The 70998-nt window shown below is 44.8% G+C and overlaps 4 protein-coding genes and 1 long non-coding RNA gene across 6 annotated transcripts; all 5 read left to right on the forward strand.

Moving 5' to 3' along the window:
• The first annotated feature begins 7339 nt into the window (after positions 1-7339).
• Positions 7340-28296, forward strand: LOC107317316 (uncharacterized). Of its 2 annotated transcripts, none has more exons than XR_004308212.2 (3): positions 7340-7488; positions 9994-10220; positions 20497-28296. It is a non-coding gene; the product is annotated as an uncharacterized LOC107317316 (long non-coding RNA). The 2 variants fall into 2 exon arrangements; XR_004308211.2 differs by lacking the exon at positions 20497-28296 and adding an exon at positions 10433-15823.
• A 1493-nt stretch (positions 28297-29789) lies between these two features.
• Positions 29790-33010, forward strand: LOC146758899 (uncharacterized). Its single transcript, XM_085511917.1, has 3 exons — positions 29790-31970; positions 32244-32313; positions 32507-33010. Exons 1-3 carry the CDS (start codon positions 29790-29792, stop codon positions 32677-32679), a joined length of 2424 nt encoding a protein of 807 aa, XP_085368043.1. The 3' UTR covers positions 32680-33010.
• A 7002-nt stretch (positions 33011-40012) lies between these two features.
• LOC146758900 (uncharacterized) lies at positions 40013-43558 on the forward strand. Its single transcript, XM_085511918.1, has one exon. It carries the CDS (start codon positions 40013-40015, stop codon positions 43556-43558), a length of 3546 nt encoding a protein of 1181 aa, XP_085368044.1.
• Positions 43559-48364: 4806 nt separating this feature from the next.
• LOC146758901 (uncharacterized) lies at positions 48365-50167 on the forward strand. Its single transcript, XM_085511919.1, is given in 7 exon segments — positions 48365-48379; positions 48381-48515; positions 48517-48587; positions 48589-48624; positions 48626-48863; positions 48865-49302; positions 50003-50167. Coding segments are annotated over 7 exon segments (1098 nt in total).
• Positions 50168-50508: 341 nt separating this feature from the next.
• LOC146758902 (uncharacterized) lies at positions 50509-54159 on the forward strand. The gene is made up of 3 exons (XM_085511971.1): positions 50509-53091; positions 53365-53434; positions 53628-54159. Exons 1-3 carry the CDS (start codon positions 50908-50910, stop codon positions 53798-53800), a joined length of 2427 nt encoding a protein of 808 aa, XP_085368097.1. The 5' UTR covers positions 50509-50907; the 3' UTR covers positions 53801-54159.
• Positions 54160-70998: the final 16839 nt, after the last annotated feature.

A 70998-nucleotide genomic window follows, 5' to 3' on the forward strand; every position in this document is an offset into this window, starting at 1 on the left:
GTAGGACACCTTTGCTCACTCTGCTCCAGGAATGCTCACCTACTGTACCCCCAACCCTGCAGCTCAGCTCCGAGTTGTTGGTAGGTGTTGGTGCAGAGGAGTGAATTTCATTTGCTAATTCTTCTGACGCTGCCTTGCAGTGTGGAAAATTACTTTCTAGTTGAACCTTCCTAACTTTCTCCATCATTGGTATCACTAAATGCCTCCGAGAGTCCAGAGCAGGAACAATCCCATTTTACACAGGAAAGTGAGACTTTCTAGCTTGGTTGGATCTAATTTTCTTATTAATGTTTCTCACTTTTCTTTTTTTCTTAGCAGCTATGCCATCCCTGCGGATAATAGTACTTCACCTGCATTGTTGTTAAGCTCTTCTTGTTTTTTCTTCACCTAGAGAAAAGACAAGTAAAAGCATACACAAAATATTCATTAAAAATATAGGACTTTGCCTTAACTCTGAAACACAGAATGTAAGATTACATTTCTTTAGATTCTTTTCTAACAGCCTATTAACATTCTCTCCTCTCCTTTTTCCCCCCCACTTTATTTCTTTCCAAAAAGTCAGCAATGTGTTTAACGAGTGAAAACATTCCCTTTTAAAGGTCAGACCATTCTTAGATTGACTTGACTGTTGATTGTACTTGCGCTGGTAGGTTTAATTCATGTTAACTCCATTTGTTTTTAATTAAACAATGTGTTTTAAGCAAAGATGGTCTATCACTGCTGTCAACAGATAAGTTTTGCTCTTTACTGTTGTCTTATATTTTAGTTTAACTGAGAGGGTGATTTACTCAGACTATAGATTTTTTTAAACAGGAATGCAAATTGTCTCACAATTTGTAGTGGTTCAGTTTAGCCTAATAGCTTCAAAGGTGACATGTAAAAGAAACAACTAAGATTACCATGCAAGTAGTTGCATCGAGGGAGAACTGTAACACTTACAAGGACAAGGAACTACCTTCAGCTATCAGAATCTGTGGGCTTCTTTTTCCTTTCTTCCCATCAGAAAGAGGCTGAGCTATCATTCAAAAAGACTGAGCAGACTGGAGTGCTGGGCAGGGAGGAACCAGATGATGTTTAACAAGAGCAAGTGTAGAGTCCTGTACCTGGGGAAGAATAACCACATAGATCAGTACAGCCTGGGGGCTGACCTGCTGGAGAAGAGCTCTGTGGAGAAGGGCCTGGGTGTTCTGGTGGACAAAAGGTTGGCCCATGAGCCAACAGTGTGCCCTGTTGGCCAGGTAGGCCGATGGTATCCTGCAGTGCATTAAAAAGAGCTCGGCCAGTAGGTTGAGGGAGGTGATCCTCCCAGTCTGCTCTGTCCTGGTGAGGCCAAATTTAGAATGCTGTGTCCAGTTCTTGGCTCCCCTGTTCAAAATAGACATGGATCTCCTAGAAGGAGTCCAGTGGAGGGCCACAAAGATGATGAAGGGCCTGGAGCATCTCCTGTGTGAGGAAAGGCCAAGTAACCTGGGTCTATTCAGCCGTAAGAAGAGAAGACTGAGAGAGGATTTGATTAATGTTGATATCTAAAGGGAGGTGGAAGGCAAAAGGATAAGGCCAAGCTCTTCTCAGTGGTGTGTAGTGATAGGACAAGGAGTAATGGCCTAAACCTTGAGCACAGAAAGTTCCATACAAACATTCAGGCAAACTTCATTACAATCAGAGTGACAGAGCACTGGAACAGGCTGTCCAGAGAGGTGATGGAGTCTTCTGTGGAAATATTCAAGACCCACCTGGGCATGTAAATGTGACTTACAATAAGAACCTGCATTAGCAAGGAGGTTGGACTAAATGACCTCTTGAGGTCCCTTCCAACACCTGCAGTTCTGGGATTCTGTGACCCTGTGCTAACAATATTCAAAAATATGTGTTGGATTTTGACCAATCAAATAAAAATACATATGTAACTGCTCTGAAAAAGATAGAAAGCAAATTAAAACAACAAAAACCTCCTCACCTTTTGCAGTAACCTCTGGAACTGAATTTTTCATCTGCTTGCTAATTTTTTTGTTTGCTAATGTGCATCAAAGAGGTGAGTATGGAGAAGGCTAGCTGAGATCAACACCTGCTTGAATTGGTAGCAGAGCAGATTTATGTTTGAATGTTTTGGGGACAGGACTTCTTAATGATAAAAGCATTAGTATCTCTTCTGCTAAAGAGATTGGTACATGTGCTGTGATGTCTGTCAATCAGATGTATTGTCTGACAGATTGAATACATAAGCTGCAGCCAGTCAATAATAAAAGGAACACAACAATTATTTCCTTTCTTACATAGGAATCACATACTGATTTTGCACTACTGATGTTATTGCTCATCTCCGATCGGTGTTAATCATCCAGTATTTTTTCTTGCAGTCAGTATAGTTTTTTTGTGCAAAACAATCCCAACAGAAGAACATAATCCTGCCTATAAAATTTGCAAGGCAAAGGACAGTGAGGGTCTTCAAGCATATTAAAACCTTGCAGACAATATTTGATATTGCAAGGCATATGAATCCTTAAATCCTTATGAATTTTGGTGATTAGTAAATGTGATACATGCATTACTAATGTGGATTTTTTTAATGCTTTCTCTGTTTTCTGACTGTGTAAGTGGAAGTAGTGGTGGCTGTGACTGGAATGCTAATGGCTGAACTAGCCATTTGTAGTCAGTGGCATTCATTAGCAGGTTTTGCTTGAGCTGTATAATACCAGTATTTTATAAATACTTACACAATTGATTGGGTTTACTTTTAACTGCGCAGAACAGCCTTTCTTTCATATTTCTTTTTTACCCTTTTGCTTGTTATTTCTAGCCAATTAAGCACCATTTGCCTGCACAGTAAAATCCTTTACTTTCAAGCAGGAGATTCTGCTCAAAAGACCTAACTTTTTTGTTATTTTATGGATTCAATCCTTCCCCTTTGCTTTACTTCTTGATAATCAGTTCTTAGCTTTTGCTACTGCTTCTAAATAGAAACTGTCTCTTTTGGAAAACGTAATGAAAAAGAAATCAACAATAGTAATCAACCTGAATTATAATAAAGCCTTGGCTTTCAGCTAGCAATTGCTACAGAAATTGAGCTCAACTCATTATATACTGTATGTACTTGTAATTGAAATTTCCTTTTTTCTTTTCTTTTTTTTTTTTCTTTCTTTTTTTTTCTTTTTTTCTTTTCATAAACTTAATCCCAAAATACCATGTATCTCGTATCCTTAATTAAAGAAGAAGCTCATCAGGTAATTACCAGAATTTCTGCTGAGCTGCAGGAGATTGTTGAAGAACTAGATGGGATAGAGGCAGCACCAACAAATACAATAAGTGCCTGCATCTTGCTTTACCTTAGATTATATTTTCAGGGCTAATAAGAAGTAGATATAATGAACAACATATTGCAACTGTTAGAAAAAAAACCCAAAACAACAAAAAACACACCAACAAAAAAAATACAGTGGATATACTTTTAAGTATGAGTCCAAATTTGTTTTCTCTTTTTGATTTGTCCAGTTGTTTGATGTTTTCTATTTTGAACATGCTTTTACAAGAGAAATTAATATCCAGATACTGTGTGCTTCCACAGGAGGTGTGGTTGCCATTAACTTCACAAAAAAAAAAAAAGCCAGCTAGAGTGCTTTTTTCTTTTTTCTGTTTTTCTTCTTCCATTTTTTAAATTCTTCTTTTCCCAGTTAGCTTTCTGCTAAAAAAAAGGTCCCTCTTACTATCTCTTACAACCATATTTGCCATGCTGGTAATGCTGCAGTCTGCTGCTTTGTGCATGTAAAATGAAAAGACTTTTCAAACGAGATACACAAGGAAGGGAAGCTGGTGGTGTAGCCCTCTATGTTAAGTAAGAATGCGAATGTATGGAAATTAATGATGGTGGTGGGTTGAGAGCTCGTGGGTAAGACTAAAAGAGAAGGCCAATAAGACTGACATTATCATGGGAGTCTGCTACAGGCCACACAACCAGGATGATGAAGTGGATGAAATACCTTATATAGAGTTGCATGAGATCTCTTGCTCTCACCCTCTTGTTCTGGTGGGGGACTTCAGCTTCCCAGACATCCACTGGATTTATAATACAGCAGAAGTGAAACAGTCCTGGAGGTTCCTAGAGTGCATGGGAGATAACTTCCTGACACAGCTGGTGAGGGAGCCAAGGAGGGGAAGCAAAATCCAGGACCTGCTGTTTGTTAACAGAGGTCTTGTGGGGGGCGGGATGTAAAGGCTGGAGGCTGTCTGGGGCATAGTGATCATGAAATGCCAGATTTCTTGATACTTGTTGAATCATGGAGAGGAGACAGAACTCCCACCTTGGACTTCTGGAGGGCAGACCTTAACCTCTTTAGGACCATGGTTGAAAAGTTCCCTTGGGAGGTAGTACTGGAAGGGCATGGGAGGGCATCCCTGCCCAGGGAGGTGGTGGAGTCTCCTTCTCTGGAGATATTTAAGACCCGCCTGGACGCCTACCTGTGTGACATGGTGTAGGGAGCCTGCTTTGGCAGGGGGGTTGGACTCGATGATCTCTAGAGGTCCTTTCCAACCCCTACAATTCTGTGATTCTGTGATTCTGTGATGGGAGCCCAGGAATAATTTAAGGTAGTAATTTTAAAGGTGCAGGAGCTGCCGATCCCCAGGTGACAGAAGGCAAGCTGATGGGGAAGGAGACAGGTCTGGCTGAACAGGGAACTTTGGCTGGACCTCAGGAATAAAAGGAAAGTTTATGGTCTTTGGAAGAAGGGGCAAGTAAATTGTGAGGATTAAAAATCGTAGCAAAGCTGTACAGGGAGAAAGGAAGGTCCAAGCCCAGCTAGAAGTGAGCCTGGACATTATGGTAAAGGACAACAATAAATATTTCTATAAATAGATCAACAGCAAGAAAATCTCCATCCCTTGTAGAACGCAGAGGGGAGCATGGTGACTCAGGATCAGGGTAAGGCTGAGGTACTTAATGTCTTCTTTGCCTCAGTCTTTAATAGTAAGACTAGTTGCTCCCTGGGCACACAGCCCCTTGCACTGGAAGATGGGGATGGAGAACAGAATAGGCCCTGTGTAATCCATGATGAGATGTTTTTGGAACCGCACTGAAAGATGGACACTCACAAGTCCATGGGGCCAGATGGATTGCCCCTCATTGTGCTGAGAGAGTTAGTGGATGTGGTTGCCAATCCACTTTCCATCATCCTTTGGCAGTCCTGGCAAACTGGGGATGTCCTGACAGACTAGAGACAGGCAGATGTGACGCCCATCTACAAAAGGGCCTGAAAGACAATCCTGGTAGCTACAGACCTATGAGTCTCATCTCAGTGCCAGGAGTGCTTATGGAACGGATAGTGTTGGGAGCCATCATGCACCAATTAAATGTCAACCAGGGGATCAGGCCCTGTCAGCATAGGTTTACAAATGGTAGATCCTGTCTGACAAACCTGATTTCATTCTATGACAAGGTGACCCACTTAGTGGATGAGGAGAAGGCTGTCGATGTGGTCTGCCTGGACTTCAGAAAGGCCTTTGACACTGTCACACACAGCATCCTCGTGGAGAAGCTGGTTGTCCACAATTTGGATGGGCATATGCTCTGCTGGGTGAAACACTGGCTGGATGGCTGGACCCAAACAGTCGTGATCAATGGAGTTGAATCCAGTTGGCAGCCAGTCACGAGCAGCGTCCCCAGGGTTCAGTGCTGGGGCCGCTTCTGTTTAACATCTTCATTGATAATTTTGATGAGGGGATTGAGTGCACCCTCAGTAAGTTTACAGATGACACCAAGCTGGGAGGGAATGTTGATCTGCCTCAGGGGAGAAAGGTGCTACAGAGGGATTTGGATAGACTGGATTTACAGCTTACAGTGAGAGTGGGGTTGGTCTCTTCTCACTGGTGATGGGTGTCAGGACAAGGGGAAGTGGCCTCAAGTTACACCATGGTAGGTTTAGGTTGGATATCAGGAAAAACTTATTTACAGAAAGGGTTGTTTAATGATGGAATAGGCTCCGCAGAGAGGTGGTTGTGTCACCATCCCTGGATGTGTTTAAAAACAATTTGGATGTGGTACTCAGGGACATGGTTGAGCATGTTAGTTAGTGTAGTATGGTCAGTTTGTGGTTGGACTTGATGATCTTTAAGGTTTTTTCCAACATGAGTGATTCTGTTATTTTATGCATTTGTACAGGATACTGAAAACTTGCCCGAAGGTACTTCTAGGATGTTTGTGGCCCATCTATTTTGGTTTTCCATGTACCTCTGCTTCTACATGACCTGAATTCACATGTAAGCTTAGCATTGTGGGTCCAATTTATTTATTATTATTATTATTATTTTTTGTTGTTGTTGCCAGCTACCTTTGTTTCCTTACGTAGATGGAGAATTGAAGAGATTTTAGACTTCAGCAAGGCTTTACTCACATTTTATCTCATTAACAGTGTCCATCCCTATTAATCTTGTTTTCCTGTGTCTATTCAGCTCAAAGAGAAAGCAATAAAATTAGCTTTTGAGCAGATCTAGCAGTTTACACTCTTTGTTCAGGGTTTCCTCTCCAGACATTTTTTCTCCCATGAACCCAGCTGTATTTTACTGCCATTCCAGTGTCCTTCAGGGAATTATTTTCTGCCTTGCCTGGTTTCTTTCCTACTACCTGCAGGATCTGTGTTGAGGGCTTTCTGAAGACAAGCTGGTTTACCCTTGGCAAGCCTGCTTGCAGGAACACCTTTGCTCATGAGATCTGAAAGGATACTTTTGCCCTCATCTGTTCTCCTTTTCAGCTTGTGCACTCACAATATGTGTCCCAAGGGGTGCCACAGTGACATTTTTATTACCTCCTGGAGGGCAGTTATGCTTAAGTTTAATATAGCTTTGGAAAAGAAATACCTTTTTATAGGATGAGATCAGTGGTAGTTCCCTGTGAAGGTCTGTGCTGTTTAAACCAGTCACCATTTAACAGTTTAGCTTCACAAACACGTAATTTTAAGCAGTTAAAACATCCCTATTTTGCAGCTCTCTCCCTGTCTATCTGTCTTCTCTCAGAAGAGAAGCAATGGTCTGTTATAGCTTTGCTCTCTCCTTAGCATTTACCAGATAGTGTAAAAAGAGTAAATAAATAGAAGGAGTAAATAGATAACATTGTTAAAGGCATTATCCCTGAGTATCTGAAGACTTCCTATATAAAATAAGATTTGTAGCAGGTTGTCCAAAACCTCAGCCTCTTCTCATTTCTCTGGACATACTGTCCATCCCAAATCACATGGTAATTTTATTTGTAAAGGCTTGAAATCTCTGTAACAGCCTATTTGGCTATTATTTTTATAGACGAAATCATTAGACTTTGTGAGTACTCAGGCAATGTAATTTTTTTTCACAGATTGTGTGCTGCATTAAAGAAGTGACCTTCCACACCAAAAACGTCTAAATCAGAAGCAAAAGCAGTATACAGAGCCATACCCAGACCAAAAGACAGAGCTGGGATTTTGAGGAGCAAGCAGGAGCTGACTGTCTCACTGTCTTCAGTGAAGGGTCAGGATTTCACTTTGTGAATTTTAGAATATCTTGCTCTGCTGAGCAGAATATCTGCATGGGGGAGAAAAAAGATGAAACTTTGAGTCATGCAGTTCCTGAAGGGTGGTAATCAACAGAATTTGTATTTTAGATAGGAAAGGGAGGTTCCTGCTGGTAAAAAAAAAAAGGTTCTGTTTGACTCTAATCTTTTCCACCTGTTGAACAATTATTGATGACTTTCATTAACAGTGCTTTGTTGTTGGACTATGTAAAAGAGAACAATCAGTCCCGTATTAAGCTACAAGTAAAATGTCTGTCTTTATTTGCATGGTAATGAAGTATTACCTTAGGTGTTAGAAGTAGAATCAATAGGCTAATGAGATTTTATGCAAACAATCTCAAGTAACAACCTGGGCTCACCCTTAGATAAAAGGATTTGTTTGAAGTAGGAAAATAAGGTTGTGGGTTTTTTTTTTAAAACAAAGATGTATCTTTATATCAGTGCAAATTGAAACATGAAAAAGAACTTCTTTTCTCTGTAACGTATTACAGAAAATAACTCCAATCTGCCTATAAGTAGCTGTAAATAATGACCTAATTGGGATGATTTTTTAGGAAGGTGTATAGTCTTGTATATTGGTTCCATCCTTTTTTCTTGGTGCAAATATTTAGCCTGGGAGATGAAGTGTCTAGAAGACCACATCTGAATACAAACCATCTTCTCTACACATAAAAATAAATAAATGGTTTTTGCCTACAGCTTATCAGGTAACACTCATGCTGGGGAAGAGACAACACTGCAGGTTAAGAACCAACCATAATGATGCAATGTTTTGACAGTGATAAACATGCCACAACATTTTAGAAAAGAGCATGAATTTACTTTCATGGCCTTTTTAATGCTATGATACTCATTATTAAATGTGTACGTCTTTAAAGTGAAATCATATCGTGGAATAAACAATATTGTTCAGTTGGACTTGAGGTAAATTATGGTTCACTGCAGTGATTTATACCAGGAAGGAACCAAGCTCTGTAGCTTCTTGAAGACAGAGAGAAAATTACATTGAACTATAACATGGAGCCACATGGCAGTGTGCATTAGAAAAAGTGTCTGCACCAGGGGGTGGTAAAGCACAGGCCAGGCTGCCAGGGCAGTGGTCATGGCTCTGAGCCATCATGGAGCATTGGGTCACTGCTATCAGACATGGGCTTTGGGTTTTTGGTGGTCTTGTGTGGGGATGGGAGTTGGACTCCAAGCTTGTAGACCCCCTCCAGCTCAGGAAATTCTGTGATGTTGCGATTCGATGGAGGTCTGCTCAGCCCAGCTGTGCCATGGAGTAACAGGATGGAGTCAGGGAGAACCACCTGGTTTTAAGTCACCAAGGCAGCTGGCTATACCCTACACTGAGTTGCTACACAATAAAGAAAAAGTACAGAAAGATGCGTTTGGTTTTGTAGAGTAGTTTGAAACTGTGTAAAGTGTGATTTTATCCAATGTGCACACACAAAAAACAGATGATGTAAACTACTCAGGCTTATTAGACAGATATGCTAAAAAAAACACAGTTTCAGCAAAGCATGATCAACAATTGTCAGTGAAGCTCCCCCATACACCAAAAAAAACCCAGTAAAGATGGAGCTTAATGATTCTTTTTCCATTTTCCCTGCTAGCTCAAGCATGAGAGAGAAAAACACATTTTTAATCCAGAAATCTACCCTCCCAAGAACAATCATCATTCTTTTTGCTCAGCAAAAAGAATGCTTTTATACATTCTCTCAAGCTCTCCAGTGCTTCTGGATAGCTTTGTTTTCATCAGCTGCACTGGCTGTTGTAATAGGTGTCTGTCTGTCAGACAGTCTGTGGTGGGCTGCAATGAAAAGGAGACATGGAACAGGAAGGCTTCGGACCACCTAGTGCATAAGGATGCCTTTCTCCTTTCTGCTGGCTGAGTAGCTGGTAAACTGGTATTAGAGCATACTGCAGGAGAAGCTCAAATATTTCATTTCATAGATGTTAAGGACAGAATGGATGTCCTTAGGAACATTTTGGGTGGAAAAACAGAAATGTGTTATGTAGACTCTTAACTGAAAATCTGACTTTATTTATTAGAAAGTGAAGAAGCTGGGTGCTGCTCTCTCTCATTTCAATATACGTATTTAATGCTCCATTCTTTCCTGAGGGCAGCCATCCTGCTCAGACACTGATGGTACCCAAAGCAAACCTACTCTCTCTTTTTTTCATGAATCTATTTTGGTAAAAGTGGAGAAGACAGAAACGTCCAAAGCATTAGGAGACTTCTGGGAGAGTATGCTTCTGAGCACTCTCATCTTTGTTCTGACTTTGCATGGCTTTACCTAGAGATTGCAGCCCTTTCATGCCAAATGACTTTCATGTTGTTCTCCAGGAGTGAACACATACCTAATTAACATGCTTTGGTAATAAATGAGAAATTGCATTGATTTTCACTAAAATCTCTCTCTCTCTCCTTCTTCTTTTTTTTTTTTTGCTAAAAATGTTAGTGAATCGTCCTGCTCTGTGTATGAATAAAACAAGAGCATCTTTCCCACTGCCTTCTGATGAAACCAGACCCCCTGCAAGCAGCAAAGCAGAATTTCATGGCAGAGCACTTGTGAGTTCTGCCCCCATAGCGAGACTTTGAATTTCATAGTGTCTACTCTGAATTTCTTGGGGATTCTGCTTGGAAAGACAACAATCTTGCCTACGAGTGAAAAGGATGCTCACTGAGGTGAGTGATGATTCATTTGGCTTCAGAACTGAAGATTGTTCTTGGGAAATTGACTTCAACAACCAAAGCAGCTTCGCCAAATAGTCTTTATTTTTCAGTGTGGGGAAGACGATAGAAAGGCTGAAGTTGAAAAATGGTGTTACTTTGCACTGTCAGGAATTCAAAGGTGTTGTGCCACTCACTTCTTTTCACTCCCTTTCCTTCGTCTACAGCCACCGATTGCAGACCAAGTATGATTTATGTGTGCACAAGTGCCAAAATTCTACCCTAATAGCAAGTTCAAAAACCTGCCTGGCTCTGTGGTCTCTCCTGCCATCACTGCGAGCTACATTTTGAAGAGAAAGGGCAGAACACATAAGCTTTCTGTGCTGTCTCAGCTGGACGTCGACAGGGCAGTGTTCCTGATATGTGCTGGCAGGAAGCCAGGCTTCACATGACATGCTGTGCATCCTAATGGTGGGCTGGTGACAATTTCTGTTCCCTTGTTTCAGATAAAGATGAGATCAAAGCTATGTAAAATTGGAGAGTAAAACTGATAGGATGCAAGAAGTGTTGGCGTATTTTTTTCCATCAGCACCTTGCAAGTTTGTTTACTGAAAATGTTTCCTTTTATATATTTATTGAATTTTTAATTGAAAAGACCAAGTATAAAAAAATCTGACTAACTAGATAAGACTTTCTGCTTTGGTTATAGCAGCTCTGCTGAAGAACTTATGATATATTCCATAACTATTTATGAGTTAATTTCTCCCACTGATATAAATTTCTTTAAAGTCCTTCTACATCCTTCATCCATTTATCCTGCTGTGGGACCCAAGGGAACCAGAAAATTATAATCTAAAGGCAGCAATTACAATGAATTATAATTTTACTGTTTCCCATATGAAGAATTAGTTGCTTCAGTTTCTCATTTTTGTTACAACCTTTGTCGTGAGCATAAATTATCAAATTTTCCATTGTTTAATATTCCATGCAATATCTAGTGGAAGAAAGACAGTTTGACCTTTGCACTATACCGCTTTCTGATTTGGATTTCTTTTCATATATGTTTAACAAGAGAATAATCAAAGCAGCCAGATTCTTGCTGTTTTTAATAACATTGGTCATTGAAACAGCAATTTTTGTGCTCTGCAGTTGCGCAACTACTTGGTGCAGAAAGACAGTGGCAGGGGGATAACCTGCATGGGATTTCATCTTCCTATGACTTGTTCCTATTTTGTATATGACATCAAAAGTTTAATTGAACTCATTCTGCTTTGAGATGGGGGCAGATTAGATATCTGGTGAACATTCTAATAACTACCTACTTTCTATTATTTCTGCTTTGATAATTTGGCAAAGAATATAAAATAGTTCTTGGGGGTCTTGAATGGGAAATTGTAATTGCTCAGTACAACTTTTCGTGGATGTACTCTCTAGCAAACTCTCTAGCATACATGACTTGAGTACTGAATGAAAAACAAATTACCCAATCTCAAGCCAAGTACAGGCTTTGCTACAAGTCTAACTGGCCTTGGTATCGGTTTCTAGGAATGTTAGAATGACAAGTAGTTGTTCCTAAGATAAGTTTTTTGTTTCTATGTTTTGTTTGTTTTCCTATGAAAGAAGACCTGGTAGCTTTGTATTCTAGATGAAATCCACCCGCAGGGTTTCACATTTGTTGTTCCACATCCAGTCTGTCTGCCTGAAGGCCTGTCTACATGAGAAAATATGTATTAGGTTATTATGGGAATCTATCCCACTCAACCCATGTTGTCTCTCTTTAAAAGTGGAATAAATTACATAGACAGCTAAATGATCAATAGCTGGAATCTGGGACTTTCATGCCCACAAAGGTAGTCTGTATGTGATATAAATGAAGAGTTCTCACTATGCCATAAATTCATTTTACAACACACTGCTTTTTCTGCAGCAAATCAGTCTGCATCAAAATGGTCAGTGTGTAAAGAGTTACATCAGTGTAATGCTGGCATAATGCCACCAGCAAGTGCATGAAATATCCTAATAATGTCACTAAATTGTTGAGAGTGACAAAAGGGCCTCAGCCTTAGGAGGCCAAAATACATGGCTCTTCCGTGAGCATTAATGTGAGTTTTGTGCACAACAGATGTCCTGCTGAGTAAAGATAATTTTTGGTAAGGAATAAGTGGTGTATCGTTGTCATGCATCCTGCAGTGGTGATGGACTGAGGCTCCACAAAATGTAATGCTCAGTTGCTTTTGGCCATGTTTCTTTTCTTGTATTTTATCACATCATTTTATTCGGAATAGCAAAGCCTCATAGAAATTATTTCTGCATGTTCTCTTTAGCATCAGTATTATTTTTCTATGTTACGTACGTTATGTAATCTTTATAATCTCCTTCTTCAGAGTGGAATTTTGCACTCAATCTAGAGAAGTGGAATTAAAATGGCAAATCACATTCACCTCAGTGAATGCTGGCTGATATGACTTCAACCACCATTTTCCAAACTCATTCCCATGAGTGATAGGTGATATTAATGAAAAAAATAATAATCTCAATGACTATTTTCTATCAACTCAAGAGGTCAGATAAGACAACTTTTAAACAGCAGAGACAGAAACAAAGTGTGAGCTATGGGGAAGTTTCAAACATCTAAATGTAGGTATCTAGAGAATCAAAGTAATTGGCTATGTCAAATTGTCCTTATGAAGTCCCCCTGTTAAATCACATGTGAGGGCTAGGGGTAAACCCAGCAACTAGAGGTCTCAGCTGACACAAAACCTCTCTCTCTATTGATGGCTTGGACAGCCTTGAACCCAAAGGCGACAAATCCACACAGCTACCAGCTGCATCTGAGGCTGAGCTGTTCCTGCAACCCCACCACATGCCAGATCCCATTCTCACCTGTCTTCAGCAAAGTGAGAGAGAGATGAAATACAAAGGGCAGCTCCTGACTTTTTCATTGTGGATGAGGAACCATAAATAATCCCTGCTGCAGACCTATCAGTGCCATCCTATAGAAATCTGATCTGTCGTTTATGCTTGGGTGTTGGAAATGTTGCATGCTGGGTCACACTGCAGTCCAAGCTAGCATACCTACTTCAGGTGTAATTGCTTGTTTCTACTTCTGTTTCTATTTGTTAGTTATTTCTTTCATTGTCTCTCCTATTAAGGTAGTTATGTTAGACCCTAATGACAGAAAAGCCTTCCCAAGCTACCTGTGCAGTGACTGCAGATCATTTTGGGAGACATTTTAGAAAGTCTAAAGTATTATTTCCAAAGTTCTTTTAATAGTGTTGAAATGCAATTAGTTTTATAGGAAATTGGGCAGTAAGTCAATACAACAGGAATTGAAGAATAATAGAGAACAGTTGTGGAGTAAGGGAATCAGTTCACAAAGCACTGCAAGCCATAACATTTCTAAGACACCAGCTCAAATGTGATCTGATTACTGTAATCTCTGTAATCTATTTTAGACATGAAGATTTTGGTCATGGAAATATCTTGAAGAACATATGAATTTCTCTGTGTTTTGCTGAAGTTACTGAGATGCTTAGCACTGACAAAGTGCGTAGGTGTATTTTTCCAGGCTGTGCAACAAGGGCTGAAGAATATTTCAGTTAACTGAGGACTTCTATAACAGTGCCACAGTTGGCACTTCTGCTTTGCTTTCATTGTATGCTTTAGAGTTTCCCTGAAGAGCCTTATTTTCTGCAATCAGAGTGTGCAGGCTTTACCCATGTTGGCAAAGTGATCGGAATTTAATTCAAAGCAGTTGTATGTAGATGTGGAATTCCTACATTAAATAAATCTTTCCACTTTGCAGATAAGGTGGTCCTTCGTGTCAGGTTATTATTCAGAGTCAGCACTGATCGTCTCTCTTATCTGGGGATTTAACTTTAGAGCAGTACCAAAGGAAAATCAATGTATATGTTCATGTTCTATCTCATAATCAATCAAAATTCTCAATTCTTATTAAATATATTAACTTAGATAATACCATTTCAGAAAGATATTTAACATAAATGCTTCTAACTAAGAACAGAAATATGAAGTCTACTGACCAAGATCTATTCACATATGGTGCTACATTTGTGCTTTGTGGCCAGCTCAAATGGCTTATTTTTTAGCATGATATCCTGTTCTCACACGCAGAACACAGAACTGAGCAGTGATACTGGTTTTCTATTTGTGAAACTGGTTTGTGATGCCACTGGCCTTTTAAGATTTGCTGTGCATGATAAACTGTTTCACAGTTCTACTGCTGTGTTGCTGTGGAAGAAAAACATCTTGGCTCCAATTCAGAGAAACATCTAAGCATGTGCTTAACTCTAAGCAATCCACCAGAATCAGCTAAACATGCATAAAAGCTTTGCTGACTTGAGCCTCTGGGCAGTGGAGCTCATCAATAACAAAACTAAGTGGATTAAATAGAGGCTCTGGTTCAAAAAAACCCTTGTGGTAAAATCAAACGCTCCAGTGCTTTCCTGAATAAGAAAGCTTCCCTACTGTGGTGTGGAAGTGCAAGAGGTGGAATGGAATGAGGATCACGGGTTCCAGAAAAGGATTTGAAAAGCAAAAGTGGATGCAGTAGGTGGCTAGAGAGAAGTACAGGGAGGCAGATTTGAAGTGATAATTGGAATGCAGAGGGACTGAGCAACAGATGAATCAAATAAAGTGGGAGGTCGCCCCAGGTGCTGGAATCATCCAGCACTGTCATTTTGCAAGAAAGACTCAAACAGACCAAAAAAGGCAAACAATTGATAGTGAAAGATGCAGAGCCAAATGAAACTCTGCTAGCCAAATGTGCAAAATCTTCCAAGAATGTATTTATAACCTCCTTTTAAAAAATGAAATAGAGCATCTGGCCCTCCACTGTGGGTGGAAAGGCAGGGGATGATGTATTTTTTGTGATACAAGAGGCTATGAAGAGAGAATAAAATGCCAAAACAGAGATGAGGTCGAGCCTGGCAGACACTTTTTCAGCCACATATCAAAGCAACACACATGGAGAGCCATCATTCCTGACAGGGAGCCTGGATTCCTGGTGGTCATAGTCTTATTAGTTCCTAATAGGACATAACCCACTGACATGAAGGAGAGCCCATCTAACATGTGCAGAGAAGACACAGGCCACCAAAGGGCATCAATTGCTGCAGCTTCTCTAATCACTGTGTGAAGTACTAAGAAATGAAAGACTTACAGGAAAAGGACAGAAATTGTTTGAAGCTTTGCTCTTTTGGTATGAGAGGGGCTTGTAGGGGTTGGAAAAAATAGTTAGAGAGGTTCCCCTGAACTTCCATCTCTATTTTCATGTATATATATGTGTGTGTGAAGCTAGCTAGATACTGAGGAATTTGGTTCAAAAAGTTTGATTTCATACAAAACCTTCTGCTTCAATTGTATGACCTGAATTTCAAGCTACACTCCATTTATTCTACAAGGTGAATAAAGAAAGGTATTTTGAAGAGTAAGAAAGAGAAAAATCAACTAAAAATTTGTGAAGAATTTCTTGTGAAAATGGGCGAGTTACAAACAATGCAGAATTTCATCTTCAGATGAGGAAGGAAATATGGTACCACTTATGTTGTTTTGGTCTTAGATAAAATTCTAAGTTCTCCTTGTTTTTTTTTTTCTTTTTTTTTTTTTCCCCTTCCCTTTTGTGGGCCAGTCTGAAAAAACAAATCAAGACCAAAAAAAAAATAAAAAATCCTAAATTAAATCCTAAATTTAAAAACAACAAATCCTCTATTTATTTTTTGTACTTTACTCATATAAAAATGAAAATATATATATATATTTTATATCAGAAAATTGTACTCTTTGAGCATAAGACTACAAAGGTTTCAGAGGGATAAGAATGTGACAAATACAGCACTTCTACATTTGCAGCTCCCAATTTTCAATGCATATTTCTTGACTGTCATATTTTCAATTATTTTTCCTTTTAAAAATATATTTTATTTACTTTCTTCCCTTGATATCTTCAGTTCAGCTACTGAAAACGAAGTATATTCAGGTCCAAGTAAGCTCATGAAGAAACCACCATGTTTGGCACTTGGCTGGTATGAAGAGTAGGTAAATGCTACTCCCAGGCTCAGCATCCTTCCTACGCCCAAGATATGGATTGCCAAAATATAAATTTAGTGGTTTCAAACTTCTGGCCAGTATGTGATCTCTCCTGCAAGCAAATATTGGAGCCCATTTCGAGCACCATAATTCAGCTGCAAATTGCACAGGCATAGATATAGCTTTTCTTCAGGCAATGTGCTCCTAAAGAATAAACCTGAATTAGTGAACTTAAAAAACCCCCAAGAGTAGAGTAATTTTCACCTATAGTACTACTATAAGGCATATTTATTGTTCTTGATTTCCTTTGATTTCATTTCACAGACATATCATACATCCAATAAAAACGCTCACCTCTGAGCCTCACAAAACCTTGATCAGAGGACATGGAATAATGTGGTTTTCACACTCCTGCTCATGATCAGTGATTTCTCCTTTGAAGATTCTCTTTAACTTTGTAATAGGTGAAACTGAATCTTGAAGTTCAATTGCTTTGAGTCTGGACCCTGGAAGTTGATCGTAGCAGAAATCTACAGTCTTACCAGGGTCAATTGCTTTAAATGGTCTTACCTAGAAAAAATAAAATAAGTACTTACTCTTTATGGAAGCTACAAGTCCTAAAGTAATTTGAAAGATAAAACCTATTACTTCTTCTTATTATTTCCAGACTCTGCCTCATATCTGACTTCAGCATATTGCAGAGCTGTCTCCTAAGGTATTTAGTCGTCTCAGCCTGTTCTGCTGCAGTATATGCAGATACATGTCTGAACATTAACCCTGTGGTAATATTAGGATTAGCTCATTTTTCCTACCACAATTTTTTTTCCTATCGAATTTATCTTAAAATCTATGTTTTTTTAATATTAAAACTATGCACAGATCAGTGTTTCACTCCTAAAGCAATAATTACTTTTCATCTACAAAAATGAATGTGGCGCTCACTGTAATCCATTCAGAATACCATCCTGTTCTGCTTGGTAATAATCACTTTCATTTTACATAAAGCTAAACTCCTGATCCCATGGAAGTTGACAGGAAATTTGTAATTGAATGAAAACCAGACTTCTACAAAAATGTATAAATTTTCTGACAAAAAGATGGTATCTCCCTTTGTAAGTAAATCAAATCTGTAACAGATGATTTAATATATGCATGTCATCTGCAAAGATAACACAGAGAGCACTAACACTTCCTAATTACCTTTGTCACCTTCATGAAATCCCTGCCCATGGCTCACTATGAGGTTAAGAAGACCCAGTTATGCTCTCAGCAGAGATGAGGCAAGTTGATGATCCTGGAGGTGGCATCATCCTAGCTTCATGACTGCGAAACACTGAAATCCTCCCTTTTGAAAGCTTGAAGATATACTAAAGGTATCATCAAAATGCTAATTCTTCTTGTCTACTGGGGGAAGTAGCAGTAGTCTCTCTGCACACAAATGCATCGGAGGCTATGCCAAAGCATTCATGCTTTTAGAGAAGACAAGAATCAAAACTTTTCAGAGGAAGAAATCCAAACTCTTTTGTACTTGCAAGGAATAAATACATATCTTTTTCCTTCCCCTTCAGGACTGTATCTGGACAATCTGAATCAACTTTTCAGGCCTCAACCCCTATGAAAAAAAACTGTGTAAAGGCGTACTGGGAATGTTTAAACTTGTCATTTTCTGCCCTTGGACTATTTCATTTCCAAAGTGATGGCGACAATACATTAAATTTGGTGTTATACTCTCTTTATGTGTTTTCATAATATTTTTTGCTCGTTTCTTGAAAAGAAAATTGAAATTATGCTACTCTTTGTGTCAGCTGGGTAAGGCAATTTTTCAGGGGTCTCCAGAGATGGACAGGTTAACTTCTACATGGTCAAAATGCTGTCATTTGTTGGCTTATGGAAACAGAAGGATAGATTTGGATGCAGTGCCATCGTGGTTTGTGACATCTTGTGTCCCTTCTATAAAGATTCATTCTGAATTTGTAGGTCAGTACTTTTGGATCGTTAGATAGAAAAAAATTGTGAAAGAACTGCACTGCAGGTGCAGAAATATCATTAAACTGATCACAGTGGTTTTTGGAGCTGTTGCATAAGGTGCACAGGTAAAGGCGAGAGTTTGAAAGGGAAATAGGCAGTGCTCTGCTGACACTGGACAACAAAGTTTTGAGAAGCAATGATAGAAGGGGAGAGTAGCTAACACTAGCTGATGAGTAAAAGAATAAATTGATTTTCTCATGTATGGTGTCCTTCTAGTTAGCATCTATATGATTACTAGCAGTTATGTGATTTGTTCATACTGTGTCTGAACAAAACTGATGTTCACCCCGGTTTCTGTACTTTTTTTCCCTGGTAACTTAATTAAGCAGAGCTCATTTGTTTTTAAAGTTATCCTCCTTTCATTCCTTTCTTTCTCTTTCCTTTTCATTTCTTACCTTTTCTTTCCATCCTTTTTAAAAATATTTTTCTTTTTCTTTTTTTCTTCCTTGTTTTTTCCTCTCTTTTCTTCTTTCTTCCTTTCTTTTTTTCTCTTTCTTTATTAAGACTGTTGGGATTTGTTCCATATCTCTGTATACTGGATGTGGTTATCTGATTTTTAAGAAAAATGCATATGAACTAATGAATGACTGAAATAAAGTTTCACAAGTAATCAAGCTCTCCTGCAATAATTCCTCTGAAGTTTTACTGAAACAGTTTGGGCCAGCTTCTATTGATTTCAGCGAACACAGACATGGGCCAAGGAAGAACAGACATGTCCCATCATGAAAGTTAAGGAAATTCAGTCCTTAGAGAGAGCTCATTAAATTCCCACTGACTGTGAAGCATACAGTTTTTACGCAAGCAATGGCAGTATTCAAACAAATCAACAGGCTAAAAAAATGGAAAAATTGCCTTGTAAATGAAATATCTTGTGTCCCTGGGCTAACTCAGATGGGCACCTTTCTGCTTGAGTGAGGAGACCTGGCATTGCCAGAGCTGGTGACCAATACAGCTCTCACAGCTTGTGGTGTCTAGGAAGGTGTTGGCTTTCAATACTCGCTCCAGCTGATGACAGAAATAAGAAGAGATTTTAAAAGAGGTTTGTGGAGATGAAGACAGCAGTTCAAGCTGGCCTGATGGAGTGGTCTGCAGAGTTTTATTGTGATATCTGATTTTTCTCATATCCGCATGGTAAAGAGCACTATGCTACATTGCTATAATTGTACAAGCTGGCCAAACTCCTTTCAGCACTCAACTCATGTAGTAAAAATGTTGCAGTACAGAGCAAAATCATTTAGAAGACTTGGTAGAAATTTTCATCCCCAGATGGTGATATACTGGAGCATCAAAAAGTGTAAAAAACTTTGTTTTAGACTCAGGGGACCTCAGCTAGAGGGATGAAAAATTAAACAAGAATAAATAGGAAATCTTACATTCCACACGTAAAATGAACTCATTTCCTGCTTCCAGAAGACTCTAAAAATGATGATTAATTGTTTTCAAACTGCTCTCTATTCAGTAGGCTGTGGATTTATACACCAATACTGGATTTTATTGAGCTTTAGTTTCAACTCAATTTGCAGCCTTCTGAAAGTAGGAAGGGGCAGAAGGACTGTTACAGGAAAGAGTGACTTGCAGCAGATTGTGACCAACAGTGAATGAAAACCTTGTGTTCTGCTAAAACTTCAGGGATGTGAACATGGGAACCGGCATATCTGAGACAATATTTACATTAGGGTATGAAGGTCAAAACCATGAGTCCTCACAAATGTTTTGAAATCCAAGCTGAATTCCAGACACTTAGAGCTAATATCCCAATAGTGCAGCCTTTAAAAGTACTGAAGTTTTATTAAAGAGAGGTAATACTGACTTTGTGTCGACTCCGACAAATGACCCTAGGCCAGACCCTGTCTGGGGAGAGAGACACATACACGGATGCCACGGAGCTTGCTCTCAATTTACTGCTGTGTCACACAGTTTATATACCAGCAATGTCTTCCACACAGGGTCATCTTGTACACCCAATAGCGCAACCCCACGCCCCCATGACCCTTCCCACTCCCAGAGTCCTCCCTTGCATAAATCACCTCATCATGGGGCACTCGGCAAGATGCTTCATCATATCCCCATTCCATGGTTCTGCTTCAGTTGCTTTGGCTGTTGTCGTCTTAGCAGTTCTTGTGTACTTGCTCAACACTTTTTGTGCTCCAGTATTTCCATGCAATTTCCCTACTACAGATCTAGAATGAAGTATTTTCTCCTTTTTTTCTTACAGATTTGACACTCCAGTGTGGTATCTCCAGAGCTCTCTTAATCATTATCTCCACAAACTCCTACGGGGCCCCAAGATGTAAATGTCTTATTCAGATACGATATGCATTAACTGAAGTTAAAGCATCCTCAGCTGAGAAGTTATATGGATAATTTTTGATCTTCACTTAGCTTTCAGTCATAGGATTATGGAAAGACTGAAACGCAGTAAGAATGTTGTCTGTTCCAAATACATCTCCTGAAGGTGTAAGCTGTGATACAGCATTTGCTTGAATATGCATGAGACCTTCTCATATGCAATGGGTCAGAATATTTTTTTCCCTTGAGACTTTGTCTTTGACTTATCCTGATGAAAAAAGAACGTCCCTTTCAAATTCATTGACTTTTACATTAGCCATAATTTGAGATGAGTTGCCTTGGGGAGTCAAGAATTTTTGAAAGAGAGAATTTAATGTGAAGTGGGATTGCCACAGCTGCAGTCCTTTCTTCTGCAAGAGGTGTTTTAAAGTTGATTTCACTGTAGGGTAAAGATAAAAGCTTTTCACTGTTCATTAGCCTTTATTTTGGGGTGTTTCTGTTAATAAGCTATCTTTCTTGCTTTTGTTTTGCATTGGTTTTGTGCTTTATTCTTTTTATTTTTTTTCTTGCTGCAAATTTCTGTACTGTCTTGTCATCTGCTATTTGCTCTTAGTTTTGTTTGCATTAATTTCAGTGTCATTTTTAGATGTATTCTTCAGCAGAAGAATAAATTGTATCATTTTGTTTAGGATGAACTTATTTAATTAATGCGTTGGTACAGTGTTTGAATGAACCCTTGTACCTTGGAATGTATTGTTGCTGAATTACATTACCTCACAGCAACTTACAGCTAATCAGTTTATGACACATATATTTAAGCTCTATTTCTAGGTATCTGTAGATTATTTTTAATTCTTTTTTAATTACTGACCTTGATACTATGACATAATCTGCTTTTCTTCATTAGAGAAGCATTAAGCAGAAGAAAGAATATCACCTGTAGTCACTTCCAGAAGCAGAGTCAGTTTGAGTCAATTGGTTTTATTATCACTGTGCTCTTCACATTCATATGCCTCAAATTGGACAGAAGGCCCTTTAAATTTATCTGCTGTGTCAAGGCAATCACAAGACAAGGAATGGTAGTCACTGAGAATGTATTGCTTTGGATCTCAGTATTCTTATTTGCCTTGAGAAATACAGTGAGCCATTCAACCTAAGAAGGGATATTTGTGCTTTTAATCAGCAGTTTTAGAATGCCATTATTAACTTTTTTTTAAAACTTATTTTATTAATTAGATATTTTAACTGCATAGCGAATAGATACAGGAAAGAATGCAAAGAGTATTTGATGAAGTCTGACAAAGGAGAGATTGTTCTAACATTTTCAGAATAAGAAAAATATGCAGTTCTCCATCAGATCTCTTAGGTTTGATGTTGGGACTCTACTGTAATCCAGTGCAGACAGCTCCTTTCCTTTAATTGATAAAACTTTTTCACATAGAGAGCAGATAGCAGAGCAAAACAGTTAGATGACACTAAGATAGCAGGCCATGTTCATTGTTTTGTACTTGTCAGTGTGTAAGCACATGTGAGTTTAGGTGACAGGATTTTGAGTACAAGTGTGAGTTATTATTTTTGAGTAAATACTAGAAATGTGTCATTCAAAAGAATATAATTAAGAACATGAAAATTTGATGTTATATGATGTCTGGATTGACTATATAGATGCTGTTCAAAATCTCTGTATCTAGACATAAACTTAGATGGTGTCAGAACATGCTTTACTGCACAGGATTTTATAGGAAGGATGTCTTGAGGGATAGTGAACATTTTTCGTTGGTTTAATTCTCATGCATCAGGAGAGCTTTGACTGTCAGAGTGATGCTATAGGTGTCAAAACTTGAGAAGTGTTAAAATAATATTCCTCAGTTCCACAGTGAAATATGATTTATTTCTGCTGAGATCATGGAATCCTTAGTGGTAATACGTGTTTTGTTCCACCATTCCTAAAATCTTACCATTAGGTTGTTAGATGGTAAGGGCAGAACATCCTTTGCTTTGCTGCGTTAGTGTTTGCCACATCTTCTCTCCAAATGTTGGAGTTCAACATGCAAACTGTTAATATATTCCAACAGCATTTTACAGATTCTGAGATTATTTTTGTAACCCTTGTTTGCAATTTAATACTAGTATCTCTGGTAGTTTCTTCATGTTACAGTTATTAGACACAAATCATCTGTGTTGTGTGGGCAAGAGGCCTGGCTCTTGATTAATAATCTGCAATTGGAATTCTCCAGATATCCTTGAGTATCTTTCCCATGTTACTGGAATAATAAAGTGCAGACTAAGGAAACAGATTCTGATCTAGTAGGAGTCAGTAGCAGCTTTCAGGTGTGTTGTCAGTATACTATGACAGATTCTATTGTTGTGGCAAAGCTGAGCTCTCTATGCAGCTCTCTCTTCTTTTGTGATGGGTTTTTAAGCTATGGACAAATTTAGATGGTTGGTACCCCAGGTAGGAAGGTCATTGCTGACTGGATTATATGTCTCAGGGTATTCCACTTCTCATGGTTGACTGGATGTGCTCATTAGAAGTAAGCCTCACAAAGGCAAATTAGTATGCCTGTCTTAGGGCAGACCAGGTGCCTTAAGCTGCTGGAAAGAAATCAGTTTACTTGATGCAGACAGACTTTTTTCAGGCCTTTAACACACCTTTTGCAGCATACCTTCTTTTAACAATTTGTTTCTTGGACTTGAACACTGCTCTGCACTCCTTTGCCTTGACTTCCCCCATTTCAATTTCATTTCATCCTGCTTCTTTCCAATGATTTTAGTTGAAAGTTCAACTGATGATAACCAGTTTTTCTGTAACTTGGGCTATATTGTGTCAGTAATTGCAAATAGCATAGCATGTCTGTTTTTGCTCAATGGGAAGCGACATACTCTTGATTAAAATTTATTGCTAATATGCTTTGATGCTATTATTTTACTTTTTCATTTTTGGACACTTTCTATTTCTGTTTTATCAATTCAATTTCCTCCAATGACAATTAAACTTAAAGTATGATGTTAATAACATGTCAGCTTCAAAAACGAGGAGGATAAAGCAATGCTTTTGCTGAAAATTACAGTTAAAGAGGAATATAATTTATAAAACTCATTTGTTTGTTGAGATGCCAGCAACAGAAAATAGAGGAAGATGTTTGAATTTTCTTTTTTAACTTGTTTAATATTAAATCATAATTTATAGATGGAAGGTGTATCTATTATGCAAGCTAGCCCATTTCTGATCGAAAGGACCGCCCATTTTCTAGGGCCTCTTTAATCCTTCTTTAAGTTTCCAGTGTTCCTTTAGAAGACTTTCACGCAGATTTTATAGATATTCAGCCCATTAATCTCTTCTCATTTTTTATTCTTTCTCCAGTAATCATACGGTTCAGCTCACCATGCTGAATGACTCATTTTCCTTTCACAGACCCAGATCATGTGTTTTTAATAGTAACTTCAGTCTATTATTGTAGTATTTTATATTAGCGCCCACCTTCCACTGGCATAAAGGACCAGCTGTTGACTGACCTGAAAAAAAATGATATGTGGGCTCATGAAGACTAGTTCTCTTAACTGGATGGATGTATTTTGATCCCATAGGCTCCTTTTTAGACATCACCTGGGCATATGACTTGTTATCTTTACACGTGCAAGCATCTCAGCTGGTCAGTGTACTCCCATGTTTTTCTTCAGTTGTAATTCCTCCACACTGCTCATGGACATCAGCTCTAGACAGTGTCTTGGATAACAGGTATTCCTACACTAAGCGGGCCTGTGATTCTTGTGTGCACTTTTTATTCTATGCATATACCTATGTCCAACTTTGTATTTCCAGACATCTCTAACTAGGTTGCCATTATTAACAGATGCTTTTTTTCCTTACTACTTCTTCCCTACTTCCTCCTTTAGTTGGGGGATACATACTTTATTATTCACTATGTCTTTTAGTCATGTCCAAATAAGGTAATTTCCTTGCTTTGCTTTTTCCCGTCCCTTCCCTTTTTTTCTTTTCCTTGTTTTTCCTCCTTGTTTCGCTTCACTTCTCTTTTTGCCTCCCAATATAGAAACATTTGCCATCTTTCTTAATATGTTATTTCTCATTCTTCCAGCTCATTTAGGAAAATATTGAAGAATAGAAACGATCACGATTCCCTTGTTATTGCAAAAAATGTCAGCCTGGCATAATGCTAGTCCCTACTATCATTGGTTTACATTCAATTAGCCAGTTTTTGGTTCTGTCCAATCCAATTTAAATTAACATTTCAATTACTCTTTCATGAAGGAGAGTAAATGCCTCATTAAATTACATGCCTTATTAAAATAGCCATCAACATCTGTAAATAAGCTTTCTAACATGATGTTATACAACATAAATGATTTTTCACTATCACAAAAATACTTGAAGCACCTACCATTTTAAGTAGGCTGGAATTTAGAATGTTAGGTTTTTAATACTGTCTGTATGAGGAGATCATAAAAAACTGGTTCAGGAGATGCACAGTCTTGGATTTCCTGAAAACATTTCTGTGTGTTTTAGAGAAATGGAGCACTTGAGTTCCTCTCAAATCACAAATGAGCACTATGCTTGTTGCTGAAGAAGGACAGAACAAAAAAGATATCTCAGTGCCCCTCTGGCAACTATCAGTAGCTCTGTTCAGGACAGAGCAATGTCTCTGCTTCAGCAACAGCAGTGCAGACCTCCAATTATGACATATAAATGTTTAAGAACAATGAGATAAAGAATATCTACTTTTTATTGGCTGTTTACATGATTGCTATGCTTAATATTATGCCAGGATGTTTGCTTTCAGTCACTGTTCAGCTGTATGCATATGTTTTGACCTTGATGACAGAAAATATTCTCAAAAGCTTAGTCATAAGTTAATGTTGAAAAGATGTAGGTGACTTTTTCTTTCTTATTTCAATCTCTACGCTGTAAATATATTTGTAGGAAAACCATTTCAGCAGTGCTGCAAGTTTGAGACAGTAGTAAGATGACGAGCTGCCATGAAGATTGTAAAATATTTATTAATACAATAATATCACTTTCTCTTGGATCCAATTTTTAATTTAAATTGTGTATCACAAAGGTACCTTTTGTCCTTTAAAGAAGATTAGAAAATTTCAGTTTAGAAACATGCGTCTTTAAAAATACATTTCTTTTTATATTCCTGAGTAATGCACTTGGGTATATTCACTTTTGTTGGCACAATACTGTTTACAAACAGCTGAAATTCAAGTTTTCTATACAACTGGCCTTAGTTATAGAATTTGGAAAGAATGGAGAGAATATAGATTGCCACATTTGAATCTTCAGAGCTTGATACAGTTTCCAAGAGACAGTGAAAAAAAAATCCTGCTAAATGAAAAGCATGCTAGAGCCATTTTGAGAGTCTGAAATGTGCAGTTGCTGTTCTGCATCTACCACAGTAATTTTGTGCAAGTAATTTGGGGCTAGTTTCTTCCACTTTTACATGTGAAATACCCTAAGGGGTGCTTAATATTTTTCAATTTCCATTTTTTACAATTGGGGCTATGATTCTTAATGCTGGTCTGCACATAGCATTGATGATGAGGATGGAGGAGGCCATGCTGCAACTGAGCTTTCTCTGCTTTTGGTCTTCTGTTCGTCCTTCTTTGTACTGTGGTGCTGATGAGCAGAGGATGTGGACATCATCTACTTTCAAACATTCACAAAATCTTCAAACTCCAAAACTACAAAATCCTATTCTGTAAGACTGTTCTGAAAATTTAAGTGTACAAAGACTCTGGAGAAAAAATTATCTGTAAAGGAGTAGGCATTCTTTGACTAATGTAAATTCTTATTGCAGTGTGGAAGTGCTATGGCTCACTGTAGCTTCTCCACTGTAGCACAGCTCAGGCGTATGACATGATATAGAGATGTGAATTATTGGCCTATAGCAAGCCTACAGATAAATGCAGAACCTCAGTTCTTTGTACCTGTGATTTGATTGAGCACTCAGTTTCTCTTAAGCAGTAGAAATTGCTTTCAGGCTAATTCTAGAAATGGGGAAATGAAAGATGCTCATGAACTGCTTCTAGAAAGAGCAGCCCCAGGTTTGAGGTAGCATGAATGAGCCTACCAGACTGGTTTGAGTGCATCTGGATTTGTGATTTTCTGCATTCTTTGTTAATCACCATCTTGCTATGACTGACTGTGTCTTAATGTTTAAGGCTCTATCTGAACCACAGATGAGTTTCAGCTTGAATTAAAGGAGGGGGTAGCAGCAGTAGAACAAGCATAGTTGTTTATCTATTTTTTTTGTCACTTTCTTCTTCACTTTAATGTTTTTCTTTTAAAATGACCTCCTAGTTGGTATGCAAGGACATTACTGTGTATCATGGCATAAGCAGGACAGTTATGAAAAACAGCTAAATTAAATTGTCAATTTAGAGACAAATTCTGCAATCAGAATTTGATTTTGTGTCACTTCTTTAATTTTTTTTTTTATTATTATTTTTTAAGAGCAGGCTGGTAGTAACCTTCAGGAATTTAAGAGTAGCATGTGCTTGGATCAAAAAAGAGACTTGAGCTCTGTTCTTAAATAACAGGCAAGTTCAGCTCTTGTTTACATGAATGAGACTTTTACTGACAATGATGAGCTTAGAGCAGTATATACTTCTCACACAGAATACATAATCAAGAAGGGAAAATAAATCTGAGACACCAGCTTTTAAAAAGACAGGATTTAAGCATGTTTGCGATTAAGGTGATATTTTAAATAATTCTAATGTTAAAGTGCTCTACATGTGTGAATACTGCTTTAATGACTGAAAGGTAATTCACAAATGTGTATGTGGGATCTCATAATCTGGCAGAAAACCACTTTGTTTTCTGCTATCTGCAGCCCTGTTTGGGCATGCTTCATTAGCTCCAGTTCTGCAGGACGAAGCAGAGGAAAGAGTCCTGAGACAAGTCTGGAACTTGGGGTAAGGTCTGTATTGATCTGTCAGGCTGCAAAACAATTTCTGCCGTAGTCTGTAAAAATTCAGAATAAAAGCAATAATCAAAGAAAGAAAAGCTTATTTTTACAAAATAAGGTTTTGAAATCTTTCCTTGTAATCCTAGATGTGCTTTTTTTCTCACTGCTAGGATTAGATTCACACCAACTTTGTGGGAGTCCCAATGGGGAAGAATTGTTGCTTAACCTGGTAGGATAGTTTTCAGTAACAGACAGTTTATGTAAAATGGGAGTGTCTGGATCAATAATTCTTAACTTGGATACTGTTGGGTTTTTTTTGCTAAGGAGCCACATTCTGTATGTTTCATCTTATAAGCTTCTGTAATTAGTTTCATGTGAAATTCTTACTGTCCAAGAGAGGCAAAAGACCTGAGATCCTGAAGGACACAGATGTGCAGCTTGTACCACGGTGTCCTCCATACTATGGAATAGTATACAAAGATATTGGTGTGACTGTCTAAACTTGAGGCACAGTAAAATAGTGACAGTTTCTTTTATCAGCAAACGAAAGGAATCATCCACCATCTCTGGATTTATGATGCATGTAAGAGGACTGGTGAAGTGGTGGCATTCAAGACTTTCTAGTGTAAATTGCCATTCTCTCCAAGACAGGCACCTTGTGGTGTCCTAAAATTCATCCAGGTCTCTGCTTTCTCTCCAGTGATAGATTAGGTACTTGGGAGACGATCACCCTCATATGATGTGGTAAATCCAGTGTCCTTGGGCTGCTATAAATCAGATATGTGACCAGAAAATGGACAGCACTTTGCTGCACACTTAACAAGTATATCCTTGAGAGATCTTACAATTCAGAGAAGAGGAATATTTTCAGTGTTCTGGGTACTGGGTTGTACAGAGATGTTACATCATAAAATCATAAAAATTACAGAATGGGTTTGAAGGGATCTCAAGGAGCATCTAGTTCTAACCTTCCCACTGTGCCAACCACTAGATCAGACCATCCCAGAAACCATCAGGAACCTTGGCCTAGAAAACCTCCAGGAATGGGACATCTATAACTTCTCTGGGTAGCCTGTTGCAGTGCCTCACCATCCTCTGAGTAGATAATTTCCTCCTAAAATCTAAACTCTTTCAGTTTAAATCCATTCCCCCTTGTCCTACCACTACCCTCCTGCAGAAAAGGTTGGTTCCATTCCTTTTGTAAGCTCCTTTCAAGTACTGAAAGATGGCAAGATCTCCCTGAAGCCTTCTCCTCTCCATTCTAAACAATCCCAACTCCCTCAATCTTTCTTCATAGGAGAGGTGCTCCAAACCTCATCTTTGTGGCCCTCCTCTGGAAAACTGCTCCACATCTTTCTTGTACTGGGGGACTCAGGCCTGGGCACATTACTCCACATGGGACCTCACAAGGGCAGAGGAGAGATGGGCCATCTTCTCAAGCTTGTCCAGGTCCCTCTGAATAGCATCTCTTCATTTTGTGGTACTGACCACTCAGCTTAGTGTCTGTAGAGGAAATTCTAAATCACAGCCTGAATCAGATTGAGCACCTGGTAGGAAGGCAAAGCCAAACCAGGGGAGCTCAGATACAAGCAGTGGATCCTGACCGTACCCCTTCCCAGACCTCATTTCAGGGTTCGCAGTGGATGGTCCTCCTGAATGAGGACTCCTGGAAGGTAGAAAACATCTCCAGAGAAGTTACCTGGGCAGCAGATGGGTACTTAAGTGCTACTCAGCAAACTGTCTCCAGTTAATAAGACTTTCACATTTTTATTGAGGCACCAGATGTAACATGGGATCTTGAATGGAACTTTTAATGTGATTGCTCCTTTCTGGAACAAGTACAACTGGCCCAAATGGCAGATCTGTGCTTGAAACGGGGTCTGGAGAGCTGCAACACGAAAAAAGGGCTGAGGTGCGGACGAGCCGCTTGGGCCGGGGGTACTTGGCCAGGCTGGGCAACGAGACGAGGACAGGGGCCGCTCCGTGCCGGACGCGGCCGTTTCCAGCCGGTTCCACGGCCCCAGCGCAGCCGAGGGCGAGCCCGTCAGCGACAGCGATGGCGCCGCTGGGAAAGATCCGGTGGCGGCCGTGGAGATGCCCGAGGGAAGCCCCGCGCCGGGGCTTTGTGACGCGGGCCGGCATCGAACCCGAAGGCCGTTGTGACGCGGGGCTGCCTTGAGGGGTCAGCGTCCCCTGGAGGGAGTGCCGCTCACTCTCAGGACAGCGGCTCCGTGAGGAGGCAGCAGCTCCTGGGTGCTTCCCTGTGCCTCTGTGCGAGGACGCGGAGATGAGCGAGAAGCGCGAGAAGGACGACTCCCAGCCCAACGCAGGGCTGCCACGCGTGCAGGAACGCCGCCAGGTGAGGCAGGCGGAGAGCAGCGGGGCCGGGCTCGGCCGGGCCGCCGGTGGCGACCTGGCCACCTCCATCTCACGCCTCCTTCTCCCCACAGGTGGGCCGCACGGCGCCGCGAGCGGTGCCGCCGGGCAGCCGGAGCCCGGGCTCGTCCCTCCACGGCGTCCATCTGCCGCCGCTGCCCGGCCCGGAGAGCTCGCGGGCCTCCGGGAGCCGCCGCGCACAGGTAGGGAGCCCGAGGGAGGCGAGGCCGAACGTCTTCCCGCGTGGCGCGGGGACCGCCCACATGAGCGCTGCCCTCGGTGCTCCGTGGGGCGGGAGCGGGACGGACCGCGCTCACCTGGTGTTTCTCCTCGGCTTCTCTTGCAGGCGGGCGGGTGGCAGTTCACGCTGTCGGTGACCAACAGCGCCGGCGGGCAACGGAGACAGCCTCAGCCATCCTTGCTGCCTCACTTATTGCGGCCAGGGATGCCGGCAGCTGCACCCCGGCGTTCTAGTGCTCTGGAAGCAGCAGCCTGCGCACCTGCTGCGCGAGGCAGAGAATGGGCCATGAGCATTAGCAGCGTCAGACTCCCAACACTTCCCCGAAGACCTCAGGTGTCCAGTCGCAACACCGGCTGGACAAACCCTGTGAGCGTGCCCAGGCTTCTCGTGCCCCGAGCGGCAGCAGACGGTGCCAGCGCTGCCGGCGCTGCTCAGGGAAGACTGGGCATATGCTCTGTGACATCCAGGGCTGAGGGACAGATTCCTGCCCCCGGTGGTTCCCAAACCAGCAATGCTGGAGTGTTGGTTGAGCTGCAGGAGCTGGAAGACGCTGCTCAGAAGGAGTCCACGGGACGGTCATCTGGCAACCTGTGGAGCGCATCTCTTGCCTTATCTGTTGAGGCAGACACTGTATGTGCAGCTTCTCTGGCTGCAGACCTTGAGCCTGAAGGACACCTCGAGCCCTTCCCAGCAACCAATCCTGAAGATGGGGAGAACTCAACTTCTTCCAAGGCTGAATGCTTTCCAGAGGAGAGCAACGTGGCAGAACCCATGCCTGAGTTCTCCAACCAATCTCTGGGAGAAGCACAGAGATTACAAGATTCCAGAGAGGTGTATGGGAAGGAGTATGGATGTCCTCCAGTTCATCCAGCAATCCGGAGAATCCGGGATGAAGCAAAGAAGGAACAGATGCTGTCCAGTTGGAACGCATTCCAGCCAAACAGCATGACCATGCCCAGGCTGCTTAGGCCTCAAGCAACCGAAGACAGTGCTGATGCCACTGACACTGCCCAGGGAATGCTGAACCTCTGTACCACAACATCGAGGGTGGAGGGCTGGTTTCCTGCCCTGCTGTTCCAGTCCTGGGATGCTGGAGTGCGGGATGCACAGCATGATGTGGAAGAGATTGCTGAGACAGAAACTGCAGGACAGTCATCTGGTGACCTGCAGAGTGCATGTCTTGCCGCATCTGTTGATGCCGAAAAGGTGTGTTCAGCTTCTGTTCTGGATGCAGCTTCTGGGCCTTCAGGATACCTTGAGCCTCTGCATGCATCGGTGCCAGCAGATCTGGATAAGTCAGATTCTTTTGAGACTGAGCACTGTTTAGAGGAGGCCAACACAGAACCACTGCTGTCAGCATGTGAGGAAGAAGAAAAAGAAGGAGCAGCAATGGCTGTTCCGGAATCATCCACACAAGATCTGGGAGGAGCACCAAAAATGCAAGATCCCATAGAGATCAGCATTAAGGCCTATGGGCGTTCTCCAGTACACCCAGCAACCTTGAGAATTTCTGTTGACGTGAGGAAGGAACAGATCTTGTCCACCTGGAACATCTGCTGGCCAAACAGGAGCATGCCCAAAGCAGCACAGGACAGTGCAGAAACAGGGCATTCAGCTTCTGTTCTGGACGCAGGTCATGGGCCTGCAGGACTGCTTGAGCCTTTCCCTGCATCAGTTCCTGAGGACGAAGAGGTGGCCAGTGAAACACCCTTCTTCCTGCCAGAGTGTGAGGGAGAAGTAAGTGTACCACCAAGCATTTCAGGTTCCTCATCTGATGAAGTCAAGACCACGCCTTCAACTTCCCCTGTGGATGCATGCGAAGGAGCAGAAACTACAGGCGATGAACAGAAGGTGAGGAAAGTGCACTTGGTCAGCACCAGGTGTGAAATCAGAGCACAGGCAGGAGCTATGCTAGAGTGTACACTGTGGGGCGATGCCTGGTGCTGTCCCCTTTCAAGCCATCTTCTGTGCACAAGGGTGGACATCAGCTCCATAACATCTCCCTCAAGCCAGGGGCATGTTTGACAAGCCAGGAGGGAGGTATCCTTCTTCCATGGGGCCCTGGCATCTGGAATGTTGCTGCGCAGGAGCCTACAGGGCTGTGGTTTTGCTGTCCCCACACAGGTTTCTGCAGAGGGCAGAAGAGATACAGAGAAGTCTGTGTCCTTCAGAGATCCACTGGAGGATGATCCAGGTACGTCCCCGGGCAGAAAGCCATCCCAGGGAGGGGCCTACCGAGCTCAGGTGGCCCACCAAGTGGCACGGAGCCTGGCGATGTTCTGTGCCCTGCCACATGCAGTGCAGTCTTCCCAGGGAAATTCCATGGTGGTGGGTGGCAGGCAGGGCCGTGCCTCTGCCCCTTGCCTACAGCTCTCTGTCCCCCACAGGTACCGCTGCCGCACCACACGCAGCGGCTCGCCGCCGGATGCCAGCTGTCATCAGGATGGCACTTCGGGCTCTGTGCAGAGTTTGCAGCTGCTGCTGCTGCTGCATCAGGGGACAGCAAGAGGAAAGGCAGGAGGCTGCAAACACCAGGCAGCTCCAGGAGACAACAAACTAAATCACAGAATCAAAGAATAACCTGGGTTGGAAGGGACCCCAAGGATCATGAAGTTCCAACCCCCCTGCCTGGCAGGGCCACCAACCTTCCACAATTACTAGATCAGGTTGCCCAGGGCCCCATCCAACCTGGCCTTGAACACCTGGGCAGCCTCTTCCAGGGCCTCACAACGCCCCTAGTAAAGAACTTCCCCCTAACATCCAACCTAAATTTACCCTCTTTCATCTTAAGTCCATTTCCCCTTGTCCTGTAGTTGTAGAATAGCTCCCAGAGATGAAACACCCAATCCTGTATATGTAGAAATCTGATTAAACATTATCCCTTAACCCTATCCTGGCTGAGTGCTGTCTGGTCTGTGCATGTTTGGTCTCTGTGCAGCTACTGGGATCAGAGAATGGAGCAGTGGATCCCCGTGTCAGTGATGGCAGCAAGTGCAGAGAGCGTGGGCGTGCAAGGCACGGTGATTTCTCGCTTGCAAAGTGTGAGCTGGCTGAGCTGGTGTGTGTGTGAGGTGGCCTGTGATGAAAGGGTTGAAGGTCTCTGAAGCCCTGGCTAGAGGAGACCAAGAGTGTCCCAGCTGGATCGGGGCTCCTCAGGTGCCACACTGTGTAGTCTTGGGTATTCCCACAAAGACATCATTCCCCCATATGAGGATGTCATCAGCATACAGACAAACCCGGACACCGTGGTCCAACATAACCTTCTCCATCCTCCGTGCCTATGCTCTGAGCTCCAGAGTGGGCGAGTGTTTGTACCCCTGGGGTAATCAGCTGAATGTGCACTGCAGTCCCTCCAAGTAAGTGCAAACTGACTGTCCTCCGCCTTCCTCAAGGGGACAATAAAAAACCTGTCGTCGACATCAACAGCAGCCAGAAAGGAGCGAGCCTGTTCCTGTAGAGCAGCAATCAATTCTGAAACATTTGGGACAGCTGTTGCTGAAGGGGCAGTGTTGGCATCCAGGTGCCTATAAGTCTCCCACTTCCCATTAGGCTTCCACACCAGGAGAAGTCCCTTGACATTTTCAGAATACAGTGCCCGTCCTGTCCCATACCTATGGCCATCTGTCCCCCAGAGGATCCACATCTCACAGAATCACAGAATCACAGAATTGTAGGGGTTGCAAGGGACTTCTAGAGATCATCGAGTCCAATCCCCCTGCCAAAGCAGGCTCCCTACACCACGTTGCACACGTAGGCATCCAGTCGGGTCTTGAATATCTCCAGAGGAGAGTCCACCACCTCCCTGGGCAGCCTGTTCCAGTGCTCTGTCACCCTCACCATAAAGAAGTTCTTCCACACATTCGTGCGGAACTTCCTATGCTGTAGTTTCTTCCCATTACCCCTAGTCCTGTCCCCACACACTACCGAAAAGGGACCAGCATCGCAACTATGGCCCCACATCTCAGGTATTTATAGACCTGGATCAAACCCCCTCTCAGCATTCTTAACTCAAGGCTAAACAGACCCAGTTCACTTAGTCTCTCCTCATAGGGGAGATGCTCCGGGCCCTTCACCATCTCTGTGGCCCTCCGCTGGACTCTTTCCAAGAGATCCCTGTCTTCTTTGTACTGAGCAGCCCAGAACTAGACACAGTATTCCAGATGAGGCCTCACCAGGCAGAGTAGATGAGGAGGATCACCTCCCTCAACCTGCTGGACACGCTCTTTTTAATGCACCCCAGAATGCCATTGGCCTGTTTGGCTACAAGGGCACACTGCTGGCTCATGGCCAACCTGTCGTCCACCAGGACGCCCAGGTCCCTCTCAGCAGAGCTCCTCTCCAGCAGGTCTTCCCCCAGCCTGTACCGGTGCATGCCATTATTTCTCCCTAGGTGCAAGACTCCTCACTTGCATTTGTTAAACCTCATCCGGTTTCTTACTGCCCAGCTCTCCAGCCTGTCCAGGTCTCACTGAATGGCAGCACAGCCTTCAGGTGTGTCAGCCAATCCTCCCAGCTTCGTATCACCAGCAAACTTGCTGAGGGTGGTCACTATCCCCTTGTCAAGGTCATTGATGAAGGTGTTGAACAAGACCAGACTCAGCACCAGCCCCAGGGGAACGCCGCTAGTTACAGGTTTCCAAACAGACTTTGCACCACCAATGACAATCCTCTGAGCTCTGCCATTCAGCCAGCTCTCAAACCACTTCACCGTCCACTCATCTAGCCCACACTTCCTCAGCTTTGTTATAAGGATGCTGTGGGAAAGAGTATCAAATGCCATGCTGAAAACAAGGTAGACTACATCTACCGCCCTCTCCCCACCCAGCCAGTGACAATGTCATAGAAGGCTACCATGTTGGTTGAGCATGACTTCCCCCTGGTGAACCCATGATGGCTACTCCTGATAACCTCCTTTTCTTCCAATTGTTTGGAGATGGCATCCAGCACAACCTGTTCCATCACCTTTCCAGGGACAGAGGTGAGGCTGACTGGCCTATAACTACCTGGATCATCCTTCCTGCCCTTTTTGAAGACTGGAGTGACACTGGCTATCCTCCAGTCTTCAGGGACCTCCCCCATTCTCCAAGACCTCTCTAAGATGATGGAGAGAGCGGTTCAGCAATCACTTCCGCCAGCTCCCTCAGCACCTGTGGATGCAACCCATCGGGCCCCATGGATTTATGGAACTCAGTGTCACCTAGGAGCTCACGGACCACCTCTTCCCTGACTAAAGGGAAGTCTCCCATTCCCCAGACCCTCTCACTAACCTCCAGGGTCTGGGATTCCAGAGGGAGAGCCTTTTCACTGAAGACAGAAGCAAAGGAGGTATTCAGTAACTCTGCCTTCTCAGCATCCCCCTGTTACAAGAACACCCCCCTCACTTAGTAGGGGAACCTCGTTCTCCCTAGTCTTCCTTTTGCTGTTAACTTACTTTAAAAAGCCTTTTTTATTATCCGTTATCACTTTAGGCAGATTCAATTCCAGGTGGCTTTAGCTTTCCTCATCACATCCCTGCAGGCCATGACAACATTCCTATATTATTCCCAAGTGGTCAGACCCTTTTTCCACATTCATGGACCTTCTTCTTCCCTTTGAGTTTGTGCATGAGCTCCTTGCTCATCCACACAGGTCTCCTGCCACCCCTTCCCGATTTCGTAGTCAGATGGATGTACTGATCCTGAGCTTGGAAGTAGCGCTGTTTAAATGCTGACCAGCTCTCAAAGGCCCCCTTACCTTCTAACACCTAGCCCACGGGATAGCTCCAAGCAGGTCCCGGAAGAGACCAGTGTTGGCTCTCCTGAAGTCCAGGGTAGCAATCCTACTTTTTACCTTGCTTCTTCCACTCTGGATCTTGAACTCCACCATCTCGTGGTCACTACAACCCAAGGTGCCCCCAACCTTTACTTCCTTAACATGTCCTTCCTTGTTAGTGAGAATAAATGAGTTTAAGGCTGAGAGCAGGGTACAATAAAACAAGAAACTTAAGAAGGAACTAGAAAAAGACAGAGTGATTTTTTCAGAGCAGAAATGAAGTTAGACTCAAGTCACGTGTTTTCAGTGGTGTAGGTTTTAATTCATCAAAATGTTTTTGGAAATGGTTGATAGCTTTAGCTTATTTGTTTCTTCACTTGTTCTTGACCTTTCCCCTGTTGCTTATTCTGGAAAAGCAGATCTTCCTTTCCTCCTGTTGATCTGTCTAGACTAAAATTAAGAAGCTGATTTTCTTAACAGTGTCTGGTGTGATGCCATGTTTTGGCTTTAGGAGAAGAATGCCGATAGCGCATCAGAGCTTTGGTTGTTGCTGAGCCATGATGTACAGAGCCAAGGATGTTTCTGTTCCTCAGCTTCTCCTACTGTCCTGCCAGCGAGGGGGCTGGGAGGGGACAAGGAACAGGAAGGGGCACTCACACCATATGACATCATACAAAAGCAAATAAAACTGTGCGGATCTGGCCAGGGAGGGGGCAGACACTGCTCAGGGACAGGCTGCGCGTAACTTGGTGGGGGGGAAGAAATCACTTGTTTTGTAAATATGCATGTATATACACATACATACATACGCATATATATACATATACATGCGTTTTCCAGGATTGTTCAGCCCAGAAAAGGGAAGGCTGCAGGGAGACCTCATTGTGAACTTCCGATATTTCAAGAGAGTTTAGAAACTTCAGGTGAATAAACTTATTGCAAGTGTAGTGATAGGACGTGGCGGGAAGCAGGGGGGAGGATATTGTTGTCCAGTAGGAACACATCCTGGCTGCATAGCATGAGCAAGCCAAGGTATGTCCCCAAGTGAAGAGACATCCCAGTGAGGGCCTGCCGACCCCAACCAGCCCAGTGAGCAGCTCTGTGTACAGAGTACTGCTGTGCCAAGGCCACCTCTCCCAGGGGAAAGCTGTGGTGACTGGAGGCAGGTAGGGCCTTGCCTGGTGCTTGCCCTGCCCCTAGCCTACAGGTATCTGCCCCCTGCCTACAGCTCTCTGTCCTCCACAGGAGCCACTGCCGCATCACACACTGCAACTTGTTGCCGGTGGCCAGCTGTCATCAGGATGAGGCTGAGCCGCAGCCAGCCAGCTGCCCAGGCATGTGAGCAGAGCTGCCACAGTAGGGCCGTGGGGGCTGCCATATGGGGACCGTCCTCTGCCGGTTTGGCTATGGGAAGCCGGGCAGCAGATGCCCGTGGCTGAGCGTTCTGTGGGGCGTGAGCTGGAAGGACCGCGCTCACTTGGTGTGTCTAACTCGGCTTCTCTTGCAGGCAGGTGGGAGTTCACGCTGTCAGTGACCCGCAGCAGTGCCTGCGGGCAAAGGAGACAGCCTCAGCCATCCTTGCTGCCTCACTTAAGGTTAGCAGGGATGCCGGCAGCTGCACCCCAGCATGCAGCAACATCTAATGCCCATAAGCTGCTTGCTCTGCAAGCAACAACCTGCGCACCTGCTGCAAGAGGCAGAGCACGTGCCATAGGCATTAGAGGCGGCAGACTCCCAGAAGTTTCTCCAGGTCCTTCAGGGAACCTTGCATGTCCAAGACCTGGCAGTGAGATCTGAGAGCAGGGCGCCAGCCCTCAAAGACTCTAACTGTTCTCATGCCTCTGCACGCTAGAGCCAAGCAAGGGTACCCTGTGCGCTGCAGCCAGAAGCCCAAGAGTTGGCATGCAGCTAGCAGTACCGGGGCATGGTGCATGCACCAGCAGCCTGGGAGCACCAGCAACAACTGCCCAGGTGCAAGCCACTAATGCTGGTAAGATCCCCATGGCTTGGACAGACGCTCGGGAGGGCACCCGAGGCACTGGTGCAGCCTCTACACCACGTTCCCCATCTGCAAAGAAGGGCTCAGAAGGGGAGGCACGTCATGGCAAAGAGCAAACAAGGAGACTCTGTCCCATCTGTGCCTGAAGATGTGGAAAATTCAGCTTCTTCCAAGGCTGCACTTATTCCAAAGAGACAAGATCCCAGAGAAATCACCAGGATGGCCTGTGGATATTCTGCCACGATCCCAGCAATCCGCAGAATTCGTGATGAGGAGAAAAAGGACCAGATGTTGTCCAGATGGAATGTGTCCTGGCCAAACAGCGTGAAAGGGCCAGGGCACTGGAGATCCCAAGCAGCAGATGATGATGCCAACACTTCCGGCACTGCTCAGGGCACGCTTGGCATCTCTACCACAACAGCGAATGCTGAGGGCCAGTTTCTGGTATCTGGTGATTCCCAGACCTCAGACATAAGCGTGCAGGCTGTGCAGCAAGAGCTGGAAGAGCCCACTGAGGGAGAAACTGCAGGACAGTTTCTGGTGATTTGTTGTTGCACAGGTCTTGCCCCATCTGAAGAGGCAGAAACAGCGCGTTCAGCTTCTCTTCTGGACTCAGGCCCAGGGCCTGCAGGGCAACTTGAGTCTGTCTGCCTCAGTCACCAGAGGTGCAACACACTCAACTTCTCCCAAGACTGCACACTGTCCAGAGGAGGCTAGTGCGCCGACAGCATGTGAGGGAGGGGGAAGAGAACAAACAGCTGTGGCCATGTCTGGGTTCTCCATACAAGCTCTGGGAGAACCACAAACACTGTGAGATCCCAGAGAGATCTACTGGGAGGCCTATGGATATCTTCCAGTTCACCCAGCAAACTGGGGATCCGTGATGGGGCAAGGAAGGAATAGATGTTGTCCTGCTGGAATGGGTCCAGGGCATACAGAACAAGCAAGCCCAGGCTTCTTAGCCCCAAGCAGCTGATGATGGTGCCAGTGCTGCCAACACTGCTCAGGGCATGCAAGGTATCTCCATCACAACAGCGAGGGCTGATGGCCAGTTTCCTGCCTCTGGTCCTTCCCGTACTCAGTATATTAAGAGTGCACGATGCGCAAGGACAGACCACAGATGACACTGCCAATGCTGCTGGCACAGATCACAGCCAACTGGATGCCAGAGACACTGCACTGATGGCTGTCCTTACCCTGTAGTTTTTACTCTAATAAACTCTATACTTGCAGGCTGTAGAGGAAGAAAGAGAAGACAATCTCAAGATGCTGCTGAAGCAGTCAGTGTCCCACCAAGCATATCAGACGTTTCATCTGCTGAGGCAAAGACCGTGCCTTCAGCTTCCCCTCTGGTTGCACATCTCAGACCGGAGGAACATTCATCTGCACGCAAAAGAGCGTAAAAGGCCATCAGCACGAGGTGAGAAAAATCCATGTGGTCAGTACCAGGTGTGAAATGAAGGCACAGACTCCAGGAGCTACGCTGGAGTGTGCACTGTGAGGAGATGCCTGGTCATATCTACTTTCCATCCAGATCCATGCACAAAGGTGGACATGCCCTCCATAACACCTGGCTTTCCTTCATGTGAAGGGCACGTCTGACAAGCCAGAAGATAACATGGAACTTGTGGAGTGTTGCTGGCCAGGAACCTACAGAGCTGTGGATTTGCTCTTCCCTCACAGGTTTCTGCAGAGTCCACAGGAGGAGCACAGAACGTCAGGAGATGGCCCAGATATGTCCACAACTGGGTGGAGAGACATCGCAGAAAGGACCTACTGAGTTCAACTAGCTGTGGTGGCGGGGAGCATGCAAGGCATTGCCCAGTGCTTGCCCTGTCCCTTGCCTATAGCCATCTGTCCCCGACATGCTGCCACTCACCGCTCGTGGCCCGTCATCAGGACCACGCTGAGTCACAGGCAGCCGGCTGCCAGGCACGTGCGGAGGGCTGTCACAGTGGGCTGTCGTAACCGCCAGGGCTTTGTGACGCGGGCCGGCATCGAACCCGAAGGCCGTTGTGACGCGGGGCTGCCTTGAGGGGTCAGCGTCCCCTGGAGGGAGTGCCGCTCACTCTCAGGACAGCGGCTCCGTGAGGAGGCAGCAGCTCCTGGGTGCTTCCCTGTGCCTCTGTGCGAGGACGCGGAGATGAGCGAGAAGCGCGAGAAGGACGACTCCCAGCCCAACGCAGGGCTGCCACGCGTGCAGGAACGCCGCCAGGTGAGGCAGGCGGAGAGCAGCGGGGCCGGGCTCGGCCGGGCCGCCGGTGGCGACCTGGCCACCTCCATCTCACGCCTCCTTCTCCCCACAGGTGGGCCGCACGGCGCCGCGAGCGGTGCCGCCGGGCAGCCGGAGCCCGGGCTCGTCCCTCCACGGCGTCCATCTGCCGCCGCTGCCCGGCCCGGAGAGCTCGCGGGCCTCCGGGAGCCGCCGCGCACAGGTAGGGAGCCCGAGGGAGGCGAGGCCGAACGTCTTCCCGCGTGGCGCGGGGACCGCCCACATGAGCGCTGCCCTCGGTGCTCCGTGGGGCGGGAGCGGGACGGACCGCGCTCACCTGGTGTTTCTCCTCGGCTTCTCTTGCAGGCGGGCGGGTGGCAGTTCACGCTGTCGGTGACCCGCAGCAGTGCCGGCGGGCAACGGAGACAGCCTCAGCCATCCTTGCTGCCTCACTTAAGGCGGCCAGGGATGCCGGCAGCTGCACCCCGGCGTTCTGGTGCAGCAGCTTGCGCACCTGCTGCGCGAGGCAGAGAATGCACCATCGGCATTAGAAGCGTCAGACTCCCAAGACTTCCCCGAAGACCTCGGCAAACACCACACGTATCCAGTCGCAATACCAGCTGGGCAAACCCTGTGAGTGTGCCCAGGCTTCTCATGCCCCAAGCGGCAGCAGACGGTGCCAGCGCTGCCAGCACTGCTCAGGGAAGACTGGGCATAGGCTCTGTGACAACCAGGGCTGAGGGACAGATTCCTGCCTCTGGTGGTTCCCGAACCAGTGATGCTGGAGTGCAGGTTGAGCTGCAGGAGCTGGAAGAGGCTGCTGAGAAGGAATCCACGGGACAGTCATCTGGCAACCTGTGCAGCGCATCTCTTGCCTCATCTGTTGAGGCAGACACTGTATGTGCAGCTTCTCTTCTGGCTGCACAGCCTGGGCCTGGAGGACACCTCGAGAGTTTGGCAGTAACCGGTACTGAAGATGGGGAGAACTCAACTTCTTCCAACACTGAATGCTCCTCTGCCTCTGATGATTCCCCAGCCAGGGATGTATTAGTCCAGGATTTGCAGCAAGAACTGGAAGAGAGCGCTGGGAGAGAAATTTCAGGACAGTTATCTGGCACCCTGCAGGCTGCCTCACTTGTCCCTTCTAAGGCACATACTGTGTGTTCACGATCTCCTCTGCGTTTTGGTCCTGGGCTTGCAGAACTCCTTGAGCCTCTGCCTGCATCAGTGCCGGAAGATACAGAAAGCTCATATTCTGAGGTTGCGTTGTCTGCAGTGGACTCCAATGCAACAATATTGTTCTTGTCAGTGTCTCAGAGAGGAGGAAGTGAAGGACTAGCTACTGTCACGCCTAACTCCTCTGCAGAAGCTCTGGGAGAAGCAGAGAGATCGGAAGATCCCAGAGTGATCAACTGGCAGGCCCGTGGGTATCCTATGATCCCAGTACGCTGGAGAATTCTTGACGAGGATGGAAATGAGCACATCATGTCACGCTGGAATATTTCCTGGCCAAAGAGTCTGAGAAGCTGCGGGCAGCAAAGCCTCCAGGCAAGAGATAATGCTTCCAACACTGCTGGTGCTGCTCAGGACGTGCCGGACACGCAGCCCACAACATCATGGGCTGATGGCTGGTTTCTTGACTCTGCTGATTCCCGAATGTGGGCTATTAGATGGCCAGTTGAGCAGGAAGAGTCAAGCAACGACAGCAGCAGTGCTACTGCAGAGAGCAAGCAGGATAGCAGAGACACTGCAGAGACAGATGGGGGTGTGCACCTGCCCTCCTGTCTTTGCCCTTCGACATCAGAGGCTGTGGAGGAAGACTGGGAGTGTGACTCTGATGCTGCATCAGAGGCAGTCAGTGTCACACTCGGCACATCTGATAATTCATCTGCTGAGGTGGAGGACACATCTTCAGCAACATCTGTGGCTGCAGATCCCAGGCCTGAGGAGCAGGTGTCAGCATATGTGGGATCAGATGTGGGCCCTCAGCATGAGGTGAGCAAGGCGTGTGTGGTTGGTACCAGGCATGAAATTGGTGATTTCCAATTGTTGGCTGGTAGACTGCCACTTGTGCAAGAAGACTCCAGCGATGACAGCAGCAGTTCTTCTAGCACTGCTGAGAGCATGCTGAATACCAGAGACACTGCAGAGACAGATGAGGGCATCCACCTGCTCTACCGTCTTTGCACTTCAAAAGTGGATGCTGTGGAGGAAGACTGGGATTATTACTCTGAGGAAGATACTTCATCAGAGGCAGTCAGTTTAACACCCAGCACATCTGATAATTCATCAGTTGATGTGGAGACCACATCTTCAGCATCATCTGTGGCTGCAGATCCGAGGCCTGAGGAGCAGGTGTCAGCATGTGTGGGATCAGATGTGGGCCCTCAGCATGAGGTGAGCAAGGCGTGTGTGGTTGGTACCAGGCATGAAATTGGTGATTTCCAATTGTTGGCTGGTAGACTGCCACTTGTGCAAGAAGACTCCAGCGATGACAGCAGCAGTTCTTCTAGCACTGCTGAGAGCATGCTGAATACCAGAGACACTGCAGAGACAGATGAGGGCATCCACCTGCCCTCCCGTCTTTGCACTTCAAAAGTGGATGCTGTGGAGGAAGACTGGGATTATTACTCTGAGGAAGATACTTCATCAGAGGCAGTCAGTTTAACACCCAGCACATCTGATAATTCATCAGTTGATGTGGAGACCACATCTTCAGCATCATCTGTGGCTGCAGATCCCAGGCCTGAGGAGCAGGTGTCAGCATGTGTGAGAGCAGATGTGGGCCCTCAGGACGAGGTGAGCAAGGCGTGTGTGGTTGGTACCAGGCGTGAAATTGAGGCAGAGGCAGGAGAGGTGCCTGCAGCTTGCGCTGTGGCAAGATGCCTGGTGCTGTCTCCTTTCCAGCCAGCTCCACGCATTAGGGTGGAGAACCCTTCTGTTACCCCTGCCTTACCTTCAAGCAAAGGGGCCTGGAAAGGCAATCCGTTCCTTGGGCGCGTGGCACCCACAGCATCACCGGGCAGTGACAGACTGGGTTGTGGTTTTGTTCTCTCCACACAGGTTTCTGCAGAGGCCAGAAAACGTGCACAGAGCTCCGTGTGCTTCAGAGATGCACCGGAGGATGGCCCAGGTACGTCCCCGGGCAGAAAGCCATGCCCACCAAGTGGCACGGAGGCCAGCGGCGTTCTGTGCCCTGCCACATGCAGTGCAGTCCTCCCAGGGAAATTCCATGGTGGTGGGTGGCAGGCAGGGCCGTGCCTCTGCCTCTTGCCTACAGCTCTCTGTCCCCAACAGGTACCACTGACGCACCACACGCAGCGGCTCGCCGCCGGATGCCAGCTGTCATCAGGATGGCGCTTCGGGCTCTGCGCAGAGTTTGCACCTGCAGCTGCATCAGGGGACAGGAAGAGGAAAGGCACGAGGCTGCAAACACCAGGCAGCTCCCAGAGACAACAAACTAAATCACAGAATTGAAGAATGACCTGGATTGCAAGGGACTTCAGGGATCATGAAGTTCCAAACCCCCCTGCCTGGCAGGGCCACCAACCTTCCACAATTACTAGATCAGGTTGCCCAAGGTCCCATCCAACCTGGCCTTGAACACCTCTAAGGACGGGGCATCCACAACCTCCCTGGGCAGCCTGTTCCAGGGCCTCACAACGCTCCTAGTAAAGAACTTCCCCCTAACATCCAACCTAAATTTACCCTCTTTCATCTTAAGTCCATTTCCCCTTGTCCTGTAGTTGTAGAATAGCTCCCAGAGATGAAACACCCAATCCTGTATATGTAGAAATCTGATTAAACCTTATCCCTTAACCCTATCCTGGCTGAGTGCTGTCTGGTCTGTGCACGTTTGGTCTCTGTGCAGCTACTGGGATCAGAGAATGGAGCAGTGGATCCCCGTGTCAGTGATGGCAGCAAGTGCAGAGAGCGTGGGCGTGCAAGGCACGGTGATTTCTCGCTTGCAAAGTGTGAGCTGGCTGAGCTGCTGTGTGTGTGTGAGGTGGCCTGTGATGAAAGGGTTGAAGGTCTCTGAAGCCCTGGCTAGAGGAGACCAAGAGTGTCCCAGCTGGATCGGGGCTCCTCAGGTGCCACACTGTGTAGTCTTGGGTATTCCCACAAAGACATCATTCCCCCATATGAGGATGTCATCAGCATAGGGACAAACCCGGACACCGTGGTCCAACATAACCTTCTCCATCCTCCGTGCCTATGCTCTGAGCGCCAGAGTGGGCGAGTGTTTGTACCCCTGGGGTAATCAGCTGAATGTGCACTGCAGTCCCTCCAAGTAAATGCAAACTGACTGTCCTCTGCCTTCCTCAAGGGGACAATAAGAAACCTGTCTTAGACATCAAGAGCAGCCAGAAAGGCAGGAGCCTGTTTCTGTAGAGCAGCAATCAATTCTGAAACATTTGGGACAGCTGTTGCTGAAGGGGCAGTGTTGGCATCCAGGTGCCTATAAGTCTCCCACTTCCCATTAGGCTTCCACACCAGGAGAAGTCCCTTGACATTTTCAGAATACAGTGCCCGTCCTGTCCCATACCTATGGCCATCTGTCCCCCAGAGGATCCACATCTCACAGAATCACAGAATTGTAGGGGTTGCAAGGGACTTCTAGAGATCATCGAGTCCAATCCCCCTGCCAAAGCAGGCTCCCTACACCACGTTGCACATGTAGGCATCCAGTCGGGTCTTGAATATCTCCAGAGGAGGGTCCACCACCTCCCTGGGCAGCCTGTTCCAGTGCTCTGTCACCCTCACCATAAAGAAGTTCTTCCACACATTCGTGCAGAACTTCCTATGCTGTAGTTTCTTCCCATTACCCCTAGTCCTGTCCCCGCACACTACCGAAAGGGGACCAGCATCGCAACTATGACCCCACATCTCAGGTATTTATAGACCTGGATCAAACCCCCTCTCAGCATTCTTAACTCAAGGCTAAACAGACCCAGTTCACTTAGTCTCTCCTCATAGGGGAGATGCTCTGGGCCCTTCACCATCTCTGTGGCCCTCCGCTGGACTCTTTCCAAGAGATCCCTGTCTTCTTTGTACTGAGCAGCCCAGAACTAGACACAGTATTCCAGATGAGGCCTCACCAGGCAGAGTAGATAAGGAGGATCACCTCCCTCAACCTGCTGGACACGCTCTTTTTAATGCACCCCAGAATGCCATTGGCCTGTTTGGCTACAAGGGCACACTGCTGGCTCATGGCCAACCTGTCGTCCACCAGGACGCCCAGGTCCCTCTCAGCAGAGCTCCTCTCCAGCAGGTCTTCCCCCAGCCTGTACCGGTGCATGCAATTATTTCTCCCTAGGTGCAAGACTCCTCACTTGCATTTGTTAAACCTCATCCGGTTTCTTACTGCCCAGCTCTCCAGCCTGTCCAGGTCTCACTGAATGGCAGCACAGCCTTCAGGCATGTCAGCCAATCCTCCCAGCTTCGTATCACCAGCAAACTTGCTGAGGGTGGTCACTATCCCCTTGTCAAGGTCATTGATGAAGGTGTTGAACAAGACCAGACTCAGCACCAACCCCTAGGGAACGCCGCTAGTTACAGGTTTCCAAACAGACTTTGCACCACCAATGACAATCCTCTGAGCTCTGCCATTCGGCCAGCTCTCAAACCACTTCACCGTCCACTCATCTAGCCCACACTTCCTCAGCTTTGTTATAAGGATGCTGTGGGAAAGAGTATCAAATGCCATGCTGAAATCAAGGTAGACTACATCTACCGCCCTCTCCCCACCCAGCCAGTGACAATGTCATAGAAGGCTACCACGTTGGTTGAGCATGACTTCCCCCTGGTGAACCCATGATGGCTACTCCTGATAACCTCCTTTTCTTCCAATTGTTTGGAGATGGCATCCAGCACAACCTGTTCCATCACCTTTCCAGGGACAGAGGTGAGGCTGACTGGCCTATAACTACCTGGATCATCCTTCCTGCCCTTTTTGAAGACTGGAGTGACACTGGCTATCCTCCAGTCTTCAGGGACCTCCCCCATTCTCCAAGACCTCTCTAAGATGATGGAGAGAGCGGTTCAGCAATCACTTCCGCCAGCTCCCTCAGCACCTGTGGATGCAACCCATCAGGCCCCATGGATTTATGGAACTCAGTGTCACCTAGGAGCTCACGGACCACCTCTTCCCTGACTAAAGGGAAGTCTCCCATTCCCCAGACCCTCTCACTAACCTCCAGGGTCTGGGATTCCAGAGGGAGAGCCTTTTCACTGAAGACAGAAGCAAAGGAGGTATTCAGTAACTCTGCCTTCTCAGCATCCCCCTGTTACAAGAACACCCCCCTCACTTAGTAGGGGAACCTCGTTCTCCCTAGTCTTCCTTTTGCTGTTAACTTACTTTAAAAAGCCTTTTTTATTATCCGTTATCACTTTAGGCAGATTCAATTCCAGGTGGCTTTAGCTTTCCTCATCACATCCCTGCAGTCCATGACAACATTCCTATATTATTCCCAAGTGGTCAGACCCTTTTTCCACATTCATGGACCTTCTTCTTCCCTTTGAGTTTGTGCATGAGCTCCTTGCTCATCCACACAGGTCTCCTGCCACCCCTTCCCGATTTCGTAGTCAGATGGATGTACTGATCCTGAGCTTGGAAGTAGCGCTGTTTAAATGCTGACCAGCTCTCAAAGGCCCCCTTACCTTCTAACACCTAGCCCACGGGATAGCGCCAAGCAGGTCCCGGAAGAGACCAGTGTTGGCTCTCCTGAAGTCCAGGGTAGCAATCCTACTTTTTACCTTGCTTCTTCCACTCTGGATCTTGAACTCCACCATCTCGTGGTCACTACAACCCAAGGTGCCCCCAACCTTTACTTCCTTAACATGTCCTTCCTTGTTAGTGAGAATAAATGAGTTTAAGGCTGAGAGCAGGGTACAATAAAACAAGAAACTTAAGAAGGAACTAGAAAAAGACAGAGTGATTTTTTCAGAGCAGAAATGAAGTTAGACTCAAGTCACGTGTTTTCGGTGGTGTAGGTTTTAATTCATCAAAATGTTTTTGGAAATGGTTGATAGCTTTAGCTTGTTTGTTTCTTCACTTGTTCTTGACCTTTCCTCTGTTGCTTATTCTGGAAAAGCAAATCTTCCTTTCCTCCTGTTGATCTGTCTAGACTAAAATTAAGAAGCTGATTTTCTTAACAGTGTCTGGTGTGATGCCATGTTTTGGCTTTAGGAGAAGAATGCCGATAGCGCATCAGAGCTTTGGTTGTTGCTGAGCCATGATGTACAGAGCCAAGGATGTTTCTGTTCCTCAGCTTCTCCTACTGTCCTGCCAGCGAGGGGGCTGGGAGGGGACAAGGAACAGGAAGGGGCACTCACACCATATGACATCATACAAAAGCAAATAAAACTGTGCGGATCTGGCCAGGGAGGGGGCAGACACTGCTCAGGGACAGGCTGCGCGTAACTTGGTGGGGGGGAAGAAATCACTTGTTTTGTAAATATGCATGTATATACACATACATACATACGCATATATATACATATACATGCGTTTTCCAGGATTGTTCAGCCCAGAAAAGGGAAGGCTGCAGGGAGACCTCATTGTGAACTTCCGATATTTCAAGGGAGTTTAGAAACTTCAGGTGAATAAACTTATTCCAAGTGTAGTGATAGGACATGGCGGGAAGCAGGGGGGAGGATATTGTTGTCCAGTAGGAACACATCCTGGCTGCATAGCATGAGCAAGCCAAGGTATGTCCCCAAGTGAAGAGACATCCCAGTGAGGGCCTGCCGACCCCAACCAGCCCAGTGAGCAGCTCTGTGTACAGAGTACTGCTGTGCCAAGGCCACCTCTCCCAGGGGAAAGCTGTGGTGACTGGAGGCAGGTAGGGCCTTGCCTGGTGCTTGCCCTGCCCCTAGCCTACAGGTATCTGCCCCCTGCCTACAGCTCTCTGTCCTCCACAGGAGCCACTGCCGCATCACACACTGCAACTTGCTGCTGGTGGCCAGCTGTCATCAGGATGAGGCTGAGCCGCAGCCAGCCAGCTGCCCAGGCATGTGAGCAGAGCTGCCACAGTAGGGCCGTGGGGGCTGCCATATGGGGACCGTCCTCTGCCGGTTTGGCTATGGGGAGCCGGGCAGCAGATGCCCGTGGCTGAGCGTTCTGTGGGGCGTGAGCTGGAAGGACCGCGCTCACTTGGTGTTTCTAACTCGGCTTCTCTTGCAGGCTGGTGGGAGTTCACGCTGTCAGTGACCCGCAGCAGTGCCTGCGGGCAAAGGAGACAGCCTCAGCCATCCTTGCTGCCTCACTTAAGGTGAGCAGGGATGCCGGCAGCTGCACCCCCAGCATGCAGCAGCATCTTCTAATGCCCATAAGCTGCTTGCTCTGCAAGCAGCAACCTGCGCACCTGCTGCAAGAGGCAGAGCACGTGCCATAGGCATTAGAGGCGGCAGACTCCCAGAAGTTTCTCCAGGTCCTTCAGGGAACCTTGCATGTCCAAGACCTGGCAGTGAGATCTGAGAGCAGGGCGCCAGCCCTCAAAGACTCTAACTGTTCTCATGCCTCTGCACGCTAGAGCCAAGCAAGGGCACCCTGTGCGCTGCAGCCAGAAGCCCAAGAGTTGGCGTGCAGCTGGCAGTACCGGGGCATGGTGCATGCACCAGCAGCCTGGGAGCACCAGCAACAACTGCCCAGGTGCAAGCCACTAATGCTGGTAAGATCCCCATGGCTTGGACAGACGCTCGGGAGGGCACCCGAGGCACTGGTGCAGCCTCTACACCACGTTCCCCATCTGCAAAGAAGGGCTCAGAAGGGGAGGCACGTCATGGCAAAGAGCAAACAAGGAGACTCTGTCCCATCTGTGCCTGAAGATGTGGAAAATTCAGCTTCTTCCAAGGCTGCACTTATTCCAAAGAGACAAGATCCCAGAGAAATCACCAGGATGGCCTGTGGATATTCTGCCACGATCCCAGCAATCCGCAGAATTCGTGATGAGGAGAAAAAGGACCAGATGTTGTCCAGATGGAATGTGTCCTGGCCAAACAGCGTGAAAGGGCCAGGGCACTGGAGATCCCAAGCAGCAGATGATGATGCCAACACTTCCGGCACTGCTCAGGGCACGCTTGGCATCTCTACCACAACAGCGAATGCTGAGGGCCAGTTTCTGGTATCTGGTGATTCCCAGACCTCAGACATAAGCGTGCAGGCTGTGCAGCAAGAGCTGGAAGAGCCCACTGAGGGAGAAACTGCAGGACAGTTTCTGGTGATTTGTTGTTGCACAGGTCTTGCCCCATCTGAAGAGGCAGAAACAGCGCGTTCAGCTTCTCTTCTGGACTCAGGCCCAGGGCCTGCAGGGCAACTTGAGTCTGTCTGCCTCAGTCACCAGAGGTGCAAAACACTCAACTTCTCCCAAGACTGCACACTGTCCAGAGGAGGCTAGTGCGCCGACAGCATGTGAGGGAGGGGGAAGAGAACAAACAGCTGTGGCCATGTCTGGGTTCTCCATACAAGCTCTGGGAGAACCACAAACGCTGTAAGATCCCAGAGAGATCTACTGGGAGGCCTATGGATATCTTCCAGTTCACCCAGCAAACTGGGGATCCGTGATGGGGCAAGGAAGGAACAGATGTTGTCCTGCTGGAATGGGTCCAGGGCATACAGAACGAGCAAGCCCAGGCTTCTTAGCCCCAAGCAGCTGATGATGGTGCCAGTGCTGCCAACACTGCTCAGGGCATGCAAGGTATCTCCATCACAACAGCGAGGGCTGATGGCCAGTTTCCTGCCTCTGGTCCTTCCCGTACTCGGTATATTAAGAGTGCACGATGCGCAGGGACAGACCACAGATGACAGACCAAGATGCCAATGCTGCTGGCACAGATCACAGCCAACTGGATGCCAGAGACACTGCACTGACAGCTGCCCTTACCCTGTAGTTTTTACTCTAATAAACTCTATACTTGCAGGCTGTAGAGGAAGAAAGACAATCTCAAGATGCTGCTGAAGCAGTCAGTGTCCCACCAAGCATATCAGATGCTTCATCTGCTGAGGCAAAGACCGTGCCTTCAGCTTCCCCTCTGGTTGCACATCTCAGACCGGAGGAACATTCATCTGCACGCAAAAGAGCGTAAAAGGCCATCAGCACGAGGTGAGAAATATCCATGTGGTCAGTACCAGGTGTGAAATGAAGGCACAGACTCCAGGAGCTACGCTGGAGTGTGCACTGTGAGGAGATGCCTGGTCATATCTACTTTCCATCCAGTTCCATGCACAAAGGTGGACATCCTCTCCATAACACTTGGCTTGCCTTCATGTGAAGGGCATGTCTGACAAGCCAGAAGATAACATGGAACTTGTGGAGTGTTGCTGGCCAGGAACCTACAGAGCTGTGGATTTGCTCTTGCCTCACAGGTTTCTGCAGAGTCCACAGGAGGAGCACAGAACGTCAGGAGATGGCCCAGATATGTCCACAACTGGGTGGAGAGACATCACAGAAAGGAACAACTGAGTTCAACTAGCTGTGGTGGCGGGGAGCATGCAAGGCATTGCCCAGTGCTTGCCCTGTCCCTTGCCTATAGCCATCTGTCCCCGACATGCTGCCACTCACCGCTCGTGGCCCGTCATCAGGACCACGCTGAGTCACAGGCAGCCGGCTGCCAGGCACGTGCGGAGGGCTGTCACAGTGGGCTGTCGTAACCGCCAGGGCTTTGTGACGCGGGCCGGCATCGAACCCGAAGGCCGTTGTGACGCGGGGCTGCCTTGAGGGGTCAGCGTCCCCTGGAGGGAGTGCCGCTCACTCTCAGGACAGCGGCTCCGTGAGGAGGCAGCAGCTCCTGGGTGCTTCCCTGTGCCTCTGTGCGAGGACGCGGAGATGAGCGAGAAGCGCGAGAAGGACGACTCCCAGCCCAACGCAGGGCTGCCACGCGTGCAGGAACGCCGCCAGGTGAGGCAGGCGGAGAGCAGCGGGGCCGGGCTCGGCCGGGCCGCCGGTGGCGACCTGGCCACCTCCATCTCACGCCTCCTTCTCCCCACAGGTGGGCCGCACGGCGCCGCGAGCGGTGCCGCCGGGCAGCCGGAGCCCGGGCTCGTCCCTCCACGGCGTCCATCTGCCGCCGCTGCCCGGCCCGGAGAGCTCGCGGGCCTCCGGGAGCCGCCGCGCACAGGTAGGGAGCCCGAGGGAGGCGAGGCCGAACGTCTTCCCGCGTGGCGCGGGGACCGCCCACATGAGCGCTGCCCTCGGTGCTCCGTGGGGCGGGAGCGGGACGGACCGCGCTCACCTGGTGTTTCTCCTCGGCTTCTCTTGCAGGCGGGCGGGTGGCAGTTCACGCTGTCGGTGACCCGCAGCAGTGCCGGCGGGCAACGGAGACAGCCTCAGCCATCCTTGCTGCCTCACTTATTGCGGCCAGGGATGCCGGCAGCTGCACCCCGGCGTTCTAGTGCTCTGGAAGCAGCAGCCTGCGCACCTGCTGCGCGAGGCAGAGAATGGGCCATGAGCATTAGCAGCGTCAGACTCCCAACACTTCCCCGAAGACCTCAGGTGTCCAGTCGCAACACCGGCTGGACAAACCCTGTGAGCGTGCCCAGGCTTCTCGTGCCCCGAGCGGCAGCAGACGGTGCCAGCGCTGCCGGCGCTGCTCAGGGAAGACTGGGCATATGCTCTGTGACATCCAGGGCTGAGGGACAGATTCCTGCCCCCGGTGGTTCCCAAACCAGCAATGCTGGAGTGCTGGTTGAGCTGCAGGAGCTGGAAGATGCTGCTCAGAAGGAGTCCACGGGACGGTCATCTGGCAACCTGTGGAGCGCATCTCTTGCCTTATCTGTTGAGGCAGACACTGTATGTGCAGCTTCTCTGGCTGCAGACCTTGAGCCTGAAGGACACCTCGAGCCCTTCCCAGCAACCAATCCTGAAGATGGGGAGAACTCAACTTCTTCCAAGGCTGAATGCTTTCCAGAGGAGAGCAACGTGGCAGAACCCATGCCTGAGTTCTCCAACCAATCTCTGGGAGAAGCACAGAGATTACAAGATTCCAGAGAGGTGTATGGGAAGGAGTATGGATGTCCTCCAGTTCATCCAGCAATCCGGAGAATCCGGGATGAAGCAAAGAAGGAACAGATGCTGTCCAGTTGGAACGCATTCCAGCCAAACAGCATGACCATGCCCAGGCTGCTTAGGCCTCAAGCAACCGAAGACAGTGCTGATGCCACTGACACTGCCCAGGGAATGCTGAACCTCTGTACCACAACATCGAGGGTGGAGGGCTGGTTTCCTGCCCTGCTGTTCCAGTCCTGGGATGCTGGAGTGCGGGATGCACAGCATGATGTGGAAGAGATTGCTGAGACAGAAACTGCAGGACAGTCATGTGGTGACCTGCAGAGTGCGTGTCTTGCCGCATCTGTTGATGCCGAAAAGGTGTGTTCAGCTTCTGTTCTGGATGCAGCTTCTGGGCCTTCAGGATACCTTGAGCCTCTGCATGCATCGGTGCCAGCAGATCTGGATAAGTCAGATTCTTTTGAGACTGAGCACTGTTTAGAGGAGGCCAACACAGAACCACTGCTGTCAGCATGTGAGGAAGAAGAAAAAGAAGCAGCAGCAATGGCTGTTCCGGAATCATCCACACAAGATCTGGGAGGAGCACCAAAAATGCAAGATCCCATAGAGATCAGCATTAAGGCCTATGGGCGTTCTCCAGTACACCCAGCAACCTTGAGAATTTCTGTTGACGTGAGGAAGGAACAGATCTTGTCCACCTGGAACATCTGCTGGCCAAACAGGAGCATGCCCGAAGCAGCACAGGACAGTGCAGAAACAGGGCATTCAGCTTCTGTTCTGGACGCAGGTCATGGGCCTGCAGGACTGCTTGAGCCTTTCCCTGCATCAGTTCCTGAGGACGAAGAGGTGGCCAGTGAAACACCCTTCTTCCTGCCAGAGTGTGAGGGAGAAGTAAGTGTACCACCAAGCATTTCAGGTTCCTCATCTGATGAAGTCAAGACCACGCCTTCAACTTCCCCTGTGGATGCATGCGAAGGACCAGAAACTACAGGCGATGAACAGAAGGTGAGGAAAGTGCACTTGGTCAGCACCAGGTGTGAAATCAGAGCACAGGCAGGAGCTATGCTAGAGTGTACACTGTGGGGCGATGCCTGGTGCTGTCCCCTTTCAAGCCATCTTCTGTGCACAAGGGTGGACATCAGCTCCATAACATCTCCCTCAAGCCAGGGGCATGTTTGACAAGCCAGGAGGGAGGTATCCTTCTTCCATGGGGCCCTGGCATCTGGAATGTTGCTGCGCAGGAGCCTACAGGGCTGTGGTTTTGCTGTCCCCACACAGGTTTCTGCAGAGGGCAGAAGAGATACAGAGAAGTCTGTGTCCTTCAGAGATCCACTGGAGGATGATCCAGGTACGTCCCCGGGCAGAAAGCCATCCCAGGGAGGGGCCTACCGAGCTCAGGTGGCCCACCAAGTGGCACGGAGCCTGGCGATGTTCTGTGCCCTGCCACATGCAGTGCAGTCTTCCCAGGGAAATTCCATGGTGGTGGGTGGCAGGCAGGGCCGTGCCTCTGCCCCTTGCCTACAGCTCTCTGTCCCCCACAGGTACCGCTGCCGCACCACACGCAGCGGCTCGCCGCCGGATGCCAGCTGTCATCAGGATGGCACTTCGGGCTCTGTGCAGAGTTTGCAGCTGCTGCTGCTGCTGCATCAGGGGACAGCAAGAGGAAAGGCAGGAGGCTGCAAACACCAGGCAGCTCCAGGAGACAACAAACTAAATCACAGAATCAAAGAATGACCTGGGTTGGAAGGGACCCCAAGGATCATGAAGTTCCAACCCCCCTGCCTGGCAGGGCCACCAACCTTCCACAATTACTAGATCAGGTTGCCCAAGGCCCCATCCAACCTGGCCTTGAACACCTCCAAGGACGGGGCATCCACAACCTCCCTGGGCAGCCTGTTCCAGGGCCTCACAACGCCCCTAGTAAAGAACTTCCCCCTAACATCCAACCTAAATTTACCCTCTTTCATCTTAAGTCCATTTCCCCTTGTCCTGTAGTTGTAGAATAGCTCCCAGAGATGAAACACCCAATCCTGTATATGTAGAAATCTGATTAAACATTATCCCTTAACCCTATCCTGGCTGAGTGCTGTCTGGTCTGTGCATGTTTGGTCTCTGTGCAGCTACTGGGATCAGAGAATGGAGCAGTGGATCCCCGTGTCAGTGATGGCAGCAAGTGCAGAGAGCGTGGGCGTGCAAGGCACGGTGATTTCTCGCTTGCAAAGTGTGAGCTGGCTGAGCTGGTGTGTGTGTGAGGTGGCCTGTGATGAAAGGGTTGAAGGTCTCTGAAGCCCTGGCTAGAGGAGACCAAGAGTGTCCCAGCTGGATCGGGGCTCCAGGTGCCACACTGTGTAGTCTTGGGTATTCCCACAAAGACATCATTCCCCCATATGAGGATGTCATCAGCATACAGACAAACCCGGACACCGTGGTCCAACATAACCTTCTCCATCCTCCGTGCCTATGCTCTGAGCGCCAGAGTGGGCGAGTGTTTGTACCCCTGGGGTAATCAGCTGAATGTGCACTGCAGTCCCCCCAAGTAAATGCAAACTGACTGTCCTCCGCCTTCCTCAAGGGGACAATAAAAAACCTGTCATCGACATCAACAGCAGCCAGAAAGGGGTGAGCCTGCTCCTGTAGAGGAGCAGAAGAGATACAGAGAAGTCCTTGTGCATGAGAGATTCACTGGAGGATGATTCAGGTATGTCCCCGGGCAGAAAGCCATCCCAGGGAGGGACCTACCGAGCTCAGGTGGCCCACCAAGTGGCACGGAGGCTGGCAACGTTCCGTGCCCTGCCACATGCAGTGCAGTCCTCCCAGGGAAATTCCATGGTGGTGGGTGTCAGGCAGGGCCGTGCCTCTGCCCCTTGCCTACATCTCTCTGTCCCCCACAGGTACTGCTGCCTCACACACACAGTGGCTCACCACCAGATGCCAGCTGCATTCAGGAATGCACTTCGGGTTCGGCACAGGGCTTTCATCTGCAGCTCCATCAGGCGACAACAAGAGGAGAGGCAGGAGGCTGCAAACACCAGGCAGCTCCCCAGAGATGTCTGATTCCATCTGTGCATAGGGAATTCTGATTAAATTGTCTTACCTCTTTCCTGGCTGAGTGCTGTCTGATCTGAGCGCTTGTGCATGTTCAGACTCTGAGTGCAGCTACTGGAGTCAGAGGACAAGGTGTAGGATCCATTTCAGTGGTGCCAGCAAGTGCAGAGAGTGTGGGCATGCAAGGCTAGCAAAGCGCAAGCCAGCCGAGCTGGTGTGTGTGTGTGTGTGTCACAGAGTTCTCTCTAGAGCTCACTCTGTGATAGCGGGAACAAACCCAGGGAAAGAAGGAACAAAAGCACCTCCTTTCTCTAACAGTGCAGTGCGGCATGGCATGGTGCGGCCCGACCACGTGCACTCCAGGAGAGGGGAAGGGAAGGGAGACTGTTTTTTTTTTGTTTTCTCTTGGTAGAGAATATTGGTGCATTTGGGAAGATACATTTATTAGAGAGCAGATAATGCACGTTTATGTGAGGGAGAAAAATCAGAATACCACCAATACAATGGTCACTGGGAATTTGGGATGGCCAGGATTCCGGAGTAACTTAGCAGTGCTGAATCCTTCAAGCTTTGCCTAGAATGCTTCCAGGAATGGGACATACACTGATTCTCTGGGCAGTCTGTTGCAGTGCTCTGAACTGTTTCCTGAAATACAATCTAAATCACTGTTCTTTCAGTTAAAATCCATTCCCCCTTGCCCTACAGCTATCTACCTGCAGAAAAGGTTGGTTCCACTCCTTGTAAGCTTCTTTCAAGCACTGAAAGATGTCAATAAGGTCTCCCTGATGCCTTCTCCTCTCCATTCTAAACAATCCCAACTCCCTCAATCTTTCCTCATAGGAGAGGTGCTCCAGTCCTCTGAACATCCTTGTAGCCTTCTTTCTGACCTCTTCCTTCCTCTAGCTGAGGTCACTCTTCTTAAGTGTCAGACTTTCATCTGTAATGCCCCTATTGTCAGTAAAAATAACATAATACTGGAGAGAATGTCAAATTTTTTATTGGGATTGTTTTTTTAATTTATTTTTTTTTTGTTTTAATACTGAAGTAGGTGTACAGGCAAGTGGGAAATCATCAATTGTGAACTGACTTAGCTCTGTAAAAGGCAATGCTGCTATATTCGTTTATGTAACCTTGGAGACTAACTTGTAGCTAATGGTGAAGACATTCCTCATGGTAAGAAGAAAAAGTAGATTAAGAAAGGAGAAGCTGTACTATTGTAACAATAGTTTGTTGGCTGCAAGGGAAGAGTGACTCCTCCCTCAAAAAGGATGGAAAGTCACTGGAAGCTTTTTTTTTAAAAAAAAATAAAAAATTCTTCTTTTAAATTTATCTTACAATCATCAGGAAAGTTTATTGCCAATTAACTTTACGGGAAGGAATACAGTGGTGGTAAGCATTTAAAGAATACAGTGTGTATTTATGCAGTGGTTTGAGGAGAAGTAATATTGCTTCCTCACATTCTAAACTTTAATCTTGCCCCTAGTTAGAAGATTTTGTATTAACCAAAATGAACTGCTGCTCTAAGAAGCTGTATTTTGTTAAAAGAACGTACTTTCTCTTATTTGTTAGTGTAAGTAATAAAATCATACTGGAAATAGTACACAAATGAATCTTTTATCTGCAAAATCACTGAAACATAATATGACATTTACTACCTGTGGTACGTAATTAGACTCACATTCTGTTCTACAGCCATTTATTTCAGTTATTGAATGTGATGATTTTTGAGACAAGTTTGCTTTTTACTAAAAGAAGGAAAATTGTATACTAAACTTTTTCTTTCTGTTCTTTATTCCACACAAGGTGTTGTTTCAGATGAAGTATTGAAATGTGCAAAAACAGCTTCTTTTCTGTTTATGAAATACATGATTACCTATTGAAATATTTGTGTTTTTTTAATAAAATATTTTCTCATTACAACTGAAATTATTTGTGTTATTTCGTTATTTCTCTGTGGCACAAATTTTAGTTATAAAATAATCGCTCTGTTAAACTATTTATAATTAATGCATAGTATTATAGATTATCAAAATTGAGCTCTTAAAAATCATTCTTCCACATTTCAGGAGAGCATTGAGAATGTGCTGTAAGCATCTGTTAGTATGGAAGAATGACTTAAAATGTTTTTTCTTGGAGGAGAGGGTCTTACAGTTCCTCTGAACTGAAAAAGAAACCCAAACCAAGGAGTCTTTCAATTTATCAACAAGACCTCTCTTAAATTCTTTGGTAATGTCTCTTCTGAGTCTTTTTTTTTTTTTTTTTTTTTTTTTTAATCCTGAACCTTGATGCCTTCAGCTATGCAAGGATCAAATTTTGCTGTATTTCAGAGGAAAAAAAAAAAAAAAAAAGTTTTAGCCTTTCCATTTCATTTATTTCATGTACATCTTAATGAAAACTCTGCTAGAATGAGTTTCAGACAGCATTCAAGATGAACTCTGTCAGGCTGAACAGAGGGCTCTAAATGTAGTGCTGGAGACAAGGAATCAACTGTGAAGTTTGTGATCTCGAAGTAAAATGCATGACACCAGCTGAAAAATGAGAAGCAGAGATTTACTTGGAGTGCTCCATATTAGTCTACTGCTACTTTTAGTGTTTAAATTTCAGCAAGTGAAGTAAATTTGAATATAATGGTGATGAAGTGGGGGACAGGGACAGTGGCAAACGGTCCCTGCTTGGTGATGCAGGCACACCTGCCCAGCCATTCCCCTGCTTCCCCAGCTGCCCCTGTGAAGCAGGTACAGTGCTCTGTGGAGGCAGCTGGACAACGGTGGGGATGATGGTTCTTCCCACTTGGAGGTGTCCCCACAGTCTAGCCAGACTGCCCTTAGCATTAAAAACTCCTCAGGAAAGAAAAAAGAAGGGTTGTTGTCATTGGTGACTCTGCTGAAGGGAGCAGATGGGCCAATGTGCGGACCAGACCCACTACACATGGTGGTCTACTGCCTCCTGGGGACCGAGGTTAAAGATGTAAGGAAGAATCTTTTTTCTCTAGTACGGCCCTTTGGTTTTTATCCCCTACTGTTGTTTCCAGCAGGCAGTGATGAAATAGGAAGAACTTCCCTTAGGATTATGAAGAAGGACTTCAAAGCCTTGGGGCGACTGGTCAGGGGCTCGGGAACAAGAGTGTGTTCTCTTCTATCCCTCCAGCTATGGGAAATGATGGACTGAATGCGATGGGCCAACAGATTTGCATTTGGCTCCAAGCCTGATGTGCTCAGCAGGAGTGTGGGTTTTTTGACCTTGGTTTGATTTCCATGAGACCAGGCCTTGTGGCAGCAATGGGAGTAGCTTATCCTACTGGTGGAAAGGGATTTTATGATCGGAGTTGACAACGCTCATTGTTGGCTTTTTAAACTAGGTGTGAAGAGCATTGGCGGTGAAACTAGGGTCACTAGAAATGACTCTGTACGTAGCATGCTAGTGCTTGTTGGAGAGAGATGTGCTAGTAAGATCCCACAGTCTTGTGTCTTGCTGAAGCCGACTCACTGCTTGCTGAGGATGACTCACCTTTTTGCAGGAAGGATTGATGTGAGGTTGGTTACTATGGAAACAACTGAGTGTGATCAAGAGCATATTAAGGTTTCTTCCACTCAAAAGGTGGCCCAACCCAGGTGCACGTACATTCATGAATGCAGCATGGGTAACAAACAGGAGGAGCTGGAGGCCATTGTGCAGTTGGAAAACTATGTGATATAGTCGCTGCCACAGAAATGTGGTGGGATGACTCACAGTGCTAGAGTGCTGTGGTTGATGGCTACCAACTTTTCAAAAGAGATAGGCAAGGAAGGGAAGGTGTGGCCCTCTGTGTTAAGGAAGAATGTGAATGTATGGAAATTAATGATGGTGGTGATAGAGTTGAGAGCTTATGGGTCAGAGTAAAAGAGAAGGCTGATAAGACTGGCATTATCATGGGAGTCTGCTACAGGTCATGCAACCAGGATGATTAGGTGGACAAAATACTTTATACAGTTGCATGAGATCCCACCCTCTTGTTCTGGCGGGGGACTTCAGCTTCCCAGACATCCACTGGATTATAATGCAGCAGAAGGGAAACAGTCCCGGAGGTTCCTAGAGCGTGTGGGAGATAACTTCCTGACACAGCTGGTGAGGGAGCCAAGGAGGGGAAGCAAAATCCTGGACCTGCTGTTTGTTAACAAAGAAGGTCTTGTGGGGGGTGGGATGTAAAGGCTGGAGGCTGTCTGGGGCATAGTGATCATGAGATGCTAGATTTCTTGATCCTTGTTGAATCATGGAGAGGAGACAGAAGAACTCCCACCTTGGACTTCTGGAGGGCAGACCTTAACCTTTTTAGAACCATGGTTGAATGGTTCCCATGGGAGGTAGTGTTGGAGAGTGTTGGAGCCCAGGAATACTTTAAGGTAGTAATTTTAAAGGTACAGGAGCTGACGATCCCCAGGTGACGGAAGGCAAGTTGATGGGGAAGGAGACAGGTCTGGCTGAACAGGGAACTTTGGCTGGACCTCAGGAATAAAAGGAAAGTTTATGGTCTTTGGATGAAGGGGCAAGTAACTTATGAGGATTACAAATACATAGTGAAGCTGTACAGGGAGAATGGAAGGCCAAAGCCCAGCTAGAAGTGAGCCTGGACATTAAGGTAAAGGACAATAATAAATATTTCTACAAATACATCAACAGCAAGAGAATCTCCATCCCTTGTTGGACGTAGAGGGGAGCATGGTGACCCAGGATCAGGATAAGGCTGACATACTTGATGCCTTCTTTGCCTCAGTCTTTAGTAGTAAGACTAGTTGCTCCCTGGGCACACAGCCCCTTGCACTGGAAGATGGGGATGGAGAACAGAATAGGCCCTGCATAATCCATGATGAGATGGTTTTGGACCTGCTCTGAAAGCTGGACACTCACAAGTCCATGGGGCCAGATGGATTGCCCCTCAGTGCACTGAGGGTGTTAGTAGATGTGGTTGCCAATCCACTTTCCATCATCCTTTGGCAGTCCTGGCTAACTGGGGATGTCCTGTCAGACTGGAGGCTGGCAGACGTGATGCTCATCTTCAAAAAGGGCCTGAAAGATGATCCTGGTAGCTACAGACCTATGAGTCTCACCTCGGTGCCAGGAGAGGTTATAGAATGGATAGTGTTGGAAGCCATCACGGACCAGTTAAATGTCAACACGGGGATCAGGCCCTGTCAGCATAGGTTTACGAATGGTAGATCCTGTCTGACAAACCTGACTTCATTCTATGACAAGGTGACCCACTTAGTGGATGTGGGTAAGGCTGTCGATGTGGTTTCCCTGGAATTCAGAAAAACTTTTGACACTGTCACACACAGCATCCTCGTGGAGAAGCTGATTGTCCACAATTTGGATGGGCATACACTCCACTGGGTGAAACACTGGCTGGATGGCTGGACCCAAAGAGTTGTGGTCAGTGTAGCTGCTGAATATAAGCCAGCAGTGTGCTCAGGTGGTCAAGAAGGCCAATGGCATCCTGGCTTGTATCAGGAGTGGTGTGGTGAGCAGCACTAGGGAAGTCATCCTGCCTGTCTACTCGGCATTGGTGAGGCCCCACCTCAAGTACTGTGTTCAGTTTGTGGCATGTCAATTCAGAAAGGACACTGAGGTGCTGGAGCAGGTCCAAAGAAGGGCAAGAAGGCTGGGGAAGGACTTGGAGAATATGCCCAACGAGGAGAGACTGAAGGAACTGGAGCTGTTCAGTCTGGAAAAAAAGGAGGCTGAGGGGAGACCCTATTGCTCTCTTCCAATACCTGAAAGGTGCTTACAGTGAGAGTGGGGTTGGTCTCTTCTCACTGGTGATGGGTAACAGGACAAGGGGAAATAGCCTCAAGTTACACCATGGTAGGCTTAGGTTGGATATCTTCTTTACAAGAAAGAGTTGTTTAATGTAGAATAGGCTCCCCAGAGAGCTGGTTGTGTCACCATCCCTGGATGTGTTTAAAAACCATTTGGTTGTGGTGCTCAGGGAGATGGTTGAGCATGTTAGAGTTAGCATAGTATGGTCTAAGTGGTTGGACTTGATGATCTTTAACATTTTTTCCAACCTAATCAATTCTGTGATTCTATAATGTGAGTGATGAATGATGAAAATTGACAGTGTTGCTGGATAAGCCCAGTTCTATGCACTATTATTTTCAGTATTTTAACCTTCCTGACTATCCCCTGACGCCCTACTTCTTGTGTTTTCTCTGAAAATAATTCAGCTTTGGAATAGATGTGGTAAAATGTGATGTTGTTGCCATGCGCTTTTTGCTTTCTCTGCAACTGGAATGAGTTAGTAGAATTTCGGATATACAAAAGAGAAGCCTGTAGGCTGAAATAAGTACAAATTGTCTTTAGTTTGAGCAAATTATGTTATTAATCACTATGCTTAACACATGGATCAAGGGCTTCACTTCTTTAATGATTATAATGGTCTTTCACCCTTAGATACCAAATCTGATTCTTGTTGCCAATCAGGGTTTCCCTATTTGAAAAATACTGGCATTTTTTTGGTAGCTTCCAGTGACAAGTACCATCAGCACCTAGGCTGTAGTAGTCCATGATGTCATGGCTCAGTTCTCAGTTGCAGGTAATATGTTGTACTTGAGGGTGATTTCATATTGGTCCTCCTCCCTGTGAAGGTTGTCTTACTGAAATGTTTCAAGCATTTTGAGGGAACTTCAAAGTTAAAGGTGAAACAGTCCATCAGAGTAAATATAAAGACCTCATGAAGAACTTCAAGATGAAAATATTAAGGTGCATTCCATCTTAGACATACAAGAATTTGAAACCATTTGTAAAAATGTAATACTGCCAGTGATTTTAGCTTAAATAACAATCTTGTTGTACTTGTTATAGCATTACTTGTTTTAGTTTGTATAACTACATTTTAAACTACTTTACAAGTGCTCTTCACAGCAGGTACCCATTTCAGAGAGCTTCAACAAATGGGAACTGAAATTATGTTCTCTAACATGATACAGGAGAAGATTTTGCAGGTGTTCATGTGAATAAAGATACAAATTTAGATACACGTGGAAAATCTAGGTACCTACCCTAAAATCTGTGTGCGTATTTTGTTCAGTAAGTGACTCTAAAAGCATAACCTTTAGCTGCTTGTCCTCTGTAGTGACTGTTTTCTGGAAGAAAAATCTACTTTTTAAAAAGAGTATTTCTATTATCAACCATGAAGAAAAGCTCCTGAATGTAATCAACAATGTTAACTTACAGCCTTAGATGGGAAATAAAGGTTAATTTTGCACACAGCAGAAATGTAAAGAGGACTTTCTGAAAAGACTGTAACTGACATGCCAAAATCTATCTATCTATCTATCTATCTATCTATCTATCTATCTATCTATCTATCTATCTATCTATCTATCTATCCGTCCATCTATATATATTGCTGGCTTGCATGATGCCACCTGCTTTCAGGATCATGTATGTAAATAGGAAGAAAAGCCAGGAGTCGCACCTCAAAAAAAATCTCCAGAATTACTGCATTTGCTAACAGCACTGTAGTGCAAGAGTTAAATGGGACTGTCTCAGTAGCAAGATTTCATAATGATTATTTTCCTGAATCTTCTATTCATATTTTCATTCTTTTTTAGTTAATGGGATTTAATAGAATAGTGGCTCCCTCTTGATACTACTGGATTGTATATATGTACTTAATATGTGGTATCTCCATGCTCAAATCCAGATATGCATTCACTATTCATAACCACTTTGTTTGAAACCATGGTAAAGGCTATGCAGAAATAAAATGAATATGCACTTTGCAGATTCTTTTTTTGTTGTTGTTGTTGTTGGTTTTTTTTTTTTTTTTTGTTATGGTGCAAGAACTGAATTGGCCATCCACATTCCTTTATTATAGTATTGTGAAGAAAACAAATTAGAGGACTTTCGCCATGATTAACTTTGGGTTTTAGACATAAAATCTGAACCCAAGCACTGTAGAAAACTCTTAAAACACATCATTTCTGATATTGAACTCCTTTGTGCCTTTCCAGATAAATAATTCAATATGCACGGTGATGCAGCTAGCCTGAGAAAAGCAATATATATGGATTTACTCTAAAATTCACTGAAGACTTTCAACAAGCTTGAACCAAGCTCACTTAATTAACAAAGCTGGAAATATTTAGAAGAAAACCCATTTTCTGTGATTTATTAGAGCAGTTTTATGTTTTTGCTGTTTATTTGCCTTTCAGCTGTGTGGGCTGTGTTTAGTGGAGTCATCAGAGATTTTGACAGGGTGCTTCATTTAAACTAAATACTAACTGGAGATTTTTGTAGAGAACTTTTGATTAAAGTAAATGAAGCAGATCTTGTGATTGCTGCCGGGTAATAAGGAGAAAGCAATGAAGGATGGACACAGTAAAAAAAATAATGGCAATCAGTGATGGTGCTGTGCTATTTTAACTCACGTTGTGAAATCTGTATGAAGTTATTAGAAACTTCAAGGATTTTGCTAATGCAATAGTCCTGCCCTCTAAAATAAATAAATAAATAAATAAATAAATCTATTCTGAACTGTCTGTGATTTTTGTCTGTTTGTTTTGGATGGCAAAATAGAGACGCCCCTCTGTTGTGTGGTACTTGAGTTTGTGTCTGCACTGCAGCACCCTTTTTTCATTGACTGACGTCACTTTCTGAAATAAATCTTTTCTATTGTTTAGTCTTTATTGGCTGTGCCAGAAGGAAACGGAGCTAAAACACATGACAAGTATTCTCCAGTACTTATGAACACTTTTGCTTTCCTCATCTGTCACATTAACTGGCAGTAATCTTGATGTAAAACATCTGGGAGATGTGAATCAACTAGAATACTCAGAATCTGGAAATGGAATGAATTTTTGAAGCAACTATTCATTTAATAGTAGTGATACGAAGTTAGAATGGGGAAAATAAATGAAGTGTCTAAAGTTTATTTCAGAAAACTTTTTACCAACAGAAAACCAAGTCAGCCTGCTGTTCAAATCCTTAATTACTAGCTACTTAGTTTTATGTTTGACCCTCTTTCCGTTCTGCCATTTTTATTCATAATACGTGGAGACCTCCAAAACCATCTATTTCTTAAGACTGTTAGACTGTTTCCTAACAGAATGGTTATACACTGCAGCAGGTTTCTCCCCAGTTCTATATGTTTATACATAATATATACCAGACTTCCAAGCACCATTCTCCCAGTTTCATCAGGGAGACTTCCATGGCTCCAGATGTGTTTTCTTCTGGATGAGGAAGAAAGGTCAGTCCTGGATGATTTCTTTCTCTTCTCAAACATATGTGTTTCCAACAGGATAGTTTGGAAAAGTAAAACAGAAGCTTCCATGCTTATCATCTGAACAGTCAAACTAAGGACTTCTGAAGCTGTTTAATCCTCAGAAGTTTCAGCAGTTGACAGCACAAGTGAAAGAAAGTTTCCAAAATATATGTTTTTTGTACTGAGTTCGCAGAAACAGAGATTTGCAGACTCCTCATTTGCCATGTAAGGAGCAATTGTGAACATTGTGAACTTTGTGCAAAAATCAAGAGATTTGACCATATTTTGATATTTTACTAATTAGATTCTTCACCACTCTGATGTAAACAAAAATGGCAGTTCTATTTATGTGTTATTTAACCACTTGGTATATTCATTTCTGTATTGAAGTCCATATATTATTGAAGTGATCTTTTTCTCTAGTCATAGACAGACTGCATCTGCTGTCTGCCAATACCGTTCAAAGAATTTGCTGATCATTCCTAATTAATAGGCCAAGTTCCATTTGAGACAGCAATTGTTGTTGATGCTTTTTGTTGTCTTTAGTTATTCCTTGTAGAGGGAAGTCATTAAATTCAAATGTCACATAATGTATTGTCCACCATTAATAGGGAAGGCAACTCTATCAGAAAGTAGGGTGGAATGCAGGAAACACAGGTTTGTGTGTGCTTGATGGCTCTTGAACTTGAGATAATGTATTGCAGCAATTTATTTTACTTCAATGGAGGAGAAGGGGAAACATAATTTTTCAGTCATTTCACACATGCCATTAGCAACATAATTTAAAAAGATAATGATTTACAAACCACCTGCTATCTGGAAGATGCTTAAATATTGGTATGTGATTGGAAAGTGAGAGGAAAAATATTTGAGAGCTTTAATTTCTCACTGATAGCTCCTGTTCTCCCAGTGAACGCTTTCTGTAGATTTTAATGATGTAGAGTTGTTATTTCTTTTGAAGTAGGTCTTCTGGGGCTCTTTCTTAATAGCCAACAATAAAAGAAGGATATTCAGAGGTTTGGTCTGTTCATTTCACTTATTAGTATACTAACTTAACTATCAGATGATAAAAAAATGAGGAAGACCTTCAGATTTAGTGTTAAAGTGAAACCTTTGGAAAGCATCCTGAGAAATAAGTTAATGGCATATTCCTAATATATTGAGAAGAACTCTGACTATTTTTAAAAAGTGTACTGAGGATCTCTGATCGCCTCAAGAGTCCTTGGAAGTCAAAAAACTCATGTTCATTAGAAACCCACTTGTATTGGAAGTAAGTTTAGTTATATAGCATCACACATTCTACACTAAGCTTGAGATTACAACTATGACCACATCATCAGTAATGCTTTCATCAGTTTAGGTTCCAGACTTGCAAGGAATAATTGTTACATTTAGTGGATGCATGTGTACCTTTTGTGAATGTAATAGCAAGAATCAAAACTGAAATTTATATCTTTCTACACTAAAAGTGAGATATCTTCACCAAAAGGAATTGCTTTACTGGGTAAGAAGACTCTCCAGGAGACTCAATCCATACTCAGTTCTGAAACTGTATTTGCTTTCTTCTATTCACTTTCAGTGGGGAAAAAAAAAAAAAAAAAAAAAAAAAGAAGAAGAAGAAGAAGAAGCAAACAAAAAACATACCCCTTCATCCTAGAAAAATCCATAGGTAAACAGGAAAAAACGTAGCCATTGTGGTAGCCTAAGCTTTGGAAATTGCTTATAGGTAAGAGTATTTGGCTAAGCACCCTTAAGCAGAAGCAGTACTACTGATTTTACATGTAGTCCTTCTGAAGGACTGTAGGCAAACTCAATAAGTTGTATTTATAATGGTTATTTGCTCTGACTATAGAATATTCTAATAGTTAGAAAACAGACTTATAAATGCTGCTGTTTTGTCTGATACACAGACTGGAAATACCAGGCAGAGGAAATTTACTTTAGCCATTACAGGGGAGTGATTTGGATGCTAATGTGAGCAGACAGAAAAAACTGGATATTTCAGTTGACAGAGAAAATTATAACCTACTGGGAAGTACCCTTTATATTTAGGGATAAAGAGGGAGAAGAGTTAAAGTTACCACACACCGGCTTCAGTACCTGCATAGAGAAGAGTTTAACACACAAATGTCTTAATTTCAACTAGGATGGAATTGTTTTCTTCAGAGTGCCTGGTCTAACACTGTGTTTTGGTTCTAGGAGAAAACCAATACTGATAACACACCAATGTTTATAGCTGCTGCTGAGCAGTGCTTCACAGAGCCAAGGCCATTTGCAGCAAAGGGCCCAAGGAGCTGGAAGGTAACAGAGGGAGGGCTGCTGACTTACACTGGCCATGCCATTTGACATCATGTGGAAGGAGTTTTGAAGGGGGTGAGAGTTCATCAGCTCTCTTCTGCTGTTTAAGGGCTAGCTGGGCAGCTGTTGGGGGGTGGTGAGATGCTTGTGCATCATCTGTTATAAACATATATTACTCGTAATTATTATCCTTTTCATTTTCTCTACCTTAGTAAATAGTTCTATCTCAACGCACAGGTTCTAATTATTTACTTTTTCCAATTCTTCCCGCATCCCATTGGGAAGAGGGAAAGCGAGGAAACGACTGTGTGATACTCAGCACCTGCAGGGTTAAAACACACACTTGTCTTCCAAGGCTTTTTTCACTAGATGAGCTAGTTAACTGTTGGGTTGTTTTGTTTGTTTGTTTTTCACTTGAACTTGAAGTACTTTTCTGAAAGAAAAGATAACCTGGGTTTTTCAAGGTTGCTGAAAGTATAGAATAATTTGAACAACTGGATTTTAAATATGAAATGATCATGTATTTATTCAGCTTACATAAGCATTAGAAAGCTTGCTAAATTTGTCATATTTAAATTTAAAATGGTGGCTTAGAAAAAAATATATGTAAAAATGGAAATGTTCATGATCCCACATATGCTCCCCTTGTTGCATGGAAGTTTTACCAAATTGTGCACAAATTTCATCTACATTCTTCCTCATGCAACCCTCATCTCTCTTATCCATAATTTTGAGTGATTAATGATTGAAATGTTATTTAAATTACTGAGCCTTCCCCTGTCAGCATTTATAACTTGCTCATGGAAAGTAAAACTGAACAATCTGTTCTTTTTTCTTTCTTTCAAAAAGTGCTAAAATTTCAGATATTTCTGTTCCCTGTTATGAGGGTAACATCCTCCCTACCCCTTAAACAACTGGGATGCCTCAGTGGGTTTGATAGAGTAAAGATTTGCCCCTGGCAGATAAACAGCATTGAATAAACATGATGTGACAATATTAACAGATTTACTGTTTGGGATTTGAATGCATTAGCTATGGTGAACAGTGGAAAAGTTTGATTATGTCATGGCTTTTAAATTATGGTCTTCCAAAGTGCTGAACAGATTTGTCTGTAAATGACTACTTAATTTATGTGTTTAATGCATGTTAGATTACCTGTCTGCCATTACCCTCTTAGACTACAGTGAACGATAAACATGAGCCAGTACTTTCTGAGGGCATAAATGCTTACTTAACAACAGTGGCATCAATGTATCATCCGACATGTCACAATACTGCGGCTCTGGAAAATCTGTATGAAACAGATGACACTACCCAGCCATTAACTATTTCTAGAATTTCTATCTATTACCCACAGAATGATGTCTTGCAAAAATGTATTTTATTGTCATTGAATGTTAGAATGATGTTTAATCAAAACAATGATGTTGAACATTGTTAACCTGGTGAGATAATCTGTGCTATTAATAAAGGTGAGCTTTAAAAATGTTTCTTCACTGAAATCTCTTCATTTTTCTTTCACCTCTAGTAGCAAGGGAAATAACAGAAAATAATGTAACACTTAAAAGAGCACTGAAGAAGGTAGAAAGTAAGGCAAGAATGCACTGGAAAATGATTCCAACTTTGAAAGTTAGAGGAAAGGGAGGAGTTGGCAGTTCTTAGAGACCTTAATAGGCATTATCTTTCTCGGAACACCACTTGAAAAATCCCTGAAAAAAAAAGAAAAAGAAAAGAAAAGAAAAAAAAAAAGATGCATATACAACCAATAAACTCTACGGAAGGCCAGTTAAAGCCCTCGAGAGGTGTTCCTTAGAAATCTACTATATGCCTATGAGTTTAACTGAGATTTAAAAAAAAAAACAAAAAACTTTTCAAAGTAACAAAATTCAAAGCAGTGTTTTTCCTAGACTGAAAATTTATTGGTAGGCTTTGTTTCATTATTGGTATGGAATTAGTACTCCTCTGTCTGTATGTCACACTGATACATTATCTAAATTATGTACCTCGGTGCATTCCTGATATCATACTCAGCTTGACTGGGCCATGGTCACAGTTAATTCAACCTTACTGTTACCTGCTTTGGTAATCTATTATAATTGCAAAAGATGACTTAGCCCTATGTTAACCAGGACTGTAGTCAGTGTGAGTATTATTCCTACTAGTATTCGAGGATCTGTTATAGTACTTATTGCATCTGCTGTCAGTATAAAACAAATAGTCCACGGTGTAAACAAGAATCAGGCCATATGACTTAGCCTATAGAAACGCCTTAGTTAATAAAGTTTATCTTCTGTTATAAAGATATCCTATTTCCCATTGTGTATAATTAAACTTAAAAAATGCTACCCAGTACCTACAACATTTCACAGCAAAGGTAAGTTGCAGACTTGAGGTTTTTTTGGTAATCCACTATACATTTGTAATAAGAATCTGGGATTTTTAAAATGTAATTGTTGTTCTGAGAAGCAGGTTGTATTGGTGATTGTTCATACAAATTTCCAACAAGAAAATAATTTTGATTCAGAGCTCAAGACATTGCACACAAATCTGTTGTATCACCTCTGTCTTATTACCTGCCCTATAGGTAGGTACAAGTCTGCCATAGTCACAGCTCTGTAAAATTCTGTATAACAGCAATTGATATAGATTTTGAAAATGATTTATAATGTAAACATTAATTTCTTGACATCTTATTTTTCCATTCCATAATATTGGCTATTAAATCTGTGTTAAAATGTTTGAGGATGATGAGGTTTTGCTCTAGGTGTTGAATATTTGTGCTCGGCACAGAATCACTGATGAAAACTGCAAGGAAATAAACTGAAATAATTCCTTAAAAATTTCTCAGTTAAAGAAAAAATAAAAATGTGAAGATTGTTGTTTCAACTGCCAGTCCCAGCAGTAGGCTGCTAGAAAGGAGATGCACCGGAGATGCTATTTTGCCTAACAACCGAGCATTTTTCTTTCAGGAACTCTCATTGTGCATGTGCTTGTCATTCCCACTACCAAACTTGACTTTTTATAAAATTGGCTCACCATTCACATACTTACTGCTCATCTTTCACACTCCCCATTGACTGCTCCTGCTGTGTATGCTGGTTGCTCAGCCCTGCCAGCTGCTCTTCTGCCTTCAGCACAGAACATCCCTACTCCCAACTATGGGGTGGGCCTCTTATGAACAACCTTTCATCTTAGGAAGATTTCAGGACCATTGATTCCTCAAAGCAATTGCTACAACAGGAACACTGCCTGAAATTCTTTTTGGGCTCAACCTAAAATTCCCTCATCCCAAGGCTCTATGCAAAAGGGAGCATCGGAGCCGGATGAATCGCTCATGGCAGAGGCTGGATCTAGCTGTATTGCTACATATTTCTGTACTACTATTGCTCATCTACAGCCCCTCACCTTTACAAAAGGGGATATCATTACTGAATATGCCCCAGTTATATATTGCACGCAATGTAAATGAATCCTTAAGAGCATGCTTTTGGGGTCTTTTTTGTTGAAGTCCTGGCTCTCTCTGTATCACGTGCTGACTAAGCATCCCTATCCATCTGGTTCCCTTGGCAAGAGCTGCTTTTGATTTAAATCTCACACTTGTCTTGACTCAGCAAAATCTAACTGAAACACCAGAGTGTTGGCTTTGTGCTATCATCAAACTTTAAATGTGCCAGGAAAAGGAACAACATAAATAAACTTAGATGAGGAAAATGGCCACTGCTGCAAGTGTGTAAACAGTTATGCAGATCAGATAGACTTGGCCTTTGCTCAAAACACTGGTAGCCCTGCTAGGGATCAGGAATATAAACTGTCTGTGAAGACAGCATGAAGGTGAAGCATCTGAATTGAGAGAACAGAGGGCCCGTTGCCATGTCTCTGTTATTCAAGAAGCGCAGCTCGCATCAAAGTCAGCATCATGCATTCAAAAGGTGTCCTTTCCCATGCAGACTGATAAATCATCCCAGGGAACATGTTGAAGACTTTCACATGTGCTATTCCAAAGAAGGATAGAAGTACTGAATAGGAAGCAGATGTCATCAGCATTGGTTCATATTGCTCCTTTCTTAAGAAAGAAATAAAAAAACACAACACAGACAGCACCTATCTTTATAGATAAAATGAGTCAGCCATTGATACAGTAGGTTTGTGTGTTATCCTGTACAATAGCATGCTTGGATTCCCTTATTTTCCTTCTTTTTATAGTAAATATGAGTTTGAGGCTTCCAAGCAGTAAATCATAAGAGCTGACAGAGTATTTCTGAGAAAGTGTATTTCAAAAGAGTGTTGTTTTGTTCAATGCATACTGAATTGTGACCTTCTCAAAG

This window comes from Coturnix japonica, chromosome 11 (assembly GCF_054131305.1).
Source record: "Coturnix japonica strain WE chromosome 11, WE-NBRP24, whole genome shotgun sequence".
Taxonomy (NCBI): domain Eukaryota; kingdom Metazoa; phylum Chordata; class Aves; order Galliformes; family Phasianidae; genus Coturnix; species Coturnix japonica.

Bases quoted from the DNA above. Each gene is read 5' to 3' on its own strand.
- LOC146758899 (XM_085511917.1), top strand. From the start codon at position 29,790: ATGAGCGAGAAGCGCGAGAAGGACGACTCCCAGCCCAACGCAGGGCTG. The intron at 31,971-32,243 runs GTGAGGAAAGTG...GTCCCCACACAG, and splicing joins CTACAGGCGATGAACAGAAG to GTTTCTGCAGAGGGCAGAAG. The intron at 32,314-32,506 runs GTACGTCCCCGG...TGTCCCCCACAG, and splicing joins TCCACTGGAGGATGATCCAG to GTACCGCTGCCGCACCACAC.
- LOC146758900 (XM_085511918.1), top strand. From the start codon at position 40,013: ATGAGCGAGAAGCGCGAGAAGGACGACTCCCAGCCCAACGCAGGGCTG.
- LOC146758902 (XM_085511971.1), top strand. From the start codon at position 50,908: ATGAGCGAGAAGCGCGAGAAGGACGACTCCCAGCCCAACGCAGGGCTG. The intron at 53,092-53,364 runs GTGAGGAAAGTG...GTCCCCACACAG, and splicing joins CTACAGGCGATGAACAGAAG to GTTTCTGCAGAGGGCAGAAG. The intron at 53,435-53,627 runs GTACGTCCCCGG...TGTCCCCCACAG, and splicing joins TCCACTGGAGGATGATCCAG to GTACCGCTGCCGCACCACAC.